The 70,991-nt window shown below is 42.0% G+C and overlaps 3 protein-coding genes across 6 annotated transcripts; 1 reads left to right on the top strand and 2 right to left on the bottom strand.

The window, feature by feature from the left end:
• Positions 1-34,679: 34,679 nt before the first annotated feature.
• HNRNPR (heterogeneous nuclear ribonucleoprotein R) lies at positions 34,680-54,187 on the bottom strand. 3 transcript variants are annotated; one of them, XM_056509231.1, is made up of 11 exons: positions 53,999-54,154; positions 47,753-47,918; positions 45,360-45,478; positions 44,829-44,936; positions 44,178-44,291; positions 41,235-41,411; positions 40,425-40,560; positions 39,134-39,339; positions 38,298-38,447; positions 36,186-36,307; positions 34,680-35,997 (listed from the first exon to the last, which is right to left on the bottom strand). In XM_056509231.1, the coding sequence occupies exons 1-11, from the start codon at positions 54,071-54,073 to the stop codon at positions 35,385-35,387; spliced, it is 1,986 nt and encodes a 661-aa protein (XP_056365206.1). In that variant the 5' UTR covers positions 54,074-54,154; the 3' UTR covers positions 34,680-35,384. The 3 variants fall into 3 exon arrangements, with proteins under 3 accessions (XP_056365206.1, XP_056365205.1, XP_056365208.1); XM_056509230.1 differs by having other exon boundaries at positions 47,753-47,921; positions 53,999-54,147; XM_056509233.1 differs by lacking the exon at positions 47,753-47,918 and having other exon boundaries at positions 53,999-54,187.
• Positions 54,188-59,455: 5,268 nt separating this feature from the next.
• On the bottom strand, positions 59,456-60,199 carry ATP5IF1 (ATP synthase inhibitory factor subunit 1). The gene is made up of 3 exons (XM_056509229.1): positions 60,104-60,199; positions 59,838-59,950; positions 59,456-59,731 (listed from the first exon to the last, which is right to left on the bottom strand). The coding sequence occupies exons 1-3, from the start codon at positions 60,197-60,199 to the stop codon at positions 59,593-59,595; spliced, it is 348 nt and encodes a 115-aa protein (XP_056365204.1). The 3' UTR covers positions 59,456-59,592.
• A 169-nt stretch (positions 60,200-60,368) lies between these two features.
• DNAJC8 (DnaJ heat shock protein family (Hsp40) member C8) lies at positions 60,369-70,610 on the top strand. 2 transcript variants are annotated; one of them, XM_056509227.1, is made up of 9 exons: positions 60,369-60,517; positions 61,397-61,498; positions 63,169-63,225; positions 64,791-64,857; positions 65,439-65,533; positions 66,355-66,426; positions 67,571-67,662; positions 68,595-68,670; positions 69,829-70,610. In XM_056509227.1, exons 1-9 carry the CDS (start codon positions 60,446-60,448, stop codon positions 69,949-69,951), a joined length of 756 nt encoding a protein of 251 aa, XP_056365202.1. In that variant the 5' UTR covers positions 60,369-60,445; the 3' UTR covers positions 69,952-70,610. The 2 variants fall into 2 exon arrangements, with proteins under 2 accessions (XP_056365202.1, XP_056365203.1); XM_056509228.1 differs by lacking the exon at positions 60,369-60,517 and adding an exon at positions 60,624-60,905.
• The last annotated feature ends 381 nt before the right edge of the window (positions 70,611-70,991 follow it).

The raw sequence follows: 70,991 nt of genomic DNA, 5'->3' as shown, positions 1-70,991 counted from the left end.
TGTTGGTGATGATCATTCTATAGATCCCTGTGTTGCAGAGGTTGTTTTACATCACTGGAGCTCAGGCACATTTGCATCCACTTGGTGCTGTCTGAGGCATGGTCCTGGGTGAAAATCAGGGTTTCATACACAGCTTTTAATAAGTTTTCTTCCTTTAATCCACTTATTAGACTTTCACAAGGCTGATTTCATTTTTCCTTTTTAAACTGAGCCCATCTAAGCAGTCCTACCTCTAATTTTGTTTCCTATCATGTCTGACTCCCAGAATTTCTCACTGCTTCTGCTCATAGCTTAAACATTTCCCCAGCAGCCTGAGCCAGAATTATGATGCAGCTGAGCCTTGGATTCCCAGGCTGGGGAGTGGTGAAATTAGGGTTACAGGCACATCCAAGGAGAATTAAACCTCATTCAAACCCCCTTCCTCAGAATCCTGAGTAAATGCCTCACCATATCCAGACTGTTGATTGCTCTAAGGTGGTGAAGAGCATCTCCTGATTTCACAGGGCTCGTGTTTTTATTCCATTGCTGCAGTAGAAAGGCTGAAAAGTTGATATTTTCACAGTGTAGGCAACAATTTTCTTCCTTGGTGTAGTTCCTTCTCAGGGGTATTGGCTGTCCAGACTGTCCCAGAGTGAGCCCACCACCTGTGCTCTGAGCCCTTGAAATGGTTTTGAAATCAAAACCAGCGAGAGTCTCCAAGTCAGAAGTACAATTTAATAGGAAAAAGGAGAAAAAAAAAATACAATACATGCAACAGTGCAAAAGAAAAATCACTGATAGAGTCAGAACACAGCCTGACACCTGCTAGTCAGGTGGTAGCAGCCTGGGTGAAGTGATCTTCTCAAAGCAGTGATCCTGTAAAAATATTGGTGGGCTGTCTCCAGCCTTGATGTCAGGACCACAGAAAAATGCTTCACTAAGTCAGTGGGAGAGCAGTGCTGAGAGAGGACTCCTCTCTTCTGTGGAGGAAAATTGATGTCTGTGTATAACATTGCATGAGGAAAGACTGAAGGAGCTGGCATGGTCATTTTGGGAAAGACAAGGGGGATCCACCTGCCATCTTCAGCTAACTGCTGAGTTATGGCAGAGCTGTGTGACATCTCCATGCCCAGAGTGGGAATTTTGTTGTGTCCAGCACTGCCTGGTCTCACACAGCAATGATTCAGTCAGAGCTGAAGTAAGGAAAGGGCTGTGCATAGGTTGAGTAAACATTTATCTCTACTGACAGTGATCCCTGCATGCAACTGAGAACCTTGGATTTTAGGCTGACATTCAGCTCTAATGTTGTGGCAAATCCTCTGCGGAGGAAATCTGCCCCACGGTGTTTGTTAATGGAAAGCTACTGAATAAATATTTGTATTCTTGATTAAAAGTGATAGATCTGTATCTGCTCCTTGCCATCCTTTCCTTGTCTTACACTCTAATGTGAAGTTAATGCATGTGAAGGGAAGAACAAGGGAAAACACTGAGCCCAATACACTTTGATTTAATTAAAAAAAAACCCCACTTGTCTCTGTCAACTCCCATTATTTTCCTGACAATGTGTTTTGCTAAGAAGGGTTCAAATATCCAAAGCTGTGAGGAAAGGCAGTCCATGCTGCCCTGCTGTGCAGTGAGGAGCTGCAGGTGCAGGATCATGCCAGCAATGTGATAAGAACATGGGCAAACAGCAGCAAGCTGTCCTTGTGCTGGTGGCAGCTCTGCTCTCACGTTATTCTCACAAATGTCAGAGACTGAAACAGTCCCTGTGCATGGAAACACAAGTCAGATCACAGGGTAACTGGAAGGGATCCCTGGATTGGAGGTCTCTAGGGGAAAATGATGCTTTGGGGTTTGGATTTTATATTTTTCAGAATCTCTGCTGCTTGGTGTGTAACTCTGAAACTTCATATTAGGTGTTAGTAAGATTTCTTCACAGGGTAGCTGGACAAAACAATTCCTTTTTATCTGGAGAATCAAGGACACCCAGTACCCAAAAAGCAGAAAAAACAAAAGGGGGAAGCCAGGGGGCTGAGACTTCATAGCCTGGGGCTATGGTTGGATAATTGACCCCAAGATGTAAATGAACCAAAATTTATAAAAGTGTAAAACCTGGGACCAGATTCATATTGGATTTGTTTTGGGTGTAGCCAAAAGATCAGCAGGGGAATGGAAGATGTGTTCATGATTCAACTAGAAGAACTAGTCTTGTTTCTAGTCAGGAGAAAAACAGAAAGTACAGACATAAAATAATTCCTCATATCTTGTGAATTTACAGATAATTACATATTAGAAATCATATGGAGAAAACAACACGGAGGGAAAAAAATCTCAAAATTATTTCTGTTTTGTACATTTGTAAAAAATATATATTTTACATTTTGTCCAAAATCTCATTAAATTTTTGAAAATTTGGTTTTTTTACTTTTTATTGGCTATTATTATTTTTTGTTTTCTGCCTGCTTTTTTTCCTTTGGTACAAAATTTTGAACGGATTTTTTTGTTACTTTTCCTCCATCTATTTTTCCTTGCATTTGGCAGTGCCTCATTGGGTTTTTTTGGTAGGCAAAGTGAACAGTGAAGGAAATAAACTATTTGTGCTCATCCAAATCCTGTCCAAAACTACACTGGAAAAATAAAATGAAATAAGGGAGAGGATAAAACCCATCAGATCAGATGAAATAAGGACAACATACTGCTTATTGACCTTTGTGTTATATTTGTATCAAATCTCAGCATCGAGGTCTGAGCTACTTGCTATTGTTCATGGATGTTGCTGAGAGGTTTTACTATTATTATCTCCTTTTTTATAACCATGGAGCTACTTTCACTTTAATATCATACTTAGTTTCCATGCTTTCAAAATAATTGCTTCAGTATCTGTCATTGTCATTAAAGGAAGGTATTTTGGGTGTTTCCCCTGGGTCTGATCCAATTTTTTCCTGAGAACTGTACCAAGTGTCCCCATCCATAGTGAGGCAGTTCACAATGGAGCTTTATTACCTTAAGGAATTTAGTAGTTTACTTTCTAAAATTTTAGCTTGAGTAGATAAACATGAAGCTCAACAGATAAAGACTTTGTTCATTTTTATAGCACTGGATAAAAATACCTCAGAGACTTATAAGCCTGGAATAAGAGAAAGAGCTAAGCATTATAATAACATTTAGCTACCAGAAAAAGAAGCAGATGCTGTGTAGTTTGTAATTGGAATAGAATTTCTGGGGCTCCAGCTCCTCAGAGAGGCTCTGATGCCCTGGGGTGGGCTCTGCACAGCCCTTGAGGAGCAGCACCCAGGAGAGCAAAGGGCTGTTTCTTTGGGAAAATCCAGACTCTGGAGAAAAAGAAGCAGATCCAAGCAAATTCCAAACTCAGATTACTCCATCTCTGCTTCCTATTTCCCAGCTGGGAGATGAAATGCAGCTTGGTAAATCACTGACCCCTGGAGTGAATTTCTCCTCTTTGCTCCAGCACACTCATGGAGGGAAGCACTGCATCATATCACACAGCTTGAGGATTCAGCACAGGGGGACTGTGATCCAGAGCCAGGTCTGCAGATGTTACACTCAGAGAATTGCAATTGCTGAGCTGAGCCAGGCCCAGCAGTTCTCTGTTCCTCACAGGTGAATATTGCCCAGAAGGAAGGAGAAATGCACAAAGCAGAACTTGCACCTCCAGGTAAATATCTAAAGGATATTTTCTAATTATTTTGCTTCCTTCCTGTACTTGCTGTATGTGCCCCAACCCTTGCATGCACAGCAGTCACCTTGGCAGCAAAATCTTCTGAAGTAAGAGCTGGGTGAGCTGGAATGGCACTGCAGCTCCTGGGGCTCAGGTCCAGGCATTCCTCCCTCTCTGTGGGAATGCTGAGGCTGCAGTCATACACATTCAATGGAATTGGCTATAAGCTGCATTTCTAGAAAATGGTCACTTTGAAAACATTTGGGTATTTTATGCTGCAGGAAATCTCCTCAGTGGCTGTCTGAAAATACTTCTGCTCTCACAATGGAAGGATCCTCTTAGAAGAGATTTCTCCCTCAGCCAGTCTCCTTACAAGTTGCATGAAGTAGAGAAAATTGGAGTGATGCTTCATTTCTCCTTTTTGATTTCTGCTTCTAGCTAGGAGCAAGGCTTGCAGTAATCTTTGTTTTAAAATGAGCACTGGCATGTTGTGAGTTACTGCTCTGTGCAGAGCACCTTTCCCTGCTGAGATTGTAAATCATGGTCCTTGCTGTGGGTGAAGTCACATCCTCCTTGCTTCCTGTTTTTGTCTTGTTCTCCTCTCTTTCTTTTTTCAACTTTTTTTTTTTTAGCTTTCCCTTAAAGCAGAATTTGCATCACTTGCTTTAAGCCTCCACATTGCAGCTGTCTGAATGAGTCACCCTGGAAAGCCAGAAAAAAGCAGAGTTTTCCCAGGAAGTGACTGATCTGATGCTCCTTGGGCTTGGCTGACTGCACCATCCAGTGAGTTTTCTGCTAAGGGGAGCAGTGGGCTGGACAAAACTCACCAGTCTCATGCCCCAGCCCACCAACCATCCTTTGTGCCACAGCAAAGAGGATCAGGCTGGAAGGGGCTTTGTGACCCAGAGCCACCCCCAAACACTGGCCACAGGGAAACACTGCAAGGCAGAGAGCAAATCAGCTCAGCCACAGGGTGCCAAAGTGCTCTCACACATTTCCATTGCTCCCTCAAATCTGCAGCAAGATTTCAAGAGCAAGATTTCTTGCCCTTGATTTCAATGCACACCACAAGGCCAGTTTCTTGCTCTCTGCTGAACAGTTATTCCAATTCATGCTTTTCTAGTTGCACACACATAGAAAAAAGCAATATTCCAGGCAAGATGGGGTGACAGAAATGATGCCTTCCAATTATGCAACTCCTCTGAAGATAGTGCCTGACCAAACTTTCCTTGGTTTCAACCACAATGGAAAAGTCTGGAGAGTTTTCTATTTTCACTCCCTGGTTTGTTGGATGTGCTATTTCTTGGGCTTTACTTATCACCAGTGTCTTGATTTGTCTTTGCAATTAATTAAAGACTGGGAGAGCTTTCAGTGAGGAATGAAAAGGTACCAATGGGAATTACCACCAGAGCAACCAGACACAGCCAGAACAAGCCATTTCCAGCTTGAAGAATGTCCCTACAAGAATCCCTTTCACAGTTTCTGCTTTGGCCCTCATCAGATTGATGTAGGTGGTACACAATAACCCCAGGGTCCCTGCATGCCCCTCCTGCTCCAAAAAAAATCAACCCTGTTCTGGCTGGAACCTGTGAAGCCACTTGTACCCCTTTTATTTTGGGGCTTCTTCAATAAATAATTTAAAAATTATTTTAGTAAGTAAAAAAAAAAAAAAAAAACCAAACTAAAAATGAAATGTGAAATGTGATTCCTGAAGTATTGTGTGGGCCTGATTTTAATTACCTTGTCCCATATATTGATGTAATGATGACCCTTTGTTTATGTGCAATAATATCCCTCCATAGCCATGGGGTGTCAAAAACCATATCTTGATTGATCTGTTATGTCATGACTGATGGGAAGGACAGATCTGGGTTTGGAAGCAAACCAGCATTGGCTTGAGGCAAGATGTGGTAATGGAAGGAGGGCAAAAACCCCACCAGGCACACATGGGATCTTCTCCTCTTTGTGAACCACAAATATGTAGAAATGTGCAGCTTGTCCTTGTTTCATCCTGAGGGTTGTCATGACTTGGTGGGGAGTTTGAGCTGCTGTAATGCAATTCACTGAACATTCTTGAACACCCCTTTATTTTCTTCTTGTAGTTGTGTAGAATTCTTCCTGCTGCTAAATGGAAAGGTGGAGATAATGGCATGTGTTATGTTATAAATACATTGACTTTAAACTTCCAATTATACACTGACCAATTTACAGAAATGTATCATTATAATTACTCTTCAGTCTGCCAGAAAAAATCACTTTTAAATGACAGTTCTAGCTGCGTTCTCCTGTCAGTGGGAGAAGTGCAAGCCAACATTTTGTCAAATATGCTAAATATCACAAGGAAGGGGCTGTAAAGATCTCTAACTGAGGCTGCTGTGTGGGGCACAGAGCAGTGAGTGAGGGCAATGCTTTGGGCAAGAACTTCTGGGGGAAAAAATATACAAAGCAACATTCATCACAGCTTTATCCAAATGCAACACCTTGAGACTTCAGTTCAAACCTGAATCACCAATTCATTGCAGTTTTCTCTGTTATTTGTTTGAATTTGCAGAATTAGAGTAATACAAGATTTCTAAGGACCACCTGGTCCAAACAACCTCCCTAAAGCAGGGCCAGCTTTAAAGGTAGATTATTTCTCAAATTAATTCAGGTTGTTGAGGGCCTTTCATTTTCAGTATCTTCAAGAATGGAACCTCCACAACCTCATTGGGTTCCTCTTCCAGTGTTTAATTCCCCACTTCAGTGTGGAACCATTTTGTATTTAGAAATCTGGAAAGAGTAATTCATATTCTTCTAATAGACTGAGCAGGCACATTCCAGACTGTTTTACAAAATTGAAAATTCAGTGAGGCTCATGAAATAGTTAATGAGATCAAAACCTCCTGCTCCTGAAAATCCCAATCTAACAGCCTGTTTTTCTCATGTTTTGGAGCCTTTCCAGCACAACCTGGGTGGCACTGATCCCTATTATCAGTTTCCTGGGGAGAACATGTTAGCCTGCACTTGCTGTGTTCTCTGGAGATGCAATCCTGAGTCCTCGTGCTCTGACTCACTTGCTGGAAGAGACTGGGGGAGCTCTCAGAGCCAGCTGATTTGCAAGATGCTACATTTCTTTAATTGATCTTATCTGCCTGTGAGCATCTTTGTATTCAAGATAAAACATCTTTGGTATGAGATCCAGCTCTACCATGGCAGAGAACATCCCATGACCAAAACAAGTGAGATTCTGTTTGTTACCCTCAGTGGCATGGAATGTTTTGGATCCAGCCAGAGAGGCCCATCTGCCTGGCAGTCTGCAGCTCAGACAGATCCAGTCACTCTGCAATAATGTTGGCAGACTCTGGGGTGTGTAGGTCTATCATGTGCAAGGCAGGAAAGTCTTGAGTGGCTCCCAGAGGATGTGGTTTCATAGGAGCCAAACACTGAGCCAGCAGCTGGAGCAGGCTCTGCACCAGGTTTTCCTGGAGCTAGGGGTGCTAGCTCATCTCCCAGGATAATATTTCCTTTTCAAGGGAGCCATGCCACATCCATGATGCTCCAGCTGCAGGTCCAGAATAATTCCCATTCCAGCAGCCAGCAGGAGGAGATGGTGTCCTGGTTTGAAGGACAGGTGTCTGCTAAGAAAGGCAGGAGCTTCTCTTTGAAATGGAGAATGTAAATCCCCTCCCTCCAAATTATTATAATTTTGAAACTAAGGGGCTCTCTGGTAAAGATATGGGAATTAAGAATAACAGTTCTTTACTGGGAAAATTAAAATAGAAATGCAGTATTACAAAGAACAATCCCCAACCCTGCCAGAGTCAGAATCCAAGCTGACACCCGTCAGTCAGTCAGGGTGTTGGCACAGTCCCATTCAATGGTGGCTGCATCCTCCTGCAGTGGCAGATGTGGTTCAGCTGGAGCCTCCTTGTACGTCCTTTCCACTCCACCACTCCTGCAGGATACAAATACTTTATTTCAAATAAACCAGAATATTTTCTTTCAGGACAAAAGTTTTCAAAATTAAATTAAATCCATATTAAACATAATGAATGCTTAAACCACAGTATACCTTCCCTCCTGTATACAACCATATGTTTCAGAGAAAAGTGCAGGAATCTCTTTATAGCAGCATTGCCCCAGCCCTACCAGTCTAAAGCATTTGCTTTTGGGCTGAATTTTAAAAGGGAGAAGGTCTCTAAAGAGAAATATGCGACTTATCCTCATGAGATCCACACAGCTGCATCTAGAATTCCCAGGAGTGTTTTGGTGCTCCAGAGCTTCTCTGTTTCTCCAAGCTGGTCCTCATCCTACAATTCTGTACACTGAGGTGTATTGTTCTTTATCCACAGATTAAAGAGGGGCACTACACACAACTGTTTGCATTTGTCTGCTGCAAAATATCTCAATTCTACCTGGACCCTCCTGTCTCCCATTGCAGGGTCACTGAGCCCCTCTAGAGGAAGGTTGGGCTGGTGAGAGAAGCTGAAGCACTCAGGGGAATACAGCCCCATTCACATTGTCAGGATAAGGCCCAAGGAATCAAAAATTTTCCAGTTTCCTTTTAAAAGTGAAAATCTTGCTGCTTAACTTTACTCAGTGTCAGCTGAGCCTTGCAGAGAAGGTTTCTAGCAGAGGCGAGTCCTGTGACGTAGCACTGAGTCTATATTTGTGCACAGAGAGGACAGTTCACCCACTCCATGTATAGAAAACCTAAATGTGTCGTGTGTGTTAGCTGCTTTTGCTGTGTGTGCTCACACACCCCCTGTGAAACACTCACTGCTCTACAGAACCCTCCCTGCTCCAAGGCTCACACTGGTATCTGCTTCCCACAGTGGCTGCATTACACAAGAGGGAAGAGCCAACACAACCATTCCCAATTGCTGGGTGCTGCTGGGAACCAGGGAAGAGCAGCCTTGAAGTTTTGGGTTTCTCAGCCTTCACAAAGACAAGAAATTATAACAATGATTGTGCAAGGTGTGAGAGCCTGTGAGTGTCTGGTGAGATTTTGCATAAAGCATGTTTTCAGAGAGGTGTTGCCTTCTTGGACCAATGAGTCTTTTCTATTTTGTTTTTCACAAACTACCCTATATAAGTGTAGTGTTTCTTTAAATAAAGCTCCATCTCTCTTTTCCTTCTCCATTGCAAGAGGATTTATGTTGCATTATCCCATAGCCAAAATGCAACACCCAAACTGGGTCTAACCCTGCATGAGTCTAACCCTCTATGAGTCACCATCACCCAGATCTCATCACACAAAAGAGTTTTGACTCTGTGGTCAATCCAAACAACTAACAGAAAATTCACCTCAATGAAAGCCCAGCAGAATTTTTAAGGAGATCTTAAGCTTTCAAAAACTTGGAGTATTTTTCTCAAGCCTTAATAAAAATTCAGCTTTAAATTCTGGACTTACTTAGCTCTTTCACTTACATGAAGCTCATTTTTCTAAGCAAATATTGAATATTTTCCTTTAGAAAAGTTTTGCACCAAAAACTTTACCAGTTTGTCTTCTGGTTTTAAGATTTACCCTGCATATTAAATTTGATGTATGAGATATTGTGTAAAATATATAATTTAATCATCCCAATGATAATTTAAACAAAAAGCATATTCAACAAACTGTATTTCTTAAAGTCTAATTTCATAAACACTCCAGTGGTCTATTTAAGTAGCTTTTCCCCTTCAGCCATTCACACAACCCCTTTCTTCACACTTCCTCCTTTTAGATTGAAGGGAATGAGAAGGAGGTGTTTTTACAAAGAGTGGGGCTGCTGGTAGATAAATACTGATAGGTGAAAGAAGCAGTTGGGAGGAATCAGAAATTCCATAGGAATGCCACAAATTGACACAGAATGTCACTCAAGACTGTGTTAAATCCCTGGACTTAGAGAAAAAGAGAGACACAAGGAAAAGATAAAGGGGGTGGGGAGTATACATTCAGAGGGGGTCTGAATTAGGTGTTTGGGGAATTCTGTACCTCTCAAGTACCTCAGTCAATGGGGAAAGAGATGAGGAAATTGGGATAAAAAGGAGGCTCTGTCCTCCAACCACTTGAGAGACCCATGGGCAATGCCCCATGGCCTCTCCCTATATTCAGATGTAGTTACAGGACTCCTCTTTCTCCTTTTTGGACATAAACTGGTGTTTGAGAATTAATTTTCCTGACAAGATCTTTTGAGCAGCAATCTGTCTCCCAATCAGTAGAACAGGAGGACAGGATGTGTATTTCTCTGTGGTACTTTGTTGTCATCCACCTGCTGTAGGCGTGCATGTGCTCTGCTGAACTCGTTTGCATCTTGTCTTGATACAAATGACACTTTTCTCAGTGCAATTTTATAGCAGGTCCTTGCCCTGGTTTTCTCCTGATGCTTTCACACACAAAATATGTGAAAAATCCAGTCAAAGCCATGTGTCATGAAATTATTTTCTCTGAACAACCTGGGCTATGTGTGAATGAAAATATTTCTGTTGCAGATCCTGGCCAGAAGAACATCCTGGCCAGAATAAAGTAATATCTTGATTCTCTAACACTAAAAATATTGTTGGAGAGTTTTTGTTTTTCCTGCAGTTTTGGTGACAACCTGAACCTGGGTGAAACATTTCTGTGGTTACTCAGATTGACATCCAAGCTGTCACAGAGGTAGGAATTAATGCTCTCTTTCTTTGCCAAACATTATTCAACTGATATTCTGTTTAGCCACTCACGTCTCCATAGCCACCTTCCTTCCTGGTACAGACACCCTCCCACTCCTCTTTGCACACAAATGTTCCTGTTCACACACTCACCAAGCCAATCTATTGCACTTGGTGCTCAGAATAAGGTTGGAGTAATAATGGTGCTCCTGGTGGTTCTGTTATTTTCTTTCAACAACCATACTCAAGTTCTCAAATGGACAACAGAGGTGGTATCATGAATATCCTAGGGTAAGACTTATTAATCAGAGCATTTTGACAATAGCACTTTCAGTTAAATATATGCTTTTAAATTTAGCCTGAAGACTGTAAAGTCAAAAATCACTGATTTTGGTTTGGATTTGTGAAAGATTTCCACTATCATTTGAGTGAGTGACCACAGAGATGAATTAGCCTGTCAGGAGGTCCCAGCTGGAAAAAGTCCCAGGCAAGTTGTTACAACTGTTTCCTTCCATGTCCTTACATTCTGTGGTTACATGATCTATTAAACAATCCTTTACAGTTTGTGGATAATGTGACAGACATTTTTGTTAGCATTTCAAATGAAGCCCTGAATTTTCAGCAGCTCATTAAAGTGCTCATTAAAGCCAGCTCAATGAGTGCTTTGAGTGGGTATTTGCATCAGGAAAACAGGAACATTGAAACCTTGCAAGGAGAAAATGGGAAACGACACAAAATGAAAAACACAAGTGCTCAACTGATGTGTTCTTTTCAGAGCCAGTCTTACTGAACATTTTCCACCCAAATGAACTATGGGCACTAAGTCAGCTTTCCTGGAGCTCCTAGGACTTGTTCTTGATATTGTTCATGGTATCCTGTGCCTTTGACTAAGGCTGTAGTGATGCTTTAGGCAGGACAGCCAAACCTCACGGCAGGACAGGAGGTGCTGCCTCTTTGCATATGCACAAGGATCTGTCTGGGTCAGGTTCTGAGCAGGGTCAGAACCCTCCTCTCCAGAATATCCTCAATGGAAACCACTGAACATGTCCACAACCATGCTTAGTTTTCCCTTTGACAAGAAGCCACAGGTGAAACAACAGGACATTTGATGACTTTGCTGTAAAGTGAAAAAATATTGTCATCACTTTTTGCTAGTCATAAATTCTATGAATTAGATATTGAACAGAGTTAGCCCTTGGGGCTCTCTCTCAAAGTGAGTTTCTTGAGAAATATGATTGATCTTCCATGTCCTGCTGTGCAGTGTAAGGGGAAGAGCAAGGTGTTGCCTAAAGGCTGGGAAACACAAAAAAGGTGATTATAGCATGGCAGTCTTGCCAAGTCACTTCAGGATGTTCTAAAGACAAACTATCAGCTTGTCACTGTGCATTACCTTCCTCCAGTCTGGCACAGAATGGTTCAAGATGAACTGGCAGCATCCTTGGAGCAGGTACTGGAGGGCTTGAATTCATCTGACAGCATTGCTAAGGTTCTCACCTTTATTTAAGGAGCAAAGTGTTCCAAAAGCATAAAACACTGGGCATTTCTCTCTCTAAATCCCTAAGTCATGCTGGCAATCTGTAAGCAAATAGATTCAATAACTTATATCTGATTCTTCCACATACAAGAATGGACTAGCCTCTTCCTCCCACAGGAAATGAAAGAGAATGTTTTGAGACAGGAAGATGAAGGCCAGACTCTAAGGAAGATCAAAACCAAGATGAAACCATGAATGATGTGCAGAAGTGCCAAAGGGAAGAACAAGAGCATGCAGCAGTTAGAAACAGCAGCCACTATGTTCCTCCTGTTCTTCAAAGGAGCCATCACAGCCTTGGGCTCCCAGAAAGGGAGACAGCAGCTGGATCATGGTGCTGGTTTTGAGCACATCAGAGGGGTAAGCAGAAAAAGGCTCAGCTGCTTCACCTAAAGGACAGAGATGAGTCAAACCCCGTGGGTTTGAGCTCCTGGGTTTAAACTCAGAATGTGTGTGTTAGTAGCTCATTACCTGACTTACTTTGATAGGAAGAAACATGCCCTGCCATGAAATCAGTGAGAGCCAGAACCAGTCACTGCAAGGTGGAGAGGAATAAACCCCACAGCTGGATGGAGGGTTTGATGGAGAGGAGGATGTTTACTGACATCTTGGAGCTCTGGGACTGAATGGTTGATCCTGGAGATCTCTTTCAACTCCACTCCTCATGAGAAGTGTGACAGACCAGACTAGAGAACTACTCTCAAAAGATCCTTCCTAAAACTACCAACAGTGGACACTGCTTTGGAAATTTCTTCTGGGTCCTGTTTCCTGTGGACCAGCCTTTATATGAACCACTTGACAGGAGTGTCTTGATGGATGGGCAGAACCTGTGTTCCAATGACCAGAAATGGGCAACAGTTTCATCTGTTCAAATTATGTTAAAAATATTTGAGTAGACTGGTAATTTTTCCCAGTAGCCCTACTTTAAGTCTGCATCTATTTTCTATAGTTCCAGTATATTTAAGTATTATCCTTTTTCCTGCATCCCTACTCAATGTGCATCATTTTAACAGCAGGAAAAGACTATTTTGCCTTGGGTAAGCACCATGCACTCAGCGTTAGTCCATGCTCAGCAATGAGCAGTTTTAGCTATAGCTAACAGGTCAAAAAATGACTCACACTTCTTTTCACCCTGCAGGTTTTGGAGAAGATGCTGTGTCTGAGGGCCAGCATGCCAGGAGCAGAGGGTGACCCCAGCACAGGCCATCCCCTCACCTGAGCTGCTGCTCCTGGCACTGTCCTACAATTCCCCAGCACATGGAGCTCCAGGTCAGCACTGAACATTGAGGGCAAAACCCTGTTATTGATCCTAAGCAATTCAGACACACTTACTGCTGTCATGGCACTTTCTAGCAGGAATAATGTTACCTTCATCAATAATTTAAATCAATGACTGTTTCCTCAAAAGAAACCAAGATATTAGGTTGAAAAATGACACAATAATATTATTTTTAATGCAGAAAGAAATCAACAGTGATTCTATATATGGGGAAAAAAAGACATTAAAATACCAATAACTCTAAGAAATTCTCATGAAACAATAGCATCTGAGTAACATGGAGAGGAAGAGGGTCAGAGAGTATGCCACAGATGAGAAAGCAATCAGGAACTAGTGCAGACAAACCTTTTAAAAATTAACTTCCATGCTGTCCATATGCTGCATTATTTAACATAGTGTGGTTACAATACACTTTCATCTATCTAAGTTGTCATCTTAGAACCAATTTCCTATGGCTCTGGAGATGTCTGGGACACAGAAACATTGTGGAAAACACCCAGTTAAATGTTGGATGCTGCTGGAAACCAGGGAAAAAGCAGCCTCGGGGCCTTGCCTTTCTCAGGCCTTTACAAGGTCAACAAATTATAACCATGATTACCTGCAGGGTGAATGGGAGATGGGATGTTTTGCAAAAGTATGTTTTGAGAATTGGCCATTCTTTGACCAATGAGTCTTTTCTATTGTTTTGCACAAACTACCCTTTATATATGTATAGTGTTCCTTTGAATAAAGTTCTCTTTCTCTCTTGCTTCTCTATGGTTGCTTTATCATTTTTGCTGCTCTTATAGCCTTAAAATGCAGCAGTTAAAGCTGCATCAAGGTAAGCAGCAGGTTCACACACAGGCACCATCTCTGCAGCCTGGCACTGACACAGCTCAGGCACCACTTGCAGAGGTGGGGCTGGGGCTGCAGGATGTGTTCAGGGCTGGTTCTCACCAGCTTTAATAAAAAAAGGCAGAGGGCTCTGCTATGTTATCTTCAAACAGGCTTCAAACCCTCTGTAAGTATTGTAACCCCCTCTGGTCTGTTCTTTTGGTACATCTTTAACAAGATTTTTATTTTCATTTTTTATCAAACACTACTGCAAATGGCTTTGTCATTTCTCTGTCCCTGCACAAGGCAAATCAAACAAACCCTCTGCCAAACCAGGCCATGTCAAAAGTCACTCCTTTTGTGGCTTCCCTATTCTCTGCTGCCCAAAACACTCACCTTTCTTGCTTTCAGGCATCCAACATCCCTTTGTTTCCTGAGCCAGCTCCAAATGTTCCTTTAGCTTTTAGGCCTGTGACTTCATTCCAAAAGGGCTTTGTGTTATTTGTTGAAGCACTTATTTGCCTCAGTGTTCCCTGAGTACATGGCACCACACACCAGTGACACTGGAGATGTGCCACATATTGTGCATCCCAGCATCAGTGCATTGCTGGCACCAGGTGCTGCTGTACTGTGCTTTCTGGTGTCCTCATTTAAAACTAGGATTTCAGCTCTTCTCTTCTGGCATCTGTGAGGAGGAATGAGACATTTCAGGGACTTAAATGTGCATCACAGCTCCTGGAACTTGGGATTCTGTTATCCAAGAGCCTCATGTGACTGTCTGCTGGCCATCATGCAGTGCTACTCCTAAATCAAATAAGTTTTTAAAATCCCAGTGGTTGACTTTGAACTACAATCACATAAGCTTGTTCTCAGCATTGATCCCTCACAATTGCTCTGCCTAAAGCAGACCTAACAATTTCTGTAGCATAAGCAGCCAGAGATTTCCTCCCTGCAGCCATCCTTTCATTCCTCAGTGCAGGAAATAATAGCCACTCCTTTACCTCCCAGCACCTGCCAGCTTTCCATCAATACCCCAGGGTGACTGACAAGTACCTGCCTGGGATAAATACAAGAAATGTAAATGCCTTGGGAATGGAAGATAAAAACCCTCCCACTGCCCACCAAGACTGGCAGAAGAGGTGAAGAACAGACTGGCATAAAGGTGAAGAATGTGTGCCCTGCAGAGGGAACTTGTGCTGGCACAGCACGTCTGGGGCTCTGGAGGGCTGCACTTGCCATGTCTGCATTTCCCATCCTGGCACTTCCTCGTCTCCTGGCTCTGGTGCTACATCAGCCTGGATCTAAGTGCAGCCTCCAAGTGAGTTTGTCTCCTCTCTCATACAGAAGCCTCTTCCTCTGGCTGCAGGACATGCTGTTTGATGCAGACACATCCCAGACCAGCCCAGGAACTGCTGGAAGGTCTCTAGAGGGGCAGCTCAGTCACTGTCCTCCCATCACACCCCTGCATGCACCAGAGCCAGGATTTCCCCAGTCCTTGCTGGAACCAGCAGGCAGAAGCACTCCTGCCCCAGCCATGCCTGACCCAGAGGGACACAGACCCTGGGGACACCATGTCCCTGTCCTGGCAAGAGACAGACTCTAGCTCACAGCAGAAAGCCAGTCTGAAGCCCATGGCCAGAGCAATGACTGAGGACAAGCTGGCCTGGCCAGGACAAGCAGAGGTGACAGGACAGTGACAGCCATGGTCTCCTTTGCCCAAGTGCACCCAGCAGTCACAGCTACAGGACAGGGAATAGCTCCTTCATATTTCATCATGTTTCAATGCAGCTACTTCTGCTGATTCCTGCTTTCCACATCAATTCCTACACCTTTTCCTCAGTTCCTCAGTTCCTGCTGCTCAATATTGACCACCCAAACCTTTCACAAGCTCCTCAGAGTGCTCTCAAAGGTCTCTGCAAACCTTACATCAGGCAGATGAGCCAGTACAAAGATGGCTGTAGCAGGAGCCTTGTAGGTAAATGCATTTTCTAATAGTTTTCAGAAGAGTTTCTTTGGAAGGTGTCACATTCCAGACCCAGGATGGTGCAAAATCACTCTGTGTAGGGACCATCCTTTCACTCAGCACATTTGCATTTGTCCTACTTCTATTCCTGTAGACCTAAAAATCATCAAATTCCTCCTCTCTGATATGCAGTACCACCCTCCCCAGGATGCTATACCACAGCATTTGAGCAGAATATGTCAGGACTACAGAAAATATTTTAAGATCCTACCCTGTGTTAGGAACTCCCCCAAACTCACGTCTGTTCTGATTTCATTTCACCCCAAATCGCCTGAACAGTCAAAAGAAGAGACAAAATACTAACAATATCTGTTTTATTTTACAGCTTCTATGTACAATTTTTTTTTTTTTTAATGTAAGAAAAAATGATACCAAAAACCAAAACTTCAGGCTGGTATGCCTGCAATGAGCACAAACTCCCAAAGCAGGAGTGTGACCTCCTCCAAGACTGGAACCAGGGGCTGGAGCTCCTGAGCCCTGCAGAGCCAGGAGAGCAGGAGCAGGGTCCTGTGCTCACATGCCAAGGCCTTGCTTCAGTGAAACAGCATCTCTGAGGGGACACACAAATCCTGCATATACCTCTTGTCCTATTCAGAGGTTTCTGAATGTGCCAAGCAGTCAGATCCCAGGTGAGAAACCTTCCCACTTGGTTCTCTTCAGCAGCTCCCAGCCTGGCTGGAGAACACAGTCATGTCCTGCCTCCAGCCACACACTGGAATTGTGTGTTCAGGTCACAGCACGAATCTCCCAGAAGGAGCATCATCACTGCTCTCATTATCCCATCAGTGATTCCCTCCTGCTCAGGAGGAGCCAACAGTCCAGAGCCTTTCCTGCAGTGCCAAGCCCTCCCACAGCCACACTAGTGCCAGGGGACACACCTCCAGCAGGACAGGGAGAGTCCTCCACAAGCCTGCAGGTGGGTGTTGAATTTGGGGCTAGGAGAGCGACTTCTTCGTGTAATGGAGAAACAAAAAGCTTTTTATTTAAAGAAATAGTATACTTATATAGAGTAGTTTGTGGTGGTAAGGCTAGAAATCATTTCATTGGTGCAGGAGAGGTGATACTGATGGTAAGTATGTTTTTATGAAAACAATCATGTTTCTCATGCACTTTGTAGGTGCATAATCATTGTTATAATTTTTTTCTCTTATGTTTTCCTTGAGCAGCATGAGAAATCCAAGCTGCTTCAAGGCTGCTTTTCCCTGGCTTTCACCTGGATCCTACAGGTGGGAGCTGTCCCCAGCCCAGCCTCTGAGGAAAGAGGTCTGGCAGGGTCATCAGTGGCTGCATTCAGGGATATCCCTGCTCAGGAGGTGACACTGTGCTCCTCCTGCAGGAACACACAATGTCCCATGCTTCCACACATACAAGCACATCCTGAGCATCCCTCCCACTGGCTCAGAAAGCTGCAGCATGGTTGAAAGGGAGCACACTGGGGAGGAGGTGCTTGGGCAGCTCTCCAGGCACAGCCTCCAGCTGGGCTTAGCCTGGAACAGGCCCCCCTGCATCTAGCACATGCCTATCACATCTACATACTAATATCTATGTACCTGCCCTCATCCAAGGGCATTTCAGGTAGCCAAAATCAGACTTTTTATTTGAACTCCAGTAGGTGGCAATAAAATCACCTGTAAAGAGCTGGTTGTTAATTTTTAAAATGCAAGAACTACATGCCAAGAAGAATTTTGTCTATAACTGATCAAATAAATTGTTGGGGGACAAAATTAAAATAAAATACTGAGAACATAACTCTGTTCCAGCTCTCTTGGAGCCCCTTTAGGCACTGGAAGGGGCTGTGAGGTCTCCTCCAAGAGCATCTCCGTGGCCTCTTCTGGACTCTGTCCAGCAGCTCTTTGTCCTTGGGACCTCACAGAGGGGGATGCAGCCCTGCAGGTGGGGTCTCACACAAATACAACTTACACACAAGATTCATCTCTAATTCACAGGTGCCTTTAGAAAAACAAGAATTCACACAATCAAACACAAAGATTAAACAAGTTTATTCCTGTTCTGGTGGACTTGCAGGGCTGGGGATGGCTCCTCATCTGTAGCCAATGATTTCTTCAGGCCAATCCTAGTTGACAAGTGTCTCCTCTCTCCATATGAAAGTGATTTGCTTGGTTATCCACAGGAGAAACGTTTTTCATAAGAGGAGACATTGACTGAACTCTGATTGAACACATCACACCATCCTGTTCCCAGGGAGGAAGGTGCCTGCCAGAGGCCACACCAGGGACTGTGCTCAGGGACTGCACACACAACACTTACACCACCATGGGCCAAAATGAGACATTCAGGAAGATTTTGTTTGTTTGAGGAGGGTTAGAGCTGAATCAAACATCAAAACTTTTGGGTTTTAAGTTGACAAACATGTTTGGTTTTGCATTTTTTTTTAAGTTGCCAAACATATTTGTCATAGGATTATCTATAATCCTGTTTTCAAGGCCAAGTCTCCAAAATAACCTCATTCCAGCTTCTTAATTTACACTTCTGTAGCAGCTGTTGTTAGGAAACATCCATTCCTGCTATTCAGCAAGATTAGAACAATACTGCATGTAAAAAGGATTAAGCATAGGAAAAAAGAGTGTCTTTCTGAGGGATTCTGGTAATGTCTGCCCAGCTGAACTGAAAAACAAAGGCAAACAGATCTCCACAACATGCCAGAACACTGCTATAGAAAAAAAGGGATTTTGAAATCAATACACACATGCACACAAATTTTCACCTCTTGAAAACAGATCTGCATGGGCACACAGGCTACCCTCCATCCTCCCTGGAAAGAACCAAATGGAGGAATATTGAAAACACCATTGGGTGCATTCCACTCTCTTCTCAGTCCTCCTTTGAAAGAAAAACTTGCAAGCCAGGATGAAGCCAAACTCTTGGTGTTCATGTAAGCACAAGGTAGTTCACCTTCATCTGGCTGAAGTTTCCCCACAAGGACTTGGCACTTCACAGGAACAAAAGCCCAAGATCACAACTTCCCATTTGTTTCACCATCATTTCCCAAACCAACATTCAGAATTTATTTTTCTTCATGAGAAATTTCTTTTTGCTTACAATGGTTTTCTGTGTGATCTTAAGCATCAGGACACTCCAAGAAAATACTCGTAACAGTGAAACTACTAGCAAAGGTCTTGTGTGGATGTAGCAGCTTCAAATAAGTTTTTTATTCAAAGGAAGCAGTTATGAGTTTCTCTTCTCCTCCCTGCATGATCCAAAGAAGGATGTACCTAACACATGGGAACTTGGACCCTTGGAAATCAGCCACAAAGTAAAGACTTCAAAAGATGTTTATTAAAAAAACTGGACATTACAAGAGGGCCAAACAGATTGTACAAGGCACGTGCAGTTTCCAGTACAATGCAGAGAACAAGAAAATTCTGCAAATACAGGTAACACCCACCTGAACTGCCACCATGGCACACCAAAGCTCAGGTCACTTGCCATGAAAGGCAGGTGCTGGGGCTCTTCAGGCAGCAGCCAGTCCCTGGGATGTTTCACATTTCCTGCAGAAGTACACATTGTACACAGAGCTTTAATTATTACTCAGGAATTCCCACATCCAATTCCTACATCCTACTGTATCTCACAAAATTTGATTTCTTTGTTGTCATTCAAGGTCATCTAGATTTCATGTTCTTATAATGCAGTTTTCCTCACAGATAATAAAACCTTGCTGTCTTCACATGATTCTGCCTAGCAAAGCATATCTGAGACTGTTTGCTTTCTTAGCTAAGGAAGACATCCAGATTTAATTACCTGCCAAGGTAACTCAGATGTATTGACAGGCAAGTCCTTTATAACCCACCTTTATAATCAGAGAATATATTAGCTAATGCTATTAACAGGCTTTAGAATAAACATGTCCTGACCTTGACCAAAGCCAGGAATTCTTGTCTTTAAAGCACAGCTAACAGCAACCAGCAATTCCACATCACAGAGTGGAGAGCAAAATTCACTGAGCTCAGCAGAGAAAAATCAACATGACCAGCTCAAGAGTTTCCAGCAACAAGTGTGACACTAACACTAAATCAGGAAAATTAATGAGAAAAACATCTCACTGAACAAATTGGTGAATTTGCATCTGTGCCTGTATCTTAAAGATACTGCAAGAAGGGTTAAAAATCTAATTCTCAAACAAGTCTCTTCTCCTCCCCATATAATATATAAAAAATGCCCTGTTTCTTGCCATTTTCTAATGGTTTTAGCAGCTGCCTGATCAATCTGACAGATGTCCCTAAATCCAATATCTGCCCATAAACTTTAAGGATTGTATCAGAAAAAAACCCAAAACAGACTAACTATCCAGAGCTTGGTTGTCAACCCCTTTATCCCCAGTCCCAAGCTCTAAACTTACCTTGTCTGTTGCAACTCAGCTGCTGGATATGCTATAAATAAAGACAAACACTTCAATCAACACTGAAATTAATAAATGGAGACACACAGCACCTAAGCCTTCCTCAGCCATGCCAGATCACTGGGATCAGATAGGAGTACCTGCCACCACAGTGCACACTTCAAGTCCATGTTCTAGTGCCCATCACAGTGTCTATCCTTCATCATCTAAAAACAGACCAGAAATAATGGCATTTCAAAGAGGAGAAAGTTATTAAAACAAAGAGCACAGATCCTGCAATCCTTCCCATGGAAAAGAGGGAGCTGGCATTCAGCAGATACAAAAGCAGCAAACATGAATAAAATAGAATTCACAGTGTCAGGAAAGGCTCTTCATTAACATGAATAATTCAAGATTGCTAGGTAGTGATATTAATATGCAAATAGTTATCAGCTCTCACACACACTGTTTACAGAACTGCAGTGAGCATGAGCAGGTGTCACACCACCCTCCTGCCTCTCTCTAAAGCCAAAGGTAAGTGAAACAAAGTCACCTATTTGCCACCAAATATCCCAAATTACTGAGGTAGACTTGGAAAGATCCTTTCTGGGCTTTTTCAAAATAAGCTACAACTCTTTGCATCATACAATTGTCTGAAAGATAAAACTTAGGACTGAAACTGGAAACAAGAATGCAGGTGATGTTCACCTGAGCTACTGGCTAAAGGAAGTGTGACATACTGCCAGAGCTGATTTCAGCTGTTTTTACATTTCAGTTTTTGAATACCACTTTGGAGGTCTGGTCCATGGTAAGTAATGAATATCCATGTTTCTTGACTTTAGTGGTAAGGCTTTCTTCTTTTTAATTCTGTTCCTCCTGCTATTTTTTAGATGCTTCTCTTAAGCATGCAGAATGAAAAGAAATCCCAACTACTGTGGAACAGATCATCATCTTTTCCAAACTGGCCATTGAGGAGAGAAAAACTGTTCAGAGATGGATCAACCTGAACATCCTGCAGATGAAATAAAATGCAATAGTCACTTCACTAACATCTGCTCAGGCAATTCATAATGTTGTGCAGCAGTGACATTAACTGGTGTTTGCTTACTCTTTTTTAAAGACATTTAAAGCCCTAAATGACTCTGATGTACTCACATGAATGATGAATAAGCAGGATGCAAGACTTCATGTTGCTTATGCAAATGTAAGTGATGATCCATGTCAAGGTGCCACCAGCAAGGTGCTACCTCAGGAGCCAGTGCACTACCACACCCCCAAGAGCATTTTCTAAGACTAACAGCCAAAAGCCATGAATACAAAACAGCTTATTCCAGAGAAACTAGAGATTTTGAGATTCAAGAACTGTAATCGCAACATCCTATTTCTCTAAAAAATGAATGAAGCCTGAAGAGATCAAGAGGCATAAGCTATTCTGGGCTGATGATCCAGCACGTGCCAGAGACCAGAGACCAAAGAACCCAGATGAAAATCACTCACCCCAGATGAATGCAGCCAACAAATAACTGCTCAAAGAAGCCATGAAGGTGGATGGGGTGTAAAGCTCTAAAGCTCTCTCAAACCAAGCTGACTTCTGGATTAAAAACTCTTGGCTCACAAGATACACAACTTGTATCAGAAAGGGCTCAGACAACACAGCAGAACCACAAAGCCAAAACAGGCTTGATTTGTCCTTCCTGTTACCTCTGGCAATGCTCTGGAAGATGGCAACTCTTCCAAGTCAGCAGAGCCAGGAAGGCAGCACTGCAGCCATGGGAACACCTCAATGCAATGGGAAGGGTTTCAGAGGCAATGAAGCAGAATCACCTCAAACATCACCTACTGCCACACCTCAGACATTACCCTGCACTCTGAGTGATGTCAGGATGGACAAAACCCACCAAAATGAACAAAGGACTGAAAATATTTTACTTATTGTAAACATAAGGCAGGTAGGAGACTGGAGGACCAAGCCTTGAGGAACCATCATGAAAAGCAGGAAAGGTCCAAGCCCAAAGAGGAAAGGGTCACACATGAAGTGGAAACACAGACAAGCACAGACTTCTGTGGCAAAACATATAAAAGCTGAAAAGCTGCAGGCAAAGCTACACGTTTTATTTGGATTTTGGCAAGATCAGGAACTTCCCTGATAGAAACTGGAAAGGATGCAGGTGTACAGGGCCTGACACCTTGGTGACCAAAGAGAGAGGCTGCAGGCAGAGGTGAAGCACAAAGAAAGCAAGAGCTGAGCAAGGAAAAGCTGTCAGTCCTTACCTCTCTGCTGCTCCCAGGGACTGCCCTCCTGCAGCCAGTCATGCACTGTGCTGCTCTTCACCACAGATCAATGGACAAAAAACAAAACTATCTGCTTCATTTCTTCTCCAACCCAAATCACAGGGAAAACAGCAGGCATTGAGCTCCACTTGTTTTTTATCCTCCTCTGCCTCTCTTGTTGTGTCAGTCTCACAAATATTCCACCTGAGCCTTGAAAAGCAGCAGGTTCCTGAGAAGGCACTGAGTCAGGTGACACCCAAAAAGGCATTTCAGACAAATATAATGAGCAGTTACACAAATACTTCTCTATCTCACCTCTACTAAAAGCTCATTAAAACCCAGCTTCCTAATCATTTCAATTTAAAATTTAAAAAACCAGGAAGATGTGAAATACTAGTTTCTTCTTCCTCTTCTTTTTTTTTTTTTTTTTCTTCTTAAATGTTTACAAGGAGAATCAGTTCTAAATTGTGAGGTAAATATGAGCCAAGTCTTCTGACTACTGGTGCATGACAAACCTTAAGAGATTGAGAAGGACAAAGCCTAAGTCCAGGAAATGCAGAAAACACCTAGAAAAGGAAAAATATTTTTAAAATGTAACAATAAATATGGCAAAGAAACTAGAGAGTCATATAATCTTCTGTTCAATTTCTCTACTTGTCATTTATTTCTTCTTTTTTCTTTTTTTTTTTTTTTTTTTTTTTTTTTTTTTTTTTCTTGTGTAAGGTTGCAAAGGAGCACTGAGAAGCCATCTACTGGTATGCCCAAATTCCTTCAGTCCAGATTCAGCTGAAATTTGTATGCAACACTGTAAGAAGCAATTATAAATACTTCAAAAACATGTTTTGCCTGAGCAGTTTCAATTCAAAAACCACTGGGCTAAAAATAAACTTGATTTAAGTAGTAGAGCCTATCTTGATTATTCCAGGTATTATTTAACAAGTTGAAGAGCATGGTACCCAGCCAAGAATGCAGGATGAGATTGATACTTGTGCTCTAGTAATCCCTTTCCATCTGTTTGCTGTTCTGCCACACATCAGCCAGCAGCTGCATCAGTCAGGCAGTGAAGAGCAGCACTGCCCTGCAGGCTACAACCCCAGGCCAAGAGTCACCTACAGGGAAATAGGAATTTTGCTGTATTTTTGTAAATTTAAAAGCATATCCAGGCTCCAACTGACTTGGTAATGTACCAAAGCTTTAGTATCCCAGTGTGTGTGCAATGGCTGGGAATACCAGATGGCATAAATGAAGTCCTGAAGCCCTTTCAGGAAAGCCAGAAATCAAATTTCTCCACACATACAGGGAGAGGTAACTTACCAACTCAATTCATACAGCATCATGAATGCTCTTCAGGGATTATGAGATGAGATGAAAATGGAAGCTAAAACATTATTAGTAGATAAAGGGTCCAGGCACTTGTGTACTGAAGATAAAAAAATGAGTTTTTACTTCTTCAGAGCCTGATTTCTGATTGCTGTTAATAACTACAGTTTCAAAAACAGCTTATTCAGACAACTAATAGAGGGAAAAAAAAAAAGTGTGCATTTACACAGCTACAGACTTGTGCTTCTCCTTTTATTCTGCCACCAGCCATCTTCTCAGAGGCAGCACAAGACACCTGCACTGGCTGAACTGCTTTAATGACAGGACTGAACCAGGAGTCTAACAAGCAAATGAACATCTAATCAAACTTCCATCTCAATTTTCATCAAGCAATCCTATCTCTGTAACTAACTACAATCATTCTCATGCTCTGGGTATTAAAGTCTGATTGTGGGTTTTTTCTCACTAAAGGTTTTGTGGTCTCAGTTTGGAACAGGGAATAATTTTTTGCTTACACAAGCAGAGGCTCTGTGCATCAAAAAGGAGTCTTGTCTTTCCTGGAGATCCACCTGGCTCTGCCAATCCCACACTTCCTCCTGGAAGTCTTCTTACATATTTATACCCTACAGTTCCTCCATGCCCAGGGGATTAATCAATTCAGGCATCATTATCTAATTTTCACCTACCAACACAGTACCTGACAACAGAGAATCAATGTGAATTATGTACCCCATGTTTCTGTTACATCAAGAGTAAAATTCACAGTCTCTATGGCCAGATCCAGCTCAGTATCTGCAAAACATGTATATTTAAATAGAAAAAAAGTTACACCAAATTTCCTCATGGTCTGTCCTGCATTAATTAAATTACTACTACAGGCTTTGTAGGGAATGCACAATGGTTAAAAAGATGTAAAACACACAACTTCTTTGTATTTCAAGATGTAGAAGCTCAAACTGAAACAGCCACAGAAGACAGCACAGATATCATGTAGTCTCAGTACTTCCTACTCCTCTCTTGGTTACCCAGCCTACAAGCAAGTTGCTACTTTGGATTTGGGTTTCATGCTAGGAAAAAGCTGGCTCGTTGCTGCCATGATTTTCACCAAACACTTGTAAAGCTCTTTTATCCTGTATCCTTTCTCCAAAGGGTGCACTCCTAGTGGGACTAATCGAGCTGAGAGGAAAAGATGAAAATGGAAAGATACAGCCCACTGCAAGCATTCTCTTAACAAAAAAAAAGCTTTTTACTTTCTTAAAAAAAAACCCTGCAACTTTACCAGCTTTCTTCTCCCTACCTAAATACAACTGTTACTTTGCACCCAACCATCATGTTTAGAAATATTTAAGACATAACAACACAGAAAATGGAGACTACATCAGATTTCTTTTAATGCAATTTAGATGTTACTGCAAGCAGTCCTTTAACTGTCTATGCAAAATTCCTCTGGAAACTTTTACTTCAATTCAGGGTTTTAGACTTCACATACATTTTGCTTCAAAAACCTGAGATGACTTCACTTGCCTGATATGCACATCTCAGAAGTGGAGTCCACTGGTGTGTGGTGGGCACACTTTCAGGAAAGCACTCCAGAAGCACAGCCCAAATGTGTTCTTCAGAGATGTTACAGGGAGATTGAAGCAGAGATGTTACAGGGAGATTGAAGTCAAACAGCAAGCTCCTCCAGCATGCTGCCTGCCAGACAGCTCCACAAGATCCTGTAATCCACTACATCTTTCAGCCTTTGGGTGGAACTCCCCTGCTCACCCACACAGATCTGTGCCACTTGCTTTACCCCCTGTCCACAGCTAGCAGAAACAGCTGCCACTATCTGCATCTGCCATAGTCTTGTATATGCCTATTCTCACCAGATTTTTATTCTTTAACTGAAATGAAAGACTACAAATAACTTGCCAGCAGTTGTCCTCAGCTGGGGAATGGCCCATCACTATGTGCCTACATCTTAAGCTGGACACCTGAAATCATTTCACATATTTCACTGCCTTAGCCTTTCTGCTCAACTCCTGGAAACTTCTTTATGGCTCCTTTAATGTAGCTGCTCATTCTGGAATGGAATGGCTGCCAGCTAGTATGGAAATATGGTCACATGTACTATCAGGAAGATGTAACCAATGCTCTCCCAGTAAAATCAGACTACAAGTGTTTCCCACTTGGAAAGTCAAGTGGTAAATGATGGGATCCACCACACTTAACCCTTTTGTATGATTCATTCTCCTACAGCAATCTTCCTGGACTGAAGAAAAAAACCATATCCTGGCTCTTCCCCTAGCTCTCATTCTCAACCCTAAACAAAACCTGCACTGCAGCCAAACCAGAAACTCAAGTGTTAGTGTGAGAAATGAATGAAGTCAGCATAGTTTTCAAGGACCTGTGTGCACTTAAACATAAAATATTTGCTCCAGTCAGCTGAAACAAATTACAGACCTCTGAGACAAACTCCACTCTTCACTACTAAGAGAGCTCCAGAAGGGAGAATAAAGCCCATGAGTGAAGAAGACTGCCTATAATGGTCTAATGTACAACTATTCTCCCAAATGTCTGATGCCCCCTCTTTTTCCTAAGGTCAGTCATCCTGTAGAAGTATGGAGCAGAAAACTTTCTGAGCTAATTCACTTCCACTCTCTGCTCACATAAGAACAACACTGAAAACAGCCTGTCTCAGTAGGAACTGCTCAGATGATCATATCTGCAGACACATGCTTTCAGTTGCACTTGACAGAGTTCAAACAAGACAAGTCTACCAAAAAATTAAGCAATTTTCTTCAGAATGCCAAAAAACTCCATCCTGCAGAAATAATTTGCATGGAAAGTCAGGATATCACACCTGAATCCCCAGAACTCAAATATATGGCCTTTGTATAATTAGAGAACAGAAAACACATTATCAGTACAAAAAGTTCAAATGAGTGAAAATTACTGAAGTTAAAGGAATAAACATTCCAAGTGTTGCTTCTGAGAAGAAAGATGATTATTCAAAAAAACTGGACTCCAAATCCTTCTGCTAGAGTCTAGACTTTGCTATAACAGAAGAGCACTGCTTTTCATGTATTCCTGAAATGCAAATTTCCATTATTAAGATTTCCATTAATAAGATTTCTCAGTCAAAGAAGGGGTGGAGCTAATCACACAAGTAAGCTGAACAACCACATTAGTTTTCTTCCATATGTATAAACAAACACTCTGCCTATCCCACAGTGCACACATATCAGAAAAATCTCAGACCTACTCAAACTCTTGCACATCTGTATCTCATTTCAGCAGCTTCTACTGATACAGCCACACATTTGATGTTCTTCAGCTGCTCCTATTTTAAATCTCAGCCTAGCTGCTAAAAGGATTTTTCAAGCTATTTCCAATGAAAGAAAAAAGATGACCTACATTGATGGAGATACCTCCACACAGCCTCCCACACTGGGGAAGGTGCAGCCTTCACTCCACAAACCCCTTTTTTGCCCAGTGAAATAGATTTAATTTGTGACCTTTAGATTTTACATGCTACACTGCAAACCCTTCTCTACCCACTCCTAAGGCATGGAGATGGAAACATCTATTTGACATGAGAGAAAAGGCTAAAACTTTACAACCAAGAATCAGTCAAGCAAAAAAGCAGAGGGGGAAAAAGCACATTTATTTTCTATGAGCTGCCATGAAAGAAACATAGAGAAGATTTAATGTTTACCAGAAGATTAAAGAAAATACATGTTGTAATGCTTCACAAACATGATGGATGAATGTTTTTTTGCATAAAATTGTTTGATGAGCAAATTAGTTCCTAAGTGCATGTCTACATTTCTCTGCAACATCTATCATCTAGAAATGCTGACAAAATTTGTAGCTCAAGTTCTCATACTTCATGTAGATAAGGAATAATACCAAAGAAATTTGAAGAATCCTGCAGTATTTTTACCTTTACATACCAACATCAAAAAATCATTTGAAAAACAGCAAGGTCCACTCAAACACATCTCAAACCTTGCAACAGGGCTTTGCATCTGCACAGCAGCTTGTTGGTTCAAGAAGACTGCAGGGAACTCTTTTCTCCTCTTTCTCTCTACATAAGGAGACAAGTACAGGTGAACATCCAACCAACAATGGGAGAGGAAAGGAAAAGTCAAGCAAGAAGCTACAATGCTATCATTAAGGGTTTAAGCATCCTCATTTCTCAGAACCTTAAATTCAATATATTTACTCATAACTATTGGTTTGTACAGTATCATAGCAGCAGTAACTGCTTCAGAGAACAGCCTTGTGCACTGATGGTCAAGTATTGCTCTGGATCTGAATGAGAAGCAGCTGAGAAATCCTGCTGGCAAGTTCACCAGGAGAACTGCTACAGACTCACTCTTCAACCTGAAACTGAATTCTGCCTCTGACTTATGTGTTCATCTCAGCAGTGCTCTATGAAAAAGCCTACAGAATGTTTATTAGATTTAATGCCATGTATTAGCATCCTGCAAATATACAGCAATTTGGAAAGTCAAAGCTACAGAATTCCAGAACAACATGTATGGCATAAAGACTTAATAGGTATTCATGAACAGGGCTCTTGTAGTGAACCCCTAAATAACAGCAGAAAGAAAATCAGTGGGGCAGAAAAATTTGACAGAAATGGTCATGGTTAAGAGTCATCTTTAAAGTTGTGTCCATCAAAAATTTTAAATTGAATCCAGAATTATTTGGAAAAAGTATAAAGGTAGGTGCTCAGCTTTCTGGAGTAAGCAGGACTGTCCTTATTTATGAGCTTACTGCTCAGCTATCTGGCTATTAAAGGACCCTTTTATGATCTACACTCCTCCAGTGTCTGACCCTGTTGAACTTGCAGAATGCTCGTGTGCTGATATTCTCCTGGCTTAATTTTTAGCACTACAAGACCTCTGGATTCCCAGCAGAGTTCCATGAACTCTAACCTCCCTGATACTGCATCAAGGTCACTTCCAAGGTGGGAAGACAACACCCAATGCAGCATGAACAGATTTATGAAATACCTGAAAAATGGCCATACCAGCAAAAACAGAAAGCAAAAAAGAATTCACAGTTCTTTTCCTCTTCCTGGAGCAGCATACAGCAAACACTGAAGGCCCCAGAACTGATGTCAGACTAGAGCCATTCCTGCCAATAACTCATGTTTACTGACAAATGATCCAGCTGTTCCTGAGCTGCTGCATTAGTGGGGTGTTTCCCCAAACCTGACCAGCTATCACCTACCTGCAGGACACTACTGCAACTCCTCTGTCCTTCCCAGGGAGAGAAGGAAAAGCTGCCCAGTCTGCAGGGTTCTGTGGGCACAGCCATGGTGTCTGGTGTCTTTCCTTGTTTGGGACTTTGGATTTTTTGTAAAGGTTGTTTTGTTGGTTTTGGCTTTTTTTTAAGAACAGCAACTATTTTTAATCACAGGACTTTTAGCCCATGCAGCTTCCCTTTTTCTGCAGCAGTTAAAGCAGCACAGCAGGGAACTTCAGAACAGGAAGAAGCATCCATTGCTAAGACAGCTGAATGCTCTCCAGAATTAGATTCCTTTCCTATCATGAAATTAATGCTTACACCACATCTTCTCTGAAATTCCAGCTGGGTATGCACCTTCTGCACACCAAATCCGAAATGTCTGAAGGTATGTCAGAAAGAATCAAGTCACAGGAACAGGTGCTGATGCAATGGATGCTCATTCCTTGAAATTAGAACAGAAATACAATCACCTCTCACAGGCTGCTGTGAAGATTTAAAAACAGAAAAAACTGTGTATCCTACACTTACACAAGCTCTGCAGGAAGTTCAACAGGTAAATCCAGTGAAAAGACTGTATGCTCACTGGTGCTTAGGAAGGAAAAAAGTGAAGCTTGTGTCTGAAGCAAGGAGGGCAGAAATGGAATTTGGTCTGCTTTTCATTCTTTTTCCCCCCTTTTTTTTGCATTTAATGCAATTTGGTAGCTTACAATCATATAAATATATACTGACACTGTGTTTTAAACTCATATACTTCAGTGATAAGAGACTGATGTTTTATGAAAGGAGCATGTCCCATTCCCACTATTTCCAGCTATCTCCAAATTCCACATGTGCAAAAAACAATCCATTAAGTGTTTTTTTCTCCTGTAAGGACCTTGCCATCTGCTTCCTTTCCCAGAGACAGGCCACCTGAGCATGTATAACACATCCTACTACACAATCTATGGGACATGCAGATTGGAAAATCCAGAATTAAGAGATCCTCTTTTTCCTGTTTATGATCTTTCAAGTGGAACAACATTGATGACTTTGTGTGATTATAACTGTTCTCAAGTCGCAGTATGCCGAGTGGAGTTTATCTGGAATTAAACAAATACTTCATTTCTGAAAAATCCTTACAAAATACCTCTACTCACCAGGCACATTTCTTCTGCAGTTGGTGTCAGAACTGGCATGCTATTCAGTCCCACGGTAAACAATGACTGCACCTGGAATGCTCCTCTAGCCTAGTAAGCTTTTCCAACTTCTCTGCTCCTTTCCAAGTACTGCATGAACAAGCAGGAAAAGACAAGTCTGCTGGCTGAGGAAAGGTGCAAGATGAGCAGGTGCCATGAAGAATTCAACATGTCCAAGTATTTGATTTGCAAACCTGTTCTTCAGCTTTTGCTATTTGTTTGTCTACAACCAACATATGCCCTCCACAAAAAGAGATGATTATAAAAATCCAGTGGGATTTTACAATGGGATCAACTACAACTGTCCCTTGGTACAGAAGCCATTCTCTCTCAATTAGTGCCTTCTAAGCATTATCATGTTCAATATATAAAGGATTCAAACTCATGATATGCCAGTTTTGTTATTTCCAAGGCAAAATTTTATTATTTTCCAGAGATCTACTTGGACACATTTCTTAACAGCATTCTTAAGCTTTGAAGAAGTGTGCTGCAAATTCTCTGCTTTTCCACGGTTGGGGAAAGAAATCCAAACCCATACCTGGATTTAATTAGAGAGGAAAAATTTAAATGTTCAAAATGTTTTATGCTTCCAGCACCCCTAAAAGAGCATCCACCCTTCTTCTGAAGTGCAAGCCATCTTTATTTCCAAATTAATTTCAAGAACCTATGCCATGCCTCTCTTGAGACAAATTTAACCTCAACCTTTACCTTCCACACTTGCAATCTCTCCATGGTAATGGCAGATTTTGAAAGCTACTCCAGTGCTCAGTCTGTGGAGCTCAGATCCTCCCTCCTCCCACACCAACCCTCTCACCTTACTGAAGGAAATGAGAAAGAAAGGTTTCTTACCGATAACTCCAAGGTTAATGTCCCCTGCGAACCCCACCTAGCAAGTCGACATCATGACATGTCAGGTCAGCCTCAATCACGCTTCCCTGATAGTCAGGTAAAAGGAAGGAGTTAAAATACAAAATTGACACTTGCAGATTTCTGGACATCAGAAAATATATTCTGAACTGTCTTTCAGAGCTTCTGGTAACCTCCAAGTTGTTAAAACATTTCTTCAGAGGGATTCTCCTGTTCTAAAATTTCAGAAGTTCCTGATCAATAACCAAGTATCGCAGATCCACCTTCACTATTTTATTTGAATGAGACCAAAATCTTATGGTTTCCCTTTACTACAAGTGATTTTTTTTTTTCTCTCTTATTCTACACATTTTACCAACTAATACATCCTCAACAAAACTGCTCTGGATTTAAAGGACAATTTAAGCCAACAGACTATAACAGCTTCATTCAAATTCTAAGTTAACAGAAGCTCTAACTTCTTTTTTTTGTTGTTGTTTTAGAAAAAACAGGAACACAACATGGTACACTCTTTCTATAAGGCTCTGAGCTACTCACGTAGTTCACGTGAATGCCAGAATTCCACTGACAACCTCCAGGTCCAAGCAATCCTTAATGACACATTCTCCACCTCAAAGATTGCTGATGACAGATTTCTAGAATAGGTCTTTGCTGTTCTATGGGTGGGCCACCAGAATTTTTGGATAACAATTAGCTCTTGCTGAAAATGCATTCATTCATTAGGGTCTATCAGTCTTGGTACCAAATGTTTCTGAGAGGTTTAAGACTTTTTTGCTCAGCACTTCACATTTATTTCTCTCCTAGCCTTATAATAAGAGTGCCCTCTGTATTTTTTTTCTGTGTAATTCAAATTACAGAAATGGGCTTAATGTCCAAACATAGAAGGGACAAAAAGTGGTCAGGTTTTTATACAGAGTCACCAAAATCATGCGGTGATCTTCTACTTCGAGTTTATTTTGGAAAGGTTTAAGCAATGCAGTTGTCATTCTTTAATAATCAGACTACAGAAGCTGAGATTTAAAAATAAACAATTGCTAGAAAAATTTAACCCTTTAACACTTTGAAAAAATGCAAACTACGTTGAATGAAATACTAAAATTATAAGTTGAGTTTAGTAAACTGACTTGTTAATAAAGTGAAATTCAGTATATAATAACACAGTAGCTGTAAAAGTATTTTGCTCAAGTTTTGGAACTGCTAGGAATCTGGTAACTTGCTTCTTAAGTCAAAGACCTTATCAATACAGACATTTAAGCAACTGCTATAAATGAGTGATCAAATGATTATTAAAACTCCATTTCATGGCTCCTCCTCCAATGCCAGCAGGACACTCATAAAAGCTGAATATTGGTGTGCAAGTTGAAATCCATTTTCAACATATTATAGAGGATCTTTACTAAGTTATACGGAAGAAACAATCAAAAGAAATGCACGAGAGTAAATTTAAATTTATTTTTAACTAGATGTCAAAATTGTGCTGAGTAATTCTTCCCTTGAGTCAGGCATGGTAGTTTTCAACTGAACTACAGTATCTTTGCTTGATAATTTTTTTCCATCATTTCATTAAGTTCTTCAAGTTCAGCACACACCACTATTCAAGTAAGCTGTAGCATACCTTATCTAAGGATTAAATAAAAGTACTGCTGCAAATTTAAAAGGTGAATTTGAGTAGCCATAAACCATCTAAATCAAAGAACTTGGTATATCTTGTAAATATAAACTTCTACTGAGTTTATTATTTTCATTTATAAAAATGTTTAGCTCACTCCTCATATTTAATAAATAAATGGTGATTTGGGCAGCAGTAAGTACAAGATGCAGCCTTACAGTTCTTGAGGAAGGTAATTTAAACATTTTTGTTTCTCAGCTGTTTTGTAACCACTATAACTGAGGTTATTTCTCTTCCTCCCCACTCCCCCCCACAGCATTTACTAGCACCTCTTCCTAGGCTAACATGCAATATGAGAACACTACCTTCTTCCAAGATGGAGATGACTTGGAACATGATTCCAATTAAGCTCTTTGTACTAGATCCCCTTTACAATGAATACTGAAAAGCCAATACTTATTGGGACTACAGGGTTCTGCTCAGCATTACAGCAGCTGTATAACTATCAAAAATCATATGGATAGGGCAGCAAAACTTTGTGTTAGAAGAGAATTACAAACCACATCCTTCTCACAAGTGAAAACCTGAATATGTACTCAGGCAATAGCCCCCTGAGTTCAATGCTCAGGTAAGAAACAGAGAGGACATGATTTGGCCCCATTAACTTTATGAAGCGGGGGAAAAAAAACCCCAAACCCCAACATACTAGATATTGATTTTTTTTAACAGCACTTTTAAGCTACTTATGACCAATTGTATTAATTGGAAGAGCCTGACACGGGCAAACCCATTTCTGAGAAGCAGAAAAGACATCTTCGATTCAGGTCACAACTCAAACCCTGCAATCCCATTCCAGATCCATAGCAGTGTGGGCAGGCTCATCTTACTGGGTATATTCTGACATAACACACTTGAGACACCAGACAGGAATAGAAGACAAAGGGAGGAGTATGACCACTGAAGTTTAACTTCCTCAATAGTCTGTGTTTGGAATGCTGTAAATCAAGTATGAGCAATGCATTGGATTTGGATATTTAGAGGTCCGGCAATAGTTTTCTTTAGAGAAAGTATAAATCCGTTTGTTTCTCTCTTTTCTTGAGAAGCAAATGTTCTTCATTGGGGTACAGAATGGCTTAGATGCAACACAAGAGTAATGTCATGATTTGCCAGTTAAAATTGACATCTGGGAATGTCTAAGACAAGGGTCAAAGCAACACATAATATAATGTAGCTAGCAATGCCCCCAAAAGATAAAATCTTAAAATTTTTTAACAGCCTTTATTATAAGGCAGGAGAATTCTAAGGCAAATTGTTCATCATGGCAGAACATCAAATTAAAATGTCAAGATAGAAATAAGCAGAATCTGGAGAGTATGTTTGTGTTATCCGTAGCAAGAAGTTAGTTTAGTGTGCCACAGCACCCAAGTTGTAATTCTCATTCCTAGTCAAGTATTATTTTAGATTAGACTAAGATGCTTGAGATCAAAATAATTTCCCTGTGTGTTGTATGCTCAATTATACAATAAGGCTGGATCCTACCAGAACAGCCTCCACAGGGACTCCACAGGACATCATCAAAGGAACAAAATTAACACCACTGTAGGATCTGCTTCCTGCTCCACATTACAAGACTAGATTTAAATTAGATCTCTGTGAATGCTTGGATACAATTAAACACTTTTAAATAGGAAAAAAAAAATGTTTCAAAATTAGATGCTGATAAATTATTGAACAGCAATTAAACAGTGAGTGCCTTTTGAGCTGTCTGTAATTTCTCCTAGTTTTCAGTCTGATGTCCACAGTGCTACATGTTGGAAAGCACAGGAAATTTTGCATGAATTTGATCACTCACATAGGCAGTTATACTTTGAAAACAATATTTTTCACAAGAATTACCAATGAAATAATGTTTTAGGACACAATTGAATTTGAAATAGGTAATGTTTTGAATAGATTTTTGAGTTTTATTGAAATCTTACATGAACAAGAAATTGGAAATACAATCACATCAAGGAACAAATTGCCACGGCTTTGACGTTTTAAGCCAAACAAATTTTGTAGGGCAGATTTTCAAAAAGGTGTGAAGTTATAACAATTTAAAAACACAGTTATCCTACTTCTAGGAATGCAAAACATACAATCATGTTATTTTCAATACAAGAAAACTTAATTTGTTGTAATTTCTTAAAACTACTAAGACAAAGCACTAGCTTTTACTTTTATGTACAGCATACTCCTATGTAGTCTATCCCAAATCAAAAAAAAAAATTAAAAAAAAAAAAATTAAAAAAAAAAAAAATAGAAACTGTCCAAAACCAGAGGTTCTGCAAAATCATGATTGAACAGTGTGCCATTCCTGCTTTTAAACTGCTAAAATGAAGCCTAAAATGATAAAAGCGCTGAAACCCCATATGGAGTTCAGGAATTCTGCAAGCCCAGTAATGTCCAAGTGCGTTTATGAAAAAAGAAAACTAAGAGACTCGAGTATATACACAATAGAGTGATTCTTCAGCCCAATACAAATGGCAGCCAATCGCTACTGAAGGATGAAACATTAAGCCAATTTTTTTTTTTTTTTTTTTGAAAGATGTAGAGCTATAGCCAATTCTATGTTTCCAATATTCTCAATCCCTCCTCACTTGTCTACTTCCACTGTTGCCCATAAGTATCCTGATAAAATTCCTGGTTGTCATTATTGTAACCATAGTTACCGGCATAGTCACCACCTTGCTGGAGCGGCTGCTGAGCGATGGGTTGGGAGCCCCAGTTCTGCTGGTTGTTGGTCTGCCGGCGCTTGGAATCAGGCTGGTTGTACCCATCTGCCTTTCTCTTGCCTCCTACGTTGCCCCCACGGTTGCCCCGGGCTCCGCGAGCACCGCGTCCTCTCTGCTGCTGCGATGGGCCCCCTCTCCCCCCCCTGGCTCCTCTCGGCGGTCCCATGGGTGCCCCCCTCTGTGAGTAGCCAGCTCTACCTCTTGGTGGTGGTGCTCCCCGCCCCCTAGGTGGTGGAGGGGCACCTCTCCCACCCCTTCCTCCTCCTCCTCTTCCTCTTATAGCATAGCCATCATCATAGCCGTAATAGGGATCTTCATAGCCACCACGGTAGTCATGATAGTCATAGCCATAGTAATCATCGTAATAATCTTCATAGGCATAGTAATCTGGGGGATAGCCATATCCACCTCTTCCTCCACGGCCTCGGCCTCTCATAGGAGGTGGCATGCGAGGCGGAGGGTAGTAATAATAATCTTCATACCTAGGAGGAAAATGAAACACTGAATTATTTACCTCCAAAAGCAACCCAAACCACAGCATACATTTGTTAATCAATATGGAGACACAGAACAACATGGAGAAAAGTTCAGTCACTGAGGTTCCCCTAAAGCAGCCTGTTGGACAGCACAGCTCCCTTGCAGCATTACCAGAAGTGAGGGTGACACTCACGCAGTGCTCCGGGAGGCCTGTCTGGCAGCCTGACGTTCTTTCCTTTTCTTATCCGGTGGCTTTGCTAATACTATTTCAATTTCTTCCCCTTCTATCTCTTTCCCATTCATTTCATTCATAGCCTGTATAAAAATTAAAAGAACAACAACTAAAAATTGTTTTCCATTCAAAAGGGAACTAAAACTTACTACAAGAAATCAGTCAATTGGGCTGCTCCAGGCTGAGCTGTGCCACGTGCTTTGCTTTTGTGCTACATAAATTGAATGTTACACATCACTTTTTCAAGTCCCACTTTATTCACCAGTTGCAGGGAAGCAGTATTTTTTTTTTAAATATGCTCTTTATATCGTAAGATAAAAAACGAGGATTAAAACATACTAAGCATTATTTTTATAAAGTCAAACATAGCACCATGAGTTTTCATGTTCCTGTGTCTCCAAGAAACCTTTCAGAAATAGATAACTTCTCACTATTCACACTGACATAAACACTCACTGCACTTATAAGCCTGGTAGAACACGTGCATACAAGAGAAAGAATTGTTATATTTGAAGTTCCCAGGTAACTGAATGTGAGTCAAGTGACTGAGAAAATCTTGAGGAGAAAAAACCAAGAAAGCTTACTGAAACTTGGAGATCTCATCAAGCAAGCCTTGAGTCCCCCAGAAAATTAATGAGCAATGTTTTACTATCAAATGCACCCACAGTGAGAACTTAATACACAAAGTACAATTAGGACTAGACCCTCAATTCCTCACCTGTTATCTGCCTTGCATTAAACTTTTTTTTGGGTATTAATATTTGCATTAATGAAGGCTTTGTGTCTGTGCAGCTACATGCCTCAAAAGCATTAGAAATTATGGCAACTTATTTCCAGGAAGGTATGAAAATCAGTTCCACGCACTCCACACATAATTACCATAACTATCTGAATGAAAGCTGAAATGCCCATACACAAAAATATCTCATTAAATTTACAAGCCAATTTAGTGGCCATGAAGCAGATGTGGCAGTTTCCAGCTTGAGATGAGCATTAGTGAAGCATGTGATCTGTCTTTTTCCCAACTGCTACAAGTTCCCAGTTGCTGAAATCTAACAGAGCATTTAGCAGGTAATTGTACTGGGAAGGGGCTGGAGAGTGTTTACACACACATTACAGAAAACCACATCCAGAGAAGGTGTTGCTGACTTACTCCTTGTTGCAACAATTTCAGACATGGTCTAAACCTACCCAAACCAACCTCAACCTCATTAAATATGTGATATTCATCCTAAAGCCATACTCAAGAGGATTCTAATCTCCTGTGTAGTAAAATCCTAAGCAACTAAATGGCTATAAAATCATTAATAAGAAGATGGAGTACAGAGCCTTTGAACTGTCCATGTAGCCACATACACCACATACAATATATCTGCTTCAAGACTCCCTAATGGAAAAACATTTCCTACATTCCTTATCTCCCCCTTGAATCATGGATTTAAAAAAAACTGATGGAGTAATTTCTACTAATCTCAGTACACTGAAGCACAGACAGCAGATATTAATGACCTTTCAACAGCTCATGGACACAAACAGACTCTGAAGCTTACAATAATGATCTTCAAAATTTAAATTTAGAAGAAACCTCAGGCACACGCAGAGTTAAGAACAGATAATGCTTAGAGTTGGCTACACCATTCTCCTCTCCTTCACAAAGAAAGTTTAGTTAACTCCCACTTTCTATTTGATACTTTTGTCACTCCAAAACTAGACACAGCCTTTATATAGGGGTCACTGAGAGACAACTGATACTTTCTGCCAGTGTTTCTAAGAAAAATCGTCTAGGTTGATCTTTTTTTATTTCCTCTTCTCTAGATTTTCCTGCATTGCTCTACACCTCTTTTCCAGTCTACTTGTTAACTTCCTACAGTTTGGTCCTTTCAAGTTTCACATCCTCCCAGCTACTGAAATCACAGGAACAAAATTGTCAGCATTAAAATTCTCACAATGGGAACCCTATTAAATGGGCTCTATGGTTTGTTTTACTGAGGTATTTACTGTAAAGAAATTTCTTAAAATCATTCAAAATAAAGTGCTCTCACCAGCTTAGCTAGGAAAGAACAATCAACCTACCTTCACTGCTGCACCTCTGTCCTCAAAATGAACAAATGCATAATCCTTCAATTTCTTTACTCTTTCCAGCTTTCCAAATTCGGAAAAGGATTTCTCAAGAATTTCTTCTGTCACAGTAGTGGCCAAGTTTCTTACAAATAAAACTTTAACCTGGTGAAAAAATGAGAACAAAGATGTAATCTTTAAAAGTCAAACCTCAAAGGAAACCACCAGCTAGGAAGATATTAGTCCTTTTTTTGTTGCATTAAGAAACAGGTAACTTTACTAATTCTGTATCTGTTTAAAAAAAAAAAAAAGTGCCTTGTAGTTACCTGCATGAAGTTTCTACAACTTCTCTCCTTCCATAGTTCCCTTCCATAACCAGAAGAACATCCAATTTTCATTTTCTGCTTCTGGGATGCTACAAATCCCAGTAAAATTTTAAAAACAGACCTCAAGGACAGCAAAGAGTTACCCCAAAACACTGGGATAAAGTGCACATCATTCCCCAGACTGAACTTCACCTTCATCTCACTCTGGAAAATAGTTTTACTAAATACCTACCTGGTATTGATTACAGCTCAAGCAGAAAATGCACAGCCTGACATGTCAATCCAGGAGGATAACCCTGCACAGGACTAGTTTAGATGTTTCAATAAATAGTTACATTTCCAACATCATCTGCATTGCTCAGACCACACCATTTGCACAGCTTACTGTGAATTTGCCTCTAATTGCTTTTTGTGCCTCAAAACTAGCTTGATCAGCTGGAACAAATCTTTGTCACTAAAAAAAAGTAAAACAACTAAAGCAACTCCTCCAAAAGCACAAGAGCATCCAGTGAAGTCTTTACTGACCTTTGCCATGACTTCTGGATCAGGTTCCTCTACTGGATCAGCCCATTCCACTGTAACAACATTTCCCCAGACTTTTACTTTCCCACTCATCAGGCGTCGGCGAGCTTGTGCTGCTGACTTGTGATCCTCATATTCCAAGAAGCAGAATCCTCGATTCTTCTTTTTATCATCAGGTTGATGATACAAAATTACATCCACCAAACCCTCTGAAAAACAGATCTTTAGTACTGAGCTTCAAAAGGAAAGAAAAAAAAATGCCTTCACTTCTGTTTTGTACTGAATTTGAATTTTACACCTGAAAAGGAGAGGGAGCACAAGAAAAGCAAAACAAATAGCTGATATCCATTCAATTTAGCCAGAAACAAGACACCTAGCAAGTGAAATTCTACTGAAGAAACTTACCTCACAATTAGGCCCTGCAAAACATCAGCCTCAGCAATGCACAGTTTTAAGTTTTCTGTACTTTTTAAATCATTTTTACATCTTTGAAAGGCAGCCAGCACTAACACATGACCTCTCCCCTGCCTCCTGTGGAAGTTAGATGGAACATCTTGCACATCTCTCCAAAAAAGAGGAGAGAGAACTAAATGAATATTCACCTTCTGTTTTCACCACTTCCCTGAAGTACTTATAAATAGCAATCCTAAAAAAGAAGCAGGAGGTTAAAGCTCTTCTACAGGAACAACAGCAAGTGACTCAAACTCTTATCTAAGGCAGAAGTGCCCTTTCAGTGATGAGCTGACTTCTCTTCTTCCTACTTGCTGCACATAGTGGAGAATGCTGAAAAACTGGGACAAAAATTAGTCTGTTATTAACTATTTCTCTAATAATATTCCCTCTACACAAAATTTAGTATTCCCTCTTCCCCTTCACTGCTCAGGAATACATTTGCTTCCAGCTCCTCAAAAAGCTTCTCCATGTTGACAGCAGAACTTCCTGTAGATCCAGCAACAAATACAGAACCTTCAGGAGAAAGCTAGAACAGGTAACAGAACAGGGACCTTCATTTTTTTCTGAATTCATGTGTGCTGGTTTGTCTGAGTTCATTTGAGCTGTTTCCATCTAATGGTAAAGTTACATCATCATTCATTTAACAATCACTAAAACAAACATGAGTCTCTTTGTACCCCACCTTAAGGTAGAGTACATATATAAAATTTCTAACAGAATCAAACTTGAAAATAGTTTAAATGATACCTGAACACATCTAGACACGCAGTGATGAACACATCAAACAACTAGATCTATGAAACAGAGACTAAATGGTATTCTGGGACTCATTAAGTCTTACCTGTGACTTTACCAAACTCTTCCAATATGTTTTCCTTAGTTTTGTTCTTTGGAATTGACCCAACAAATAACCTGTTGTTTGCCACGGAGATGCACACTCCAAGGTGCTTTCCAGGACGGATTTCATAGTTGTCACACTGAAAAAACAAAGCCATTGATTTGCCTTATCCACTATAAAAAAAATCCCCAAATCATAAAATCAGGTATTTTCTTCATCATCTACTACTTTTGTACATAGCACGTTGAACTGGCATTGCAAGAGAATTCCTAGAACAGCTGTTTTTGTGTTAGCATTCACTTGGAAGAACAGTGCCAAGCTTAGGATTTCCACAAACTTCAGAAGTCCTGTTGAACAGAAAGCTACAAAAAAAATACAGTAACAGGAACAACCATATACAAATTGCATGGCAGAAATTTATTCACCTACTGTTTATCTCAGACTTGAAAGATCTTTCTAGGAACTGGTTACTGCTTCCTCTGCTGTCAGTCAACTGCTGCTATCAGTGAGCAAATACATGGTATTAAAGATACTGGGAGCTCTTCCTCTTTCCTTGGATAGCTTTGAACACTGAGAAGGTTTGCCAAAACAATCAACAGCCTAAATCAGTCTGTGACCTGATCAGCCACAGTAAGGTACAACAGCTAACAGTCTTGTATGTATCTGTACTTACTAATGAAATCAGGAGATTACTTTAAGAAAGTAAAATTTGGAGTCTGTCAATGAATGCTTTAAAGAGTTCATTACTTAAGAAATTATCCACATATTTGCTGTTTACTTTGTCTTGACCTGTCTGGAAATAAGTTAACTCACCAGTTTGACTGCTTCTTGTGCTGCATCTTTACTACAAAAGGTAATGAAAGCATAACCTCTGTTTTGACCAGAAAGAGGATCCATCATGAGACGGAGATCCCAAATTGGACCAGCCTTCTCAAAGAGTGGTACCAACTCATCTTCATAAAGGTCTCGGGGAATTTTACCAACGAAAACCTAAAAAGGAAGAGGACACTTAAAACAAAGCTTTTTCAGAAATACAAGCTTCTTTTTAACACTTGAAATTTCCTGGGAAAGGAAGAACAATGCAGATAAACCAGCAGAGCAGAAACATTGCAGTCACCAGTGCAGCCTTCACAGCAGCTGATGGTATTGTATGTCCTAAGTGTTCTAAATGAAGAAATACACAGTTCAAGCATTTTCAAAACCAAACCTAAGCTTGCTCACAGCTTGCTAGGAAGATGCACAGGTTCAATCATAACCTTAAATCTCCAAATAACTGCTTACAGGCTAGACTTAGCCCTTTGGAAGGAAAAAAATTTAGTCTCTGAAACTCTTTCAACTATCTTTTAACTTTAAAAAGAACAGCAGGTGTAACATGGGGGATGTTAGGAATTTTGAGCAGAACAAAGGAGCACTGCACAAGCCCCTTAGGATAAGCACTTATCAGTGTGTGCAGATGCAAAGGACAATGTGAGTGTAACGAGAAGGAAACACCCAAATAACTGCTTTTATTCTCATCAATATACACCCCAAATAGCAAGAATCAACATCATGTGGCCTCACTATAAGGAAATGCCTCACAGTGGAGCAGCAAGTCCTTCAGTAAAAAGGAACACTCAATATTATATAACAAATCCTACTGCCATTATTTTTACTTCAAAACCTTCCGCACAGATCTGTCTTTATTACAGAATCACATTCCAATGAAGTCCAACTGCTCTTAAAGCCCACCCACTTAAAAAAAATACACAGGACTGCTTCACCCACCCAATCCTTTCAGCCAAGTGTTCATTGTGCCAGTCTGTTCATGTTCAGCATGCTGAGCAGCCAGAACATAGTTTATTAATACTTCAGCTTTATTGCAGAATGTAGCTTCAGCTCTCAAGACGTTCATCTGTATCTTGAGAGCTAAAGCTACAATTAACATACAATGAATTCCACTTTATGTTTTAAAAATCAGTTGGTGTACAAATATTTACAGCAGAAAGACCTGATGCATCTTAGAGGGAAAGAAGTCTAATACACATCTTCAAATCAGTAACAGTACTTGGGAATCCTCAAGAACCAAATTGCCATGACTGTCACATGAGTGACAGATCTGCATCTGAGCTGCCACAAGCTACAAGAGCTTCAGTATTATTTAAATAAGTTTCAGGCAAAAGATGCACTGTGACAATCCAAAGGAATACTTTTAAAAACTTTTTTATCTCTAACATTGGAAAAGAAGCATATATACTACTATATAACCCAAAGTGTCAGAAAAAAAATGAGAAGTGGTTCTCAAAAGCTTAAGAAAAAAGGGAAACAAAAAACACCACCAAAAAACAAAACCCCACCCACCTCATTATGGCAGAAAGTGCCCACAATGATCTCATCATTTATGTGCAAGCATGCTCTGCCTACCACCAAATCCTAGGATCCTGTTTAAATTGGTTGCTGTGCCTCAGAGCTCAACAGCAGGAGCCCAAGTCTGTGTTTCATAGAACATACACCAGTTTCAGCAACATGTTCAGTATCTCAGGCTGTCAAACCAAACAGCATGTCTAAGTCTGCAATCAGCCCTTAAGTCCCACAAAATGCCAGCAATTAGTCATTTAGTAGAGGTATCATTTCTAGAAATAGCTGGCTGAGTTTTGCTATAGCTCTAATGCTGATTCAAGGCAGAAGTATTTCTTTTAAGGGAGTTTCCACAAGTTACTTGTTCTAGCTTCAAGAAACTTACAAATATAAAAATATATCTTTCAGAGTATGAAAGTGCAGCTAAATATATGCCTTTCCTGTGAACTCCTAAAAAGCCAAACCACCACTGGACAATATACTTAAGAGCAGCAGTCAAGGACTTCCAGTCATGAGAGTAGCTCACTGTTGGAAGGGACCTACAATGATCAGCCAGCCCAATGGCCTGTCCACTTCAGGGCTGACTAAAAGGTAAATCATGTTATTAAAGGCACTGTCCAAATCTCCTAAACCCTGACAAACCTGAGGCACCCACCAGCTCTCTAGGAAGCCTGTTCAATGTCTGACCACCCTCTTGGTAAAGAGATGCTTCTTTATGTCAGTGAGACATGGTGCAATTAAATAACTTTATACATCACATAATAACCCTGGCAACATCACTAAGTTGGTAAACAACCTCTAAGTGCAGAAATGGGGAAAAAACCAATAAAAAACAAAACAACAAAAAGCCAAACAAAACCCTGAAGCTACAAGGCCTCTTTTCAGTGTAGTAGTTGTGAGTTTCATTATTATCAGTCCATGCAATCATTAAGGATTTTTTCATATAGATTGAAACAAAAGCAAATAAACAAATTCTTAATTATTACTAATGTCAACTATCCTCTTCAAAATTTTTTTGTGAGTACTTCATACAACAACCAAGTGTTTTTCATTTTTAGCACATTGCATGAAACCAAGCTAGTGTTGCTTAAATTCCATTTCTTGTAAACAGCATCAAATACCTTGAAGTCACATGTTTACCTACTCATGAAATGGACTATAAACTTCAGGGTGAAACAAAGTCTGATGATTTAATTTTAAGAAATTTTGCATAGCTTTTCTTAGTATATTCCACCTCTTTTTTCTCCACTTTAACCTATCTTCCTGTCTGTTGCAGAATACTGAGGAGTAAGAAAGACTGATTAAGACAAACACAGATTATTTTCCTCTACAACACGTTAAACTTGTAATATCGTTTATTTTCAAGTATTTCCTATTTATGAGTTTGCAAAGCAATTGTCAGTTTAGTCTGTATATACCAACCTCTGTTCCAATGCCAGGTTGAACACCAGAATATACAGTATCTGGAGGAGGACCCCCATATTTCCTCTGTCCTGTAGTTACATCCAAAGTGTAACCAGTCCGCTCTAGCAAAGCCTGAAAGGAAAAAAAAAAAAAAAGTCAGACAATTTACAGGAGAGAGGGCAGTGGGTTAAAATATACAGAACAAAAAAGATAAGCAATTCTAAGATAAGCAATTCTTTATCTGCTCCTTGTCACACTTGATAAGGTATACATGAAGAGACAGCTTTTTCAAGCAACAGGGTTTGTAGATTCTATCATAAACAGCAACATTTGTTTTATATCACAAGGCTGCTGAAAAGAACTTGTCTTTTCCCTTATTTTCCATTTTATATGCAGCACCCCAAGAAGTGCAGAACACCAGAAAACTGAGACAATTCTTAAACAGATATTAATGTTTGTATAGAGCTTAAATTTTGGCAACTATGTGATCAGAAAGAGCTGCATTTCCAACAACCTTTCTCTACAGAATCTCTATCATGCATATATTTCTTTAAAGCCAAGTGTGAATATACTTATCCAGGTGGTATTGATGTGTTTTAAGTTCACATTCAGTCCTTGTACAAGTAATACATCAGCTAGTACAGAATAACCAGTATCTCTAAGTGTTACCTTAATCTTTGCTTCATCTGGTCCCTTCGTTGATTCCTGTACTTTGCTGCCTTGTTTCTCTCTTTGCCTGTAGGTCTTCATAACTCCACATAAAAATGCACTTTTGTTCTGTAGATACAATTTACAAAACAATTCAATTGTGTGCATGACAAGCCCTGGGAATCCACTGAATCTTAACACTCCATACCATGAAGTCACTACTTCAAGTCAATGCAATAAATCAAATGTCAAAAGAATCCTTCAAGAAAATACAATAATTAATTGAACAAACTTGCCAGATTGAAAAAGCCATCAGATTCCGAACAGCATTTTAACCAATTTTCTCAATTGCACACATATTTTTATTATCTGGGAACTTTTGCTTTGTGCTCAAATACCTACACATTTAAGGCAATTTTTAAAATTCTTGTTATTTGGGCTTGAAATATAATACAGCAACAACAGTGAATTTCTAAGTAACAATTCTCCTGCCAGTAGTGCCAGAACACTATTTATACTTATGTGCTCACACTCCTGGGGCTCTCACCTTACCTGTACATGCGACAGGTCACTTTCTTTAAATTGCTGTAATACAGAGAGGGCTCCTTCTTCATTAAATTCCCTAAGAGCATCAATTGCTCTTTCATCAAGATCGACATAAGCTACCAACCCTAAAAGTTAAAGATAAAGAAGTTACAGATTTCTATTGAATTTCATACAAACTAAGAACTATGCAGTTTGCTTTTAAAGCCAAAAAGTTACATTCCATAGCAACAGAATTATACATTTAATTATATATTCCTACACAAGTATATGAAAGAATATGAGTACAATGAAAAAGTTAAATTAAAATGTATATACCTAAACACTAACTGATGTGCAAGGTTATATCCCATGTGTAACAGTTTCCTAGCATTCAGGAATGCAATCTGCATAAAAGCAGTATTACACACCATGGTCTGTGTAACAGACAGTGAACTCTGGCTCACTTTTAACAATTTGAATTTTGTTTGTTTATCCCTCATTTTAAGTTCCACATTTCCTTCTCTTGAGTTGAGCTGTTCTAGAGTAAACTGACAGGTGAACATTACAAGTATCCTGTTGTATGGGAAAAAGGAGCTACCTAACTGATGATCAAATATCTAGGAAGCTGTACCCCACAAAATATCAGGAAGCAAAAATGATTTGTTCACTCTTTCCTCCAGCTTCAATAAAGCAGGAGTCAGTGGACTTCATGTGTATCTTAAACAGTGTTTGGGGTCTCTTGAACTCATTTTGTTGCTCTATGCAGTTCCAAGAGCCAGAATTCAAAAAGGTATTACTTTGAGCCCTGCTATGTACCCAAAAAAGCTAATGTTAATTTTACAGGTACAGACTCCCCCAAGAAACACTGGACCAGTTCTGAAGCATTTTCTTTTCAAGGATCTTTACAAGGTTTTTTTCTTTTCCTTTTGCAATGCACTTGCATCAGTTGTGGAGTCAAGACATATAGACTGAGATTTACACTTTTAAAATAATACATCCAAACTTAGGACAAATACCAAAAACTCCACACACTTTGCAACAGCTTGATCTCCAAATTACAGAGATTATTACATTGCTACTTGATTTGGAAAATGCACAGTAGTGCCAAGCCCAAGGACTACATTTCAGAAGTGATCCTGCATATTGGAAGGCACCTGTAGCTTTCACAGAAGACTTCAGCAGAATAAAAAAATCGCTGAATTCAACCCCAAATTTGGCTGAAGTGTCAAAAGTAGTTTGCTTCACTGATAAACCCCTCCACAATGCAAACACCTTCAGTGGCATTAATGAAGTGTAAATAAATGTCTTCAGGTTTCTCCTGCAGTGGAATTATACTTGGTAGTCAGGTTCTGGGCTGAAAAGATTTTAAACTCCTTAAGAACTCCTCACAACACAACCTAACTGCAACACATGTCAGAACCCCACGAGTTCCTGTTTATTTTCACCTTCTCTCAGACCATCAAGTGTACATCATCATGACCCACAGGTGGAAAGTGCATCTCTCTAGCCAATAAAAGCTGGTAAAGGCTTGAAGAAAGCTCACTGTGAATGACTTCCAAAAGACATCACCCACATGAGCCAGTTTCACACTGAGGATTGGTAAGGTCTTGGTTTTGAACTGCCTTCACTTGATCAGTGTAATTTTAACTTTTTTCAACAAAAACTGTCATCTTGCCACCCAGGCATTCAAGATAAGCACATAGAGCAGTTCTACTGCTTCTTGTAAATCTGTTCACAGAACACACTCTAAAAAGGAAAAGAAAGCCTCTGTCTGTAAGATAAAATAGGGTGGTTTTAAAACAAACTAGGAAAACCTCTGTATATAAAGAAACCTCTTTAGAAGTTGCAGAGACCACTTGCTACCAGCAAGGTATTACTCGAGTTGCTAGATAGCTTAGTCCTCAACTTTGTTAGTGTCAGGCTGAACATTTCAGTGTAATAACCAACATGGATTAAACTGTCCACTCAGAACTAGAGAGAACAAAAAATCCACAGGCAGACTCAATTCAAATGTAGTCCCAGGCAAGACAAGCTAGTTGCTTTCCTCACTAAGTCACCTATCCAGCCTTTGAGTGTTTTAGAATCACTGTGACAGTAGAAACGTAAAAGCAAAATGATGATTCGGACTGAAGAAAAAAAAATGTACAGTTTAGTATGTGGAAACATACATCTTCATTTGACCTCTAGGAAACTAGTGCTCTGTGCCCTAAAGCAACTAAGATATCACATACAACTCCAAGGATGTGTCAAGGAATTAGTCAATGTCAAACCAAATTTGCCTTTAGGGAAATCAAAGTAGCAAAACATTCAGAGCTACACAGATCAAAAACAATGACTTTTTAAATCTTAATCTATAAAAATTTGAAAATGGTATGCCCTCACTTTCATAACCAATCAGAAACAAGAAATGCATATTATACCTGTCTGAAATATTTCATCAAGTCTCTCTGCCACCTTCTGTGGGAGGCCTGCCTCTATCAGTGTCTTGTAGTGTTCTGTGTGAGTTACACTGGAAGTATCCATTGGTTCTTCCTCTTCTTTTAACTGTACCGCATTACCATTCACCTGATTAGCCATTTTATTATGCTGCTGGAAAAAATTCAGGAGCTATATTACAATAAGCCAGAAATAACTAGTTTGTAGGACAATGCATGATTTATCTAAACTAATTTGTATACATGCTGCAAAATCACCTGTATCAAGTTTTATTTAATACTGTTTGGATGCAGCTGATCTAAGTTTCAAAAGAAAGTACAACCCTTAATACTGTGGAAAATGTACATGGAAGAATTTACATAACTTTTAAAAAATGTACTTCATGTACATAACAATGTCTAAACTCCATCTACTGATTGTCATTAACTGGTTACCATAGCAGCTAGAATGTATGGGGACATGGCAGTAACATCCTTCAGAAGATCTAGTGCTATTTCCATTTCCCATTCTGCTACTTTTAAAACAATCGTTTAAAATGTAGTGAACACATAACCCTGCAGAGTAGCTTAAGGTATAAAAATGTTAATACTTGTTTCTTGTTAATACTTATTTCCACTTGCTTGGCTTGTTGCCATGTCTTCCTTCAAACCCAACATGCTGCACAAGACTAGCCACACGCTTTCTCACGACGCTGTCAGAACTCAAGGACAGAAAGAGAAAAATTGCACTTTGATGGACATTGTCATTTGAAGCTGCAATGCAACAGTTTCCATGCTTTCAGTTTCCCTCAAATAGGAGCTGTACAAATCACAGCTACTATTTCAATAATATATACCTTATTGGTTTAAAAGGAAGGCATGACTGCAGCATCTTCAGTTCTTTATATTAATAAAAGTACTTGCTTTCAGAATTAACAATCTGATTCCAAATACGTGCACCGAAAAATGCACAGCTATCTTCTCAGACAATTCCAGTGGGCTTCGCCCAATTCATTACAGACTGCTTCAATTAGCCAGCCAGCTGATATTCAGTGCTTTCAAATAAAAAGGCTGCCAAGAGACAATTCAACTACCCGGCAGAGAACATAAGGATGATCAGCTGTTAGGTTCAGAAATGAAACAAGCCTGAGGCTTTAATTGACAGGGCAGAAGTTGATGAGCAGCAGCGAAATGATAACCAGGTAGACAATGCAGCATGGTTGGAGCAATGCAATCAAGTACTGGAATACAGGTATGAAGATGATTCAAGAACAGGTTTTTTAAAACATGCTGAGGCCTCAAGCTATTTACTACACTGCAAAACAGGTCTCCAAGCATAAGCACACCTCTAACAGTCCCTTGAACAGCCAACCTTTCCAGACTAGAGCTCATGAACTGGTTGGAAGATATCCTATGAAGATTTGCAAGCTAGAGCAAGGGAAGAAAAAAACCAAATCATTTTTCTTCAGACAGTAATGATTTTACTAAAGCTGTCTCATCTTGAAGGGCAATTTTAGAGACATGTAAAGCAGCCTCACACTGTTTCTGTCACATGCCACTTCTTTAAGCCATTAGTGTGGAAAAGAAAGGAAGTTTTCCATAGCTACATGGCATATATATACAGACACATTCTGTTACTTGACAAAGAGAAATTACTTCCTAACCAATTCAGTTTACTTAAAAGCAACTACAGCCTATTTACAGAAGAAAAAAAAACTGCTACCTGAAGCTAGAATAATGCTTACCTATCCTCACAGGTATTAACTATCAAAATCGTAATGAACATCAATTTTCTGTAGGTTATGAACATCATAGAAGGCAAAACTCAGCTACACGCCTGCTTGCTAGACAGCCTCAGCAAGATCTCAAATTTGAAACAGTGCAGGGCAGAGGGGGTTTAATTACTCCAAAAATGCTTTGGATAAAATATTATTCTCAACCCGTCTTCTCAAAAACTCACAAGGTGAGACACACAAAAAAGATATAAAAAGGAGGGCATTTTTGTGTTTCTCTTTCTACTGCCTTATAAAATCATTTAATTACACACATACTGTCTTCTCTATACACAGAAAAAAACCCACAATGAACTGAGAGGCTACAGCAACACATAAATACAGAAAATGTACTTGAAGCACTTACTAGAACCTTCTGAACTACAATGGGGCTCATGGTGACACTCAAGAACAGTTTTTGTTAAACCAGAGTAGCTTCCAAGTGTCACATACCCAAAAGTTTAACACTTTTTTCAGTGCTGCCTATAAGTGAACAAAAGTTTGACAAGCTATGCTGTGCCCAGGTAGAAACACCTCCTCTGGAGCACAGTAACTCAAACTTCTGATAGGCAAGATCCACAGCACGAGAAGGTATCAGCCTTCACCACGAGCACACACAGTGTGGGGAGCAATATCCAACCTAAGGATCAGACTGCTACACAGCATCACAGCTCAAAGGCTTTTTAAAATAGGCTTTTAAGCAATTTAAATTAATACTCAACCATATAATTCACTGGCTCTATTGTTTATTTTTGCTTAAGCATTAGTATCTTCAAAAAGAACTAAAGTCAAGTGCAATGCATGTTTTGTTTGGGTGTTCAAATTTCAGCTGTTTCCTGTCACACAAACTTAATTTAAAAGGTTTTCCTAAAGAAATATACTGTAGAAAGTTCTGAAGTGACACAGCTGTCAAAATATTCAGGTACCAAGAGCATCCAGAAGACATATTACTTCTCATAGATATAGCAATACATCCCTTAATGGCTTGGCAAGCCTGGCCTGAAATCTGAAACGAAATTGACTTTTCTTCCACAATAATCACCAACAAGCAAAATTGCATCTCTTTTAACACTGATTCTTCCCTCTGAGTTCAGCAGAGATATGTGGGTGAAAGTCATAGCTGAAAAAGACTGTTAAGCTCTCCATCTAGGTAACATCAATTAGTTGTAGCTAGAAAAATATTTTTAACTGAATTTTATCTAGTGAGTAAAGCACACAATGATTACTTTAACATTTTCATTCTGCTCTAAAAAAATATTAAAAGCATGTTAAAGAGGACTGCCACCTCTGTTTGTATGCAGTGTGTCCATGTGACTCAGCCTATGACAGGCCAGGCCATGCAGAAGAGCACCTGCATACACTCAGTTATTCATCTGCATTAAATAAAATACAAAAATATCTAGAAAAGAAGGAGACTGGTTGAATCAGAAATACTTCAATGCTGGATTAAGTAAAGAAATATGTATATAAGTACATGTGGGATATGTATTTGTTTTTAAAACATGCAGAAATGGATGAATTTAGAACAGCATACACAAAACCATGCTTACTAAAGAAATAATAAACAGACATTGGGGCGAATTTTACATATGCAAGGAGAATTCTCACTGGTTGTGTTACTACCCTCATCACCTCCTAACTGCATACTGGGAAGGGGCCTGTATCAAGTTTCACACTGTTGTTGCAAACAACACTTTTCTGAAGACTGTAAATACTCCATGATAAAAAGCATGTTTTTAGCTGTTCACTATCTTTCATCCAAAATTCCTGCACCTCGAGTGTAATTTACAAAGTTACTAGCTCCTTTTTAAAGCTTTTATATGACAAGTAGGAAGTTAAAACTACAGGTGCTTCCAGTGTTTCATAACTCAAACAGCTCAGTTCATTATTTTTCTGGAAAATGGAAAAATGAACAGAGGTGTTGTCCTGACAGTGTATGGCATCTTGAAAAAAGATACCTGATCACAGCCTTAATCTGACAATCACTGGTTAAACAGCCATGATGTTACTATTCCCTTCATCTTCTACCATGCCTCTAACAGAGGTTGCCACCTACAGACTATCTAAGTATAACTCCATCCAATTAATTATAAATTCAGGCTAGTGAATGCAAAACATGCTTAGGGACAGCTTAATTGAGAAGGAACAGAAAATTTCTGGCAAAAGGACAATACCTAAAATGACCATAATGAACTTCACAGCAATTATACATTAATACTGGTTTTGCTGCTGAAAATTTAGTTCCATGCAGGAATGGAACTTATTTAGCTCAGGTGCACAGGAAGCCAGCTAAAGCATACATAAAAACTCTGCACCAAAGGCATTCCACTTGCTTCTGTTGCTACTCCTTCTAACCAAGGTATTATCTGTGCCAAGCAGTTAAGTTAAACCATGTTAAAAATAACACTGAAGGAAGTTTGGGAGACAATTGTTTGGTTTTGTTGTTTTAATTGACCACAAGAAAGCAAGTGCAGTCCCTATAGTTATGTCTCACACTTCAAGGTTCTTGTCAAGCAAGGAAGATAAACATACAAGTGGGAGGGAAATAAAAATTCACATATACAGACTGGGATTTTATTAAAACCTCACTTGTTCAGAAACATTTCTGTTCATGAAGGCATGTACAAAAGGGCAGGCTCTTTATTCTGTACATTAAGGCATTATAGCTATTTCTTTGGTCCCTTAGCTTATTCAAACACAGAAAGCACATCTTAATACTTTAACTATGATATGCTAAGTTTTTCTTAGCATGAATTACAAGAAACCTTATTTTGGAGTCATCACAGCCTGAAGACCTTTATACAGTAGCCAAAATTTCTCACTACCTGTAAGCCAAAATGCAGCTGGCACCCTCAACTCTCCAGCTCAGCCTTGCTCACTCCACAGCCCCTTAGAAAAATCTGAGAACCTCCAGTATGATGCTAAGCAAGAGACCAGCACACCCACAGAGAAAAAAAAACTCTGCTTCAGTACCCACACAACTATGATTGGGAGATGACTTTAGCACAGCAACATGCCCATCAGTGCCATTAAAAAACACTGATTGCACCAACAGCTAACCTAAACCATGAAGTCTGCCCATGCTCATTTCTCACTGGAGTTGGCTATTCATAGCTCATCTGCTTGTCTGGGCTGTACTAAACAACACTCCTGGTCTCCAGTTCCAAGCAACACTTTAATAAAAATGAGCTTTGTTCTGAAGAATTTATCCTCAAACAATTGTGCAGATATCTGTCTAACAAAGCAGGGAGTATTAGGATTTTTGACTAAACTAGGAACTTGAGTGTTACCAGGAGACTCGAGTATTATTTCAACACCTAGACAGAAAAACTAAGAGGTAAGGACATGTAAAGCTTGTGGGAAATACAATTTAAAGAATGCAAAATTATCAAGCAGACACTGCTCGTTTGCAAACACTGCTTTTTGCATAGGTTACAAAAACCTTACACTGCGAGATGCAAAATTCTTTAGATCGCTTTCACAAGTAAAAAAACAAAAGCAAAAAACTGTGTTAAAGTGTAGTCTCAAAGGAAAAAAAAAAACAAACCTAACTAATCAAAAAACCAAAGCACCAGCTTCATGAGCATTAATGTTCTCTGCAGCACGAAGTGCCAGGGGGATCCTTTAGAGCCATAAACACGGGAAAGGGAACCCAAAACACTGTTTCAAAAAGAGTAGTCCAGCACAGCTTAGGTACTTAAGTAGCATGTTCAAAGACTGACAGGTAACAAGGCTGCTCAGACCGAGTAAATACAGTCTTATTTTGAAAGTATTTGCAATAACGATGCATTTAAGCAGAACTTTTCAAGATTAGTAAAGACTTTTGACAAAAGTTATTTAAGAAAAACAATGTCTTAACAACAAAACTTTGGATAGTTTCTCCTTTAAGTGCTTGACAAGCGTAATTCCCTCAATGGCAGCAGGAAGCGCAGACCCGAGCGCCGCGGGTGGGTGCAGCCGGCCCTCCCGGCCCTAGCACATTACGCTGCCTAAGATCTAAGGGCGCGCTGCGGCGGCGACGCATTTGCTGAGAGCGTTCTTCTGTGCCTGCGGGCAGAGCGGACCAGGCCCAGCCGCAACCGCCGGGGCTGCTGCGGCTTTAAGAGCCCGGAGGGACCGAGCAGGGACCCGACCCGACCCACAGCCCCGGGAGAGGCGCGTCCCGGCCGCCCGTCACATGCAACCCTGATCCGCAAGGCTGGGCGGAGCGGGCCGCCCCCCCACCACCAACACCCGCCGGGCCCGCCCCCGGCCCCTCCCCGGCGCCGCTCCCGCGCCCGCGCCCGCCCGCCTTGCCCGCGGAGCGGCCCCGCCATGGCCCCCGCCCCCCTCCGATCCGCCGCGCCAGCGCCCCGGGCCCGTCCCCGCCCGCGCCGGGCCTGCCCGCAGCCCGCGCTGCCCGTCCCCTCGCGGGGCCCAGGCAGGACGGCTCGGCGCGGCCGCGGAGCGCCCTGCCCCGCGGGGCGGCCCCGGCACTCACCGGAGCGGGGCCGGCGCGGCGCAGCTCGGGCCCAAGCAGCGACGGCAAATGGCGCGCGCTCCTCCTTCTCCTCATGGACGGCGGCGCGACCCCGGCAGCACGCGGGGTTTCCCGGAACTGTTTCCAGGGACCGCTGCTTCGCCCACTCAGAAGCCCGCGCTGCGGACGGGCAGCCGGCTGCGCCAATGAGGTGCGAGGGGCGGGACGCGCCGGTGCTCCCGGCGGCCAATGAGAGCGAGGCGCAGCAACCAATCGCAGGGCGCCTTCCACCCGGCGCGCCGGTAGGGCCGGACTGGGGGCATTTAAAGGGGCAGCGCCTCCCGCGACCCGAACAAAGGGAGCGCGCGGGGCTGCTCCGTTCGGCTCCGCCTCGCGCGCCCGGGGCGGGGCCTGTGCTGAGGGGGCGAAACGGGCCCTGCCGCCCCGGGCCCCGCTGCCCGCGGTGCGCCCGGGACCCCGGCGCGGCCCTGCCTGCCCGTGCGGCCTCTGGCGGTCTCCGAGCCGTGCCTCGTGCGAGCCCCCGGCCCGAGGCAAGGAGGAGAAGCGATGCGGCTGCGGGAGCTGCGGGTCAGGCTCACCTCAGGACGCTGGCGTGCGGGGCTCTGCAGCTGCTAATCTGTAATTAATCGCTGATTAAGCCTTACTTACCTGCTCGCCAGATTTTCTTGATCAGGCTTTCGATGAGTGCAGACTGGACAATAAATAGATAAGTCAGGACGAAATCAGCGTGTTGGCACCGATGGTGTGTGCGGGCTTCACGTGCCTGTGGTGCTGTTGCATAACGTGGAAGTCAATGTGCGCTGGGTTGGGTCGGGCCCAGTCCCGGAGCGCTGTGTCCGACTGAGCCCAGAGAAGCTGCGTGTGCTCCTGCGGTCATGTCAACTCAGCTTCTGGAGTCCGGTGAACAAAAGCAGCAGCTCACGTACTCTCAGAAAAGGTTCTTCCAGTACCTTCACCCCGAAATTACTCTCCTGAAGATGGCATGTTACCTGTGTGGTGAATCACACGTTTGTCCCACCACTGGTAATGAGGGACATGTAGGAAAAAGTGGCCAAGTGGTATGTGATGTCCAATGTTTCCAAAGCAGGAGCTGGAGGTGAGGTTGTGCAGATACTGCAGGTGTTCAGTCTGTCTTGCTGAACCTGTCTGCTGGTAGACATGCTGCTTCTCATATAGAACTGGCACTGCCTCAGTGACTTCCCTCCTGAGATGTGGCAGTACAGCCAGCTCTTCACTGCTGGATGTAGGGTCTGCTGTGGTGTAGAGATGGAAGGAGGGTAATCCTTCATTGCCTTGTCCATCTCAGTTCACTGCAGCAGTTTTTCTGGGAATTAAGAATGTTGAGTTAAAGGAGTTCTCATAATACAAATATTGAGAATAGAGGGAGCTGAGTATCTTTAGTGGTGCTATTAAGCACCACTAAATTTCCTGCAAAGCTCTTAAATTTTTTATAATATAGTAATATCCAGGAGTGAATTATGAAGTATGATGTAAGTTCTGTCAGCTGCCAACTGAACATGATGAGGCTAATGAGCAAAATGTATATGAGGTATGTATGTTTCTGCAGTGTAATAAATTGAGAATAATTTTCAGAATATCTCTAGCCAACTACCACCCTATCTTCTGTGTTCTTTGCAGCGCTTTGTTCTTTGGGCTCATGTTCCACACTACAGCCTCAGCCCAAAATGATCTGAACTTCAGACACCTCTAACCAGGAACCAGCTATACCCTGCAGGTAGTTGGGTTAGTGGTATTGCAAGCTGTGCCTGAGAGGAGGCCCTATATGCTCTGATATGATAAAAAGTAAATTTTTTCCAGATTTCTGGATTTTAATTTTTGCTAGAAAATCCCAGAATGAGACCCATTACAGCTCTCTGTGATTTGAGCTGAACAGGTACAAATGAGATCTGATTTAGTCCTGGGCCAAGGCAAAACAAAAATTGTCTTAGAACTAAGGAGAGGGTTAATCTCAGCTGCTGAGAGCTGGGAGGGCAGGACAGTCTCCCTGCCCTGAGCATGCAGAGGGAGAGCCTGCCTCAGGGAAGGCTGTCCTGCTCTGTTCCTTCAGCACATTCGAGTCCTGCAGGGGGAAGCCCTGAGCAAACCGTGAGGGAACAGAGCAAAGGAAGTGAAGGGATCCAGTTTTTCCACAGCTCTGTATATTTACTCCACAACCTGTTGACGTTTTTCTGTGTTCAGTGGCCAGAGGTTGTTGAGGTTCAGCATGTTCCCATCAGTCTGTCTCTTCTCTTCCACACTGGGCTGAAATTCCTGTATTCCACATCACTGGTAAGATTACAGAGTTGAATCTGCTGTAATTTGTAGGTGAACTGTTAACTTATGTATTGTATATGACATTTCCTGATGCTCTAGACTTCTTATCCTGACCAATCATTAGTGCAGCATATTATGGACATAGGGTTACAGATGTGCCTATCTTTAGAAAATGTCTTGTTCCCTGGAGCTCTGTGTGCAGCTCTTACCTGTTGGCTAAATCCCAGGCTTTCAGGGAAAGGTCTGTCTTAAAAATTGTTAAGCTTTATTTATAAGGAACTTTCTGAGCATCCCCAGTGTGTCCCACCACCTCTACAGCAGGGAAATGCTCAGGAAAATTTCTGCTTGCAGAGGCCAGGCTACTACATTTATTTTGCCTTGCACACAGCCAGTGTATTTGATTTTTAGGAAAACACACACACACGTGCTTTGTCTTTGTCTTGCCTCTTTCCCTTTATCTGCTCTGGAGTGGGGAAATTGAGTGTGACAAAAAGGCCCAAAGACACCAGACTGGGCTACCTGGGTGCCTTGCACTAAAACCAGCTTGCTAAAGACCTTGGATCTCACTTTCTTTTATTTTCATTTCTTCCCCCACCCCTGAGTCAAGGATTCTTAGCAATTTCCATCATGTTTGTGTAGGATGCAGCACAAACAGAGCAACTTGGGAAATAGCTTCTGTTTGCTGCAGCAAAAATCACCAGCTCAGTTTAGCTGAAAACAAATTGCAGTTTTCCTGCTCCTGCAGTGTTAGGCTGTGATCTTTAGAAGCACAGTGCAGACAGAGGATCTGGTGTTAAGGAAGGATAAGCATCTCATTGAGACAAAATGGCAGCTTCAAGAAGTGAAACCCTTAATGGAGTTAAGAGTAGGTGGCTGTGGGAAGTCAGGCTGTTGTGAACAGGGTCAGTCTAATCCCTGAAGAACTAGCAAATGACCAAGATGCAGCAGTTCTGGCAGAGAAGAGAGAAGAATCCCTTCCTTTGTGTACCCCTGTGCCTGTGGGACAAAGCAGGGGACTGGTCATGCCATGAGCCATTCCAGAGAGACTGAGCAAACCCAGAACAATTAGCCCCTCTATGGTCTGTTATCTGAGTTTAGCACTGTCCTTGCAGCCTTATCAGTTTCAAACATCAGCTTTGGGTTTTGGTTGCTCTGAACCAGAATTGCCTAGAAGCAGATGGCAGAAGTTTGTAGGTTTCTGAAAGAGAACTAAGCTCTGTCTTCCAGATCACACAGACTGAGGAGGGGTCCTGGAAAGGACCTTTTTAATTCCCCAGCAATCACCTAGCTCAGAGGTATAATCTTGTTTTACTCCCTAGCATTCCTGCTCTGGAATTCTGCAGCCTGTAGCTGGCATCTCTCCATCCATGGGCCCTGGAAGTGCTGACTGAACCCAGACAAACTTTGCTGCAAGTCATTCAAATGCTTATGTCATGTACTGGTGGGCAAGAAAGCTCTTGGTGGTGTAGCAAGGTACGACTTACACACTGCAGCCCTGAGGGACTTCAGAGTTTGAAACACCTCTCTGTGGCACAGTACATCACAAAGGTCCAAATCACTGCACTCCCAGTCTCAGCAAATACTTACAGGTGTACAGAATATCTGTGGCTGAGCCTACATGTCAGTGCAACAAAATGCAGAATAAAACCCACAGACATGAATTTAACCCTCATCTGTTCCTTTCTGAATACAGGGTTGTCCTAATATTTAAATCAGCTCCCCACAATCCACTGGAGCTGTTGTGCCAAACTTCTTACTAGGGACTCCTAAATTTTTGGGGAAGCCAACCCCAGCTGACAGATACAATAGGAAAAACATTCTGAAAAAGTAAAAAATTGGATTTTTTAAGTAGGTATAACCCAAACAGGTTATATTATAGTATATTGCTTTTCATGACTCTGTTCATCTCATCAGGTTGAGGTGGGGAATGTACTCTTACTTCATTAATTAGCCATGACTAAAAGGAATAAAGCCCTGGCAGATCTCACCACACCATCTCTCACAGGCTGAGCATGGCCAGGCAAGGACACTGCACAGCATCTCTTCCAGGACTGATCACATAGGTGACATCTTCACTGAAGAACAGTATTCAAGAGCATCACAGTGACACTGGTGTCATTTACTCTGCAGACAAGATGTTCCACTACCTGCAATATTCACCAAGTGAGGGCAGCCCAAAGGGAGCAGCTGTCTGGGGATGTACCAGGAAACACAGGAGAAACTGGGACACCTTCAGCCACACCCTTGTAAACCACTTTCAACATCAAAGGCATCGTTTGCCTCCTGCACTTTCAGACAGGGCAGTTCCAGGCATGGACCCACCCAGTTCAATGTTGTTGCCATCCTTCATTTACTATAACACAGGCAGCCTTTCACCAGAGCTGCAGAATAAGCCTGTTTGGGGAGATTTACAGACATGAGTGTGGGGATAGAAGGAAAGACTTTTCTTACCTGCCTGTTGATACATAAAGTCCCCTTCTCATCAGTGCTTACTGCAGGAAGGGCACATTGTTTCAGGTCACTTACTGTGTATTTTATGATGAGTTTCCTACATTAAAATGTCAAAAGTGATTGAAACTGCATAAAATTAAGTCTTTCTTTGGAAAGAGATTTAGCTAAGGAACAGAGAAGTTGAGACAGTAAAAAAAAAAACAAAAACCAAACCTAATCTACTGGGCAGTTAAGGCATTGTGGAAAAGAACATTCACATGAAGTTAGTATCTCAGCTGTCTTGCTCCAGGAATTAGGACCACCACAAGTGACACCAGCATAACTTAGAACACTAATTTTCTCTCTCAGTTTATGAATACTATTTTTCTTTCTCACTTTATGGCACTAAACACTAAGTGCAACAAGTGAACCTTTTTTTTTTTTGTCATCTGCTAGTTCAGTGGAGATAACACCCCTCTAGGTCACAAAGACAGTGTACTTGACACAAAATTTCTTCTCTGTGAATGGATTGCTATACAGGTACTATTTTCCCCCAATTTTTCTTCCAGCTTAAACTTTAAGTTATCCCACTAGGCACAAATAGTCATTTCTTTCATACAAATTTTAAATAATAGTTCTGCACAGGCCTGCCAACTCAAGAGTGCAGCTTTACTTCGGAAGAAAATGAAGTTTAAAACCAGATAGTGAGGTCGGTTGGTTTTGTTTGCATTGAACAGTTACTGAGCAAGAAAGTGAAGCTGAGTAGTTTATTTGATGTTGTTGCAGATATAATTGTATGAATTTGGATTATGTTGAACAAAAAATACAGTCTTCATGCTGTTTTACACCATTAACAGTGTTGGCCATGCACATTCAACAACAGCACCAGCTTAGTCATCTTTAAGCTGCTTGATCTTATGCTTATGGCGCTCGATTTCCTTCTGCAGACGCTCAATCTCTTTTTGGTGGTGGTGGATCTCCTCCTCGTGGTGTTTCCGTAAGGCAGAGAGCTGCTCGCGCTCCTTTTCCCTGCAAGAGAGCACGGCACGAGTGCGGCCCCGCCGCCGGGAGGGGAGGGGCGGCCGGCGCTGCCCGGGCGGGCGGGAGCGGCTCCGCAGGCCCGGGCCCCGCTCACCTGAAGTACCGCTCCTCCTCCGCCGCCTGCTTCTTCCCGAAGGCACCGCCGGCCTCGCGGATGGAGCCGCCGCCTCCTCCGCCCTTGCCAGCGCCTTTACCCAGCTCGCCCAGCTGCGGGAGAGACGGCGGTGAGCGCGGAAGGACAGACGGACAGGCAGAGGGACGAAGCGACAGACTGCCGACAGACCGACGGACACGGGGACGGACGGGCAGAGGGCAGGACGCGCAGACGGAGGGCAGAAGAGACACTCTGGGAACACCCACCTGGTCGGCGCCCGATCCCGAGCTCCAGCGCTGCTGCTGCGCCAGCAGAGCCCCTCGCAGGCCGCCCCGCGCCGCCAGCACCGCCACCGCCGCCATAACCGCCTGCCCTTGGAGCGCCGGACGAGCCGCCGGGCGGGTGCGCCCACCGCGCCTGCGCAGCCGCGGCCCCGCCCCCGCCCCGCCTTCCTCCCGCCGCCGGCGTCGGCCTCTGTGACGTCACAAGGCGGGGCCCCGGGCCCGCGGGCGCTTCTAATCCGCCCACGCGCCGTGGGGGGCGGAGCTTGTCACTGCGGCGCGCGCCGCGGTCACGTGTGGTGACGCCGGGGTCACGTGTCGGTGGCGATGGCGGCGGCGGCGGGGCCCGGCGCGGGCGCGGGTGCGGCCGAGGACGCGTTCCTGACCTTCTACAATGAGGTACCGGCCGCGCCCCCGGCCGCCGCCCCGGGAGCCGCGGGCCGCGCGGAGCCGGGCTCTGCCGGGGGCGGGGGCCGCGGGCGGGCGGGACGGGCGGAGCCGCTGTCTGGGCAGGGAGTGGGCGAGTGCCGAGTGCCGAGTGCCGGTGGGTTCGTGCTCGCACAGCCCCGCTGGTGGATGGGGACGGGACCCGCCGGGCCGGGCCCGGGGCAGCTGCGCGCTCTCGGTCCCTGCGCGCGGCCCCGCCGCGCTCTGCTCGACCTGCCTGTGGCAAACTGTCACCGGGCCGGGCCGGCCCCGCTGTGGGCACAGCAGCCCCAGCGTGTTCCCTGAGCTGCCCGCACTAACCCTGTGCCGGTTCGGTGGATGCACGTTGCTTTAAATGAAGGTGGACATAAATATAAATACGTGGTTTGGTTCGGCTTAGTGCTGTGAAGAGTCAAACGGAGCTAAATAACCTGTGCTCGGATTATTGTGGGTTTGTGTATTTGCATCAGCGGTTAACGTGTTTAAAGGGCTGCGCTGCCAACAACAGGTTAACAGTGTTAATGCCGTGGTTTCCAAGGAATCACCGTGACAGAACTGCTGGAGGTGCATGAGGAGGAGGGAAGGCACGGCTGTAGAACAGGGCATAGAAGAAGCAGAGAGAACTCTTGTGCTGCATTTTTTATAGTTAAAATGTGATGCTGAAAATACTGTTGGGCTGTGGGAAAGGCTAAAAAATATGTGCTGCTAGTGCCTGAGAAAATAATGACAGGCGTGGGGTCAGTAAGAGGCATTGTGAATTGTGGTACAGAAGGATGACTGCTATACTAACATGGAATAAACAGGTGAGGGTGCTGTCATGGTCAGTTCATACGGGTCTCTCTTGTTCTTTAGGTTAAGCAGATTGAAAAACGAGACTCTGTTTTAACATCCAAAAACCAAATTGATCGGCTGACCCGACCTGGATCTTCATATTTCAACTTGAACCCTTTTGAGGTTAGTTTGAACATTCTGTCTTCCTTTCTAAATTGGTGTATGAGCTTCCTAATTTCCTGAGTATTTATTCCAGTAAAAGACAACAAAAGGAAAGAAGAAAATTCTCTTGGGTGCAGATTACTGTGCAGAAGGTTTGCAGAAGTCAGCAGGATGGTGTGTATGTGCTCACTGTCTTTCTCAGTGTTTGATGGCAGCACAAACTCTATATTGTCACATTTCCCTCATACAACAGATCTGGATGATTTGGCTGGACAGGGAGGTAGTAGCTGGAGGTAGCAGGTTTTTTATTTTGGATGTTCATTGTGTTCATCCCAGTAAACTTGTGTAGAAGATAGAGTAAGAAAAGGTCCCTCAGTGGGTAGTCTCTGAGACCCCATTGGGTAATGGATAATCCACTTTATAGTGTTTGATTCCAGTTGCAGTCAGTTATAAAGTCTTAGGAAGTAGGAAAGCCTAAGGAAGACAGTAAAGCAATATGGTATTCATCTGGAGTTGGCTTGCCCTGGGTGTATTCCTTCCTGGTGTCATCTTTGCTTCCTTTTTCAAGCCTCAGGTGCTTTTTGTAGTCCCAATTCAGGGCTGTTTAGAGATGGTCAGATGAGTCAGCAGATTCACTTTGACAACATTCAGTTTTGTATATTTTTTGTGTATTTATATTTGTATATTTACTTGACAAGTAAATTAAGAAAACTGTTTCAGAGTAAACTGTAGCATTCCCTGTGGGAGAGTGTTTTTATTTACAGATTATCTGAGTCAGACCAGTGTGCATCTGATCACCTGTTGCTTAAATCTTAGATTCAGTAAATTAGTTCATAAGAGAGTTCCTAAACTCTGCTACATCTGTAAAGATCAATAAAAAAGTGGTGTCACTTGTGGAAACAAAGCAGTAAAACTCTGTTGTCTTCTTTCAAAATGATAAAATTAATAAATTCTTATAAAATACTATGTTTCCTGTCCAGCATTCTGAGTGACCTGACATTGTCCCCAAAGCATTGTATGCTTTTGTTTCTGTCAGACTGAGCATTGCTGTGGGACTGGTGGAAGGTTCAGACCTTCATGAATTGTAACTGTCTACACAAGACTTGACTAGAAAGAACACTGGCATAGCCAGAGGAATCTGGCATTGCTGACAGTAGTGTCACAAATGTCAAATAGATTGTGAAATGTTTCTGTTTTTCTGGGTGATAATTTCTGTCGTGGGATGAGCTTTCTGCTATGTGTCTGTGTGCCAGTGAACCAAGAGTTACAGAATCTTAGAATGTGCTGGGGTGAAAGGCACCCACCAGGATGATCCAGCCCAGCCCAGCCCCTGTCCCTGCCCAGACCCCCAGCAATCCCCCTGCCCATCCCTGGAGCTCTGGCAGTGCCCATTCCCTGGGGGAGGGAAGAACCTTTCCTGATACCCAACTTAAACCTCTGCTAACTCAGTTTTATGCAGTTTCCTCCTGTCCTATCACTGGTCATGACAGTGAAGAGATCAGTACCTGCCCCTGAGCTGCCCCATAGAAGGATGTTGGAGTATAATGAATTCTCTCCTCAGCCTCCTCTTCTTCAGGCTGAACAAACCAGTGACTTCAGCCACTCCTCATGAGAGTGTTAGAGCTTGATAACAGGAGCCTGAAACATAGAGAGTAGCATCAAACTTGCTCTTCTTTCATGGTCTCTTTTAGGTGTTGCAGATGGATCCTGAAGCCACAGATGAAGAGATAAAGAAAAGATTCCGACAGGTATTTCATTCATTCAGTACTCAAAGTCTGGGGAAGGGAAGTAGAGATTGTGCAGCTGGGTGTGGGCACAAGAAAAATGGCAGTAAAGCTGTGTCTGGGTAGAGGGGTGTCTATTTTTTACAAAAATGAATAAAGCAATGCTTGTGTCAACAAGAGGAGAGCTGCAGCAATGTCCCTGGTCCAAGCATGAGAGGCTGTTTTGCCTGTGCTGTGCATGATGGGGCTATTGCAAGCTAATATAGCCATAATCAGACTCTTGAGCTTGAGTTCAAAATTAAGATCAAAGATATTTTTCTCAAGTATATGGATTTGGATCCAGATTTTCTCAGAGATTTCTTTAAGAATTTCTGTGGTCATTTTTAGTGGCTTGGTTACCTGGAAAAGAGGCAGCCCTGCTTACTGGCAGGGCTGCAACACAGGAAACATTCCCTCAGCCTCCCTCTGCTGATAGAACTGCAAGAAAAGTTTTGAGTTTAATCAGTGCATACAGCAAAGAAACAGTATTTGGAGGGCTGCTGCCTCCACCTGAATTAATGGTGTGAGTGTCTTTAGATAGGAAGATGCTGGATGGCAGAGGAACAGGATATGGACTACTGCTGTATGTGGGAAGTGAGAGGATAACTCTTTGGTCTGTTGATGACTTTTCACTTGTGCAATACAGTAAAGTGTGACCCCCTCAGCCTGGGGCTAGTAAAATACTACAAGGAGATGTTTTGAATTCAGGGTAATGAAATGCAAAATGTGCATGTAATTGTGCATTGAAGAAATCAAACACCTAAGTGTAGAATGTGGAACAGCCAACAAAGTGGGGGAAAAAGGCACTGGCTGAAGTAAATCTGTACAGGACTTAAGGCAAACCTTTTCCTGGGAGCTACAAGCAGGCAGCTGTAGAGTTCCAAATGAGGTTATTTTGTGTACTTCAGCAGTAAAACACTTTCAGTTGCTGCTCTGTACAGCAATGGCAAAAATAAAAGGTCTATATGAAAAGGAAGCCATATGGGGAAAGTTTGAAATAACTTTCTGAAAGAGGGATGTGGAGGATGTGGTTTCCAGCCCAGTTCAAGTTCCCCTCAGGATGGTGGTGATCCATGTCCTGTCTCTGCCAGGTACAGTACAGGCAGGACTTTTCTTAACTTTCAGTAAAGCAGCCTAAGGAAAAATGACCACTTTTAAATAGCTGGGTGTTTGGAAAGCCTTGGGGATGCTGGAGAACTCCTTGAGAGACTTGGTTGAAGATTATCTTTTTATGTTTGTTTCCTGTCAAGACCAAGGATACAAATCTTGGATAACCAAGGGGTTCATATCAGCCCAGGCACTGCAGCTGAGGGCTGTCAAATTGTTCCTCTCATCACAAGCTGCAGCTTTTCCTGGACAGCATGTTTGTTACAGGGATTCTTTGTTCTACTGGCACATACTTATACATGTTGTCAGCTGGTTTGTCCATGCACAAAGGAATGTGATCTCTTTGGATTCTTTCTGTCTGAGACTAATTCCCTTCTCTCAAATCTCTGAAATACACTTAATCTTTTACCATGATCTTGATAGCAAGATCCTTTTTCTTGCAGTTGTCAATATTGGTGCACCCAGACAAAAACCAAGATGATGCAGATAGAGCCCAGAAGGCATTTGAAGGTAAAACTCATTCTCTGGGCTGCTCTGGGTTAGTAGTTGCAGCTTTTCTGGTGCTGGTTTAGAAGTTCATTGGGGTGGAGGGGATGGAAGGTAGCTGGGGCAAAAGCAGCAGCTGTGAGGTGGTGGCATTTCAGCAGGTGGCACTAGGTGGCAACAATGCCATTGTGTTGTCACAACAGGGACAGACATCTTCATGGAGTTTTGGGATTGTTCAAGAAAAACTGTTTAATCTCTGCATTAGATTTTATTCAAAGGCCATATGACAGAAGTAGAGTGGTGGTTTTGGGTGTGTGTTTGCATCACAGGAAGGTGTTCATGCCCATAACTACAGCTGGTGGGACTGATGCTTTCACCTGTTTCCTCCAGAAGGTATCAGACAGTTCCTGCCATTGCTGTACCCCAAAACTCATTCAACTAATCATGTTACCACTTTCCTAGATGTATTTAGTAACAAAACAGACTGCCAAACAAATGATCTCCACAAATTCTAGAAGCCAAATTAGTAATGCCAACAAGTAGCAGTCTTGTGATGCCTTGTGAACATGACTACTGGTGCTATTAATATTGATGTTTTTTGTTAGCTGTAGATAAAGCTTACAAGCTGCTGCTAGATCAGGAACAGAAGAAGAGAGCCTTGGATGTGATACAGGCAGGAAAAGAATATGTGGAACACACTGTGAGTATTCTGTGGGAACATGCAGAGTTGGGGCTGGGTGGTAATCAGTGGTTTGTATTTCACTTTTTGGTATGCTTAGGTCACTAAACTGAGCAAACCTTGTAAGGGCACTGTGCAGGTGGGCCCAAGCTCTTCACAGCAGAAACAAGCCTGCTGTGTCCAGGACTGCTGTTGAGCTCAGTGCAAGATAATTCAGTGAAATTCAGTACTTGAGATAATCAGGTCAGACCACATGATCTGACCTAAATATTTTTTTCCAAGTCTGTGAATGAATGATGTAGTTGAGATATGTGTAGGTGGAAGAGAATAGGTGGTGACAGCAGGAGACTGGGAAGTTTGGGGGATATTGACCTATAAGATAAGAAAAGGAGCTTGGATTGCATTGGCCCAGAAGTTAGAGTGATGTGGGTGGATTAAAACACAGAAAGCTTGGGTTAGCAGATGATACAGGAGAACTCAGATACTCTAAACACAAGGAACACTTAATGTTCTGTTCATTCTTAGTCTTAGGATATCATGAAACAAAATAAACTTCCTTGCTGGTTTGGATGGTGTATATTGGAGAAGATTATATCTTCCAAGAAACCAAAAGGGATTATGTTGAAGGAATAGTATCCAACACAGTATTTTTAATTACTACAGTTCATGTGATAATAATCTTGTATGTGCTTGTCTGGGCCTAGGAGGATTTGGTGTAAAACAAAACATCAGTCAAGAGCAGTTCTTTCTATACATTGGAATAGGAATGCAGAACCACTTGGATACAATTGTGTAAGCCCTACAAAATTTTTGAGGCTCTTATTTTTGTTCTTAATCTTTAGGTGAAAGAGAAAAAGAAGCAGCTGAAGAAGGATGGAAAACCTCCCACTGTAGAGGAGGATGATCCTGAAGTTGTAAGTCATACTATGTTTAGAGAAACTGGAGAGTACAAAATGTGTTTTGAGGAATTAAGATTCCAAGCCAGTACAGAAGTATTTATTAGACTTGTTAATGCTGTAAACCCTTACATTTATAGAAGAACAAATTCTGCTTAGCCACTGTAGAGTATTGTGTGTCAGGTGATGCCTGTGTACTGTGGAAAATAGCTTCACTGTAGTGTAAAGAGAAAATAGATTGTGAGATTTTATAGATCAAAATATCCTGTTCTTTCCTCAAAGCAAGTCTTCATTGCTTGTGCATCATGCACTCTATTTTTATTTGAATTTCTTGTCTTCTGACTGCTGGAACCATGGCATTCCTGCTGCTGGCAGAAGCATGTGTAGCACTCACTGCAGTGTGGCTAAAATGAGCTTGTGACTTTTTAATGAGAGCAGTTTCATTCATGCAGCACTGAGGGACAGATGTGCTGTTCTGCAGCAAACCACTTGTATTACAAAGGGCTGGCATAACAGCTCTTACCTGGCTTCTGGAATGGAGAAGTCCAGCAATCTTAGAGGCTGTAACAATGATAGGTGATTACCAAACATTGATTTCATTACTCTCATTGCCCTTTTTTTTCCTGGAAAGTGATTTCTTCAGTATGACCACAGTAACCCCATAACCACATAACAATTGTATTTTTCATTTTTCAGAAGTCTCTTGCTCTTCTTTAGTAATGAAGATTGGTTTAAGCACATTGATTTCATACTGGGAATCCAATGCTAGATTTTTACAGCACATCAAGAAGATCTGCTGGATAATTACTCTCTAAAACTTGTGACCATTTTGCCTTTTTTTTTTTTTTTTTTTTTTTTTTTTTTTTTTTTTTTTTTTTGTCAAATGTAACAATGCAAGAGTTAACCCAAGAATAAGAGGGTTTGAAATGAGCAGTTCTGTTTAGGCACAGCTTTGTGAATGCAAATTTAAATGAGGTTAATATGCAGTTGTTTTCTGGTGCCAGGGCCAGAATTTAATCAGCAGTGGTTTATACCTTTCTTTGTGCTGCTGCTGTTGTCAGGGCAGGATAGGGGTTATGTGGTTTGCTTTCTTCTTAGCTTCTTACATTTGTATTTAACTTGTTGATAGGCTTTATTTTAAGAGTGGATTTGTGTTTTGCAGTTCAAACAAGCTGTATACAAACAGACAATGAAGCTCTTTGCTGAACTGGAAATTAAGAGGAAAGAGAGAGAAGCAAAAGAAATGCATGAAAGGTATAAATGATGTTCTGCTTGTGCAATTCAGGCTCTTCTTCCTCTCATGCTTCCTCAGAGAAGATAAGGGATGAGAAGAGTCCAAATTGGAATGAACCTCTGGAGATCATCTGGTCTGACCTGCTGGAAGCAGAGCCTTGGATTAGTTTAACAAGGGTCCTGTCAAGCTGATTTCCAGTAGTGTGGATTCTGCCACTTCTCTGGGTACCCCATGGGTTGTAGAGCCCTGTGCTTGAGAAAAGCACACAGGAAATTTGCCCTCCTGTGCTGAAGATGTCAGTATATTTTATATGCTCTAATGTGTGCACATGGAGACCAGCCACAACAGTGAAATGGTGACACAGTTCTGCATTAGCTTGCAATGGATTGATTTTTAATTTTTTATTTAAGTTCCAGAAATACCCTGTGCAATGTGTGATGCTGGACTATTTTAGGTGTTTTGATCACATGATTCCTGAGTGGTCCCTGCAAATACACTTCCTGCAGCAGGGTTCTGTGCTGGTCAGTGAGGTGGGAGGTAGCTGTAGGACATTGCTTTGGATTACAGGAAAAGCAGGAGTTTAAAAGGGTAATTTGTACTTTGCATGCTGAACTGGTTATTCACTTCTGAGGATGTGTAACCTCAGCAGTTCTAGAGACTTAACACTGGAGTGATGTCCAGCTTCTTGCATAAAGAAATCCAGCTTGTTTTGCTGAGGAAGAGAAGCCAACTCCCTAATTGTAAACCTGCTGCCATTGGGGCCAGATCATCATCTCTGCTCGACCAAATTTGAAACCTAATTATTTTTGCTGTGCTATTTTAGGTGTGCTTATTTATCTCTCCTGTAATCTGCCAAAAAAAATTAGAAGAGATATCCAAGATGCTTTGAAAGTATTCTCTTGCTGTTTAAAGTAGATGCTTGTGGGTTTGTAACTTGTGACTTCTCTTCCAGGAAGCGGCAGAGGGAAGAGGAAATTGAAGCACAAGAAAAAGCTAAACGAGAACGAGAGTGGCAGAAGAACTTTGAGGTATTTAGCAGTTTAACTTCCAGAACAGGCCTCAGCAATTCATATCCAGGGAATGTCCCTAGAGAGATGAGAGACCTTTTGTATACAAATCTGTAAGGTAATTGAATAGATGTGCACCAGCCTGGATTTTGTTCATGTGTGTGGAGAAGAGCCCATCAATAGGGCTTTGGTATCACCTCTGCAGGAACAGATCTGTAAATTGAGGTATGCTGTTGTTCATCTCTGTCAGCAGTTCATTCTTGTCTTCAGTTGTAAAATAGAATTGCTGCTTAGCCCAGGTCACTGGTGACCACTAAAACTTTATCTGGAAAGTGTTTGTGTGGACTGTCTGGTTGCTCCAGCATCCAGGTCCCTGCTGGGACATTGAACCCTCTCCCATCCTGCCAGGGAAAGGGGGCAGGGAAGGAGGCAGCTGCTGTAGCCAGAGCCCATCTGCAGCTCTGGGATTGCAGAGATGGGCCTGGGGTGGATGGATCACATGCTGTGAACTGGATCATTCCTGGACTTGTTCTGTCCTGCTGTGAAATCTTCAGCCTGTAAAGATCATAGGTTGGGTTTGTGGGGAGATTTGGGGGTTTAGTGGGTTTTGCTTTTTGGTTTGGTTTGGTTTCTATTTTGGGTTTTTTATCTCCTCAGGAAAGGTTTCTGCTGCTCAGCAGATAGGGCAGAGAGAGCAGAGAAGTGCACCAGAGGTTTTTTTTCTCATTGTGTCAATGTGATGAGACTTTGGACAAGAAGCATGAGAGAAGGCAACAGTACATTTCCCTTCTGTGTTCTCCCTGCCTCCAATCTGCAGCACCAGGAGACTGAGGAGCTGAGACAGAGAAAGGACATGGCACATTCTGGGCTGACAGATTAGGAACATCCATTTGAGAGGTTTCTTGTTTCCTTTGAGGATTCTCTAGAGAGTAAGGACTGCCCAACCCAATCTGGTGGTTTCTGAAACAAGAATCCAGCACAATGTTTATACTGGTGTGTGTAAGCTCACTTGTAGTTCCAGTGCACTGTGTTGCTCTGGCTCTTCCCAGTGTCTTTGTGTCCTGGCTGTCAGGGGCTGTGTGCTGGATAAGGGGAAATTGCTACTGATCTCCTAAGAGTACAACCTGGGCTTTGGCTCTTGCACTTCTTAACTCTCCACTTCCTCCCTCTGGTTCCCAGGAAAGTCGGGATGGTCGTGTAGACAGCTGGAGAAATTTCCAGGCAAATACAAAGGGGAAGAAAGAAAAGAAAAACAGGACCTTCCTGAGACCTCCCAAAGTAAAAATGGAGCAGCGTGAATGATCCTGGAAGCACTGCCCAAGTGCAGCTCCTCAGTCCCTTCTCTGCTTTTAAGGACTCATTGGCACCTAGAGTAAGATTTGCTTTTTAGTAGACTGTTTGTTTCCAGTACAGTTAATTATCAGTCAAAGTATTTTTTGTACTCTGTCTGTTTGAAATAGGGCCAGAGGATGACTCTGGCCAGGGCCCCACTCCACATAGAGCACTTGGCTTAGGAGAGTCCCTGCCCACCCTGCTGCCCGTGTGTCTGCTGCCCTGTAACTCGGTGTTTTGTACTTCACAGAGACTGTGCTGTTTCACCACTTCTGTTTCTAGTTTGAGAGCTGAACAAAATATTGGAAATGCATCCAAACCCTTCCAGGCACCATCTTTCTCAGCAAGGTCAGCTTGGGAAAGATCTGGACTGACTCTGGGAGTGTGCTTCCAGCACTGTGCAGTGCAGCTGGCCTGCAGTTAAGTCCTGCAGCTCCTCACTGCATTGAGAGGTGCTTGGAAAGAACCTACCCCAAGATCTGATTTCCAGACTAAAATCCCAGCTCTCAGGCTTAGACTTCTGTTAATCTCAGACCAGCTGGTCACTTCCTATAAAGGAAAATAACTTCCTCTTGATTAATAGTTAAGCTGCAATGGTCTGTATGTAAAATAAATTTTTACCCAAATTACTGGAGTTTTTTTTTTCTTGGAATTATTAAAAAATGTAATAGCAAGAGTGTGAATGGAGTGATGTCACTGAGATGCTGCTGCTCTTCAGCATGAGCCTGTGCCCCAAGCTCAGACTGTGGTGCCAGCTTTCTGCCTTTCCAGTTCTCCACATCCCATTTAAGCTGTGCAAGCTGCTCCAAGTGCAGTGGCAGCCTGATGCAGAGGGGACATGAACTGTCCTCATTCTCTGGCTGTGCTGCTGGCAGAGCCTGGCTGCCTTAATCCCAACCTGGCTGTCTCTGCTGGCAGAGAGCAGAGATAACTGTCTGTTCTGGGAAAGGCTTGGCTGTTGGGTTGGGAAGTTGGGATGTTTGCTGCAGCTCTGTTTGGGTGCCTGGGGA

This window comes from Oenanthe melanoleuca, chromosome 23 (assembly GCF_029582105.1).
Source record: "Oenanthe melanoleuca isolate GR-GAL-2019-014 chromosome 23, OMel1.0, whole genome shotgun sequence".
NCBI lineage: Eukaryota > Metazoa > Chordata > Aves > Passeriformes > Muscicapidae > Oenanthe > Oenanthe melanoleuca.
This window is presented reverse-complemented; position numbering and strand designations above follow the sequence as displayed.

Excerpts from the sequence above, each read along its gene's own strand:
- HNRNPR (XM_056509230.1), bottom strand. The coding sequence starts at position 54,073 with ATGAGGAGAAGGAGGAGCGCGCGCCATTTGCCGTCGCTGCTTGGGCCC. Across the intron at positions 45,479-47,752 it reads TGATGAAATATTTCAGACAG|GGTTGGTAGCTTATGTCGAT; the intron begins GTATAATATGCA and ends TTTAACTTTTAG. Across the intron at positions 39,340-40,424 it reads AGAGTTTGGTAAAGTCACAG|AGGGTTTGGTGGATGTAATT; the intron begins GTAAGACTTAAT and ends TCTGTTTTTCAG.
- ATP5IF1 (XM_056509229.1), bottom strand. The coding sequence starts at position 60,199 with ATGGCGGCGGTGGCGGTGCTGGCGGCGCGGGGCGGCCTGCGAGGGGCT. Across the intron at positions 59,951-60,103 it reads CGGGATCGGGCGCCGACCAG|CTGGGCGAGCTGGGTAAAGG; the intron begins GTGGGTGTTCCC and ends TCTCTCCCGCAG. Across the intron at positions 59,732-59,837 it reads GAGGAGGAGCGGTACTTCAG|GGAAAAGGAGCGCGAGCAGC; the intron begins GTGAGCGGGGCC and ends GCTCTCTTGCAG.
- DNAJC8 (XM_056509227.1), top strand. The coding sequence starts at position 60,446 with ATGGCGGCGGCGGCGGGGCCCGGCGCGGGCGCGGGTGCGGCCGAGGAC. Across the intron at positions 64,858-65,438 it reads AGCCCAGAAGGCATTTGAAG|CTGTAGATAAAGCTTACAAG; the intron begins GTAAAACTCATT and ends GTTTTTTGTTAG. Across the intron at positions 68,671-69,828 it reads AGTGGCAGAAGAACTTTGAG|GAAAGTCGGGATGGTCGTGT; the intron begins GTATTTAGCAGT and ends TCTGGTTCCCAG.